Below are 72089 nucleotides of genomic sequence, written 5' to 3' on the forward strand. Positions count from 1 at the left end.
AAACTTTCCATTTCTTTCAAGAATGATTTATTTCTTCTATTCGGAGAATTTAATTTTTTTTTTTAAATTCTTAATAATTTTTTTCCTATTAAATACTTCCATGAAGTGTGAAATAATTTATAATACTACTGGAATATTTTTCAGATTTTGTTTCTTTTGCTAGTTAAAAATATATTATTTTTTGCACATTCAAAATTGTTTTTATTTGGGGCAGAACGTTTTAAGTATTTCGTAGGCAACAAGAATTTTGCTTTCAAATCTCTCTATTTCAGAACGAATTTTTTAAAAATAATAATAATAATAAAATCTTCTATTTGCTCCAAGTTAGTAATTGTATGAATTAATACAAATGAACATTGCAATTTTTATTGTATACGAATACATTTATGATAAAATTTAAGTCCTATTTATTCTATTTATTAGTTTTTGAATGTTTTCACATAGTTTAAAGTTAAACCGAAATGAGATCTTCGCGAATTCTCTGATGCCACATATCGTTTTCGCGTCTTTTGTGAATCTGGAATAAAAAGAATCATTTCTCCACTGGTGTCATTATTTAAATTGAAAATTATTGGTTCAGTCCTTGAGGAGAATGAGTTTGGGAAACAAGCATCGGGCATTTAGGAAACAAGTATCGGGCATTTAGGAAACAAGTATCGGGCATTTAGGAGAAAAATATGGGGCATTATTAGAGTGGATGCTGAGTGCACTGTTTCACTAGTGTGCGAGGCCCTTCTCTCTTTTCGATTAAATAATGAATGCGAAAAGATCAAATGTAAATAATTTGGATTCGGTATAAATAAATATTTCACTGATAATCCGAATTTAGTAAATATTAGTAATATTATTGGTAACTAAATATTAGTAACAAGCAACTATCATTTATTAAAATATTTTAAAGAACCAGGTGTTTAAAAAATGTTAATCCATTTTTTTTTTTTTTTTTTTTTTTTGAACTTAGGGACTAAAAGAGACTTTTTTAAAAACTTAAATGAGACATTTAAGTGTTAACTAATAAGGAAAAACAATTACATATTTATGAAATCGAAGTTGAAAACTACTGTTTGATGCTTCAGACTAAATGAGGTATCAAATGGAGACTCACACCGGCAGTGTCCTCAGGAAATATTTTAGGTTTCATAAAAAAAAAAAAAAAAAAAATCCCACATCGTCCGTTCCTGCAATAATAATAAAAATGCACGCATCAATGATGTAATTTGTTAGATTTTTTTAAAAAAATTTCATATTTTTTTCGTTGGAAACGTAGCTTGTGCATCATAAGATTACTTTTCTGGTATTGAGTTGTATCTAAAATACATTATACAGAATGCTCCAAATGCGCTTGTCACATATCCGACTTAAATATTAATTGGCGTAGAAATGAGTATTGATTGAATTCTTTTCAATATATAAATATCTGTTCCTCTAAGCGCGAGGCAGGTTTCTATAAGCATGCATTTTTTTTTCTGATTGGAAGGAATGATATACCTCATTCTCTCCTGAAATGATGAAAAAAAAAAAATAACCATCATTCACTTTATTCAGAATGAATGATGGTTATTTGAATATTCAGAATGAATGAATGATGGTATTTAAAAAAAATGTAATAATTTTCTTGTTCAAGACGGAACTAAAGCACCATAAGATTTTTTTGGTTTTCTTTCAGGCTTCTTTCAAATTACACTTGAAATATATATATATATTTAGGATTGTGTCCTCAATCGAAAGAAGACTACACGTTTGTCTTTTCCATATTTTAATAAACGAACACAGGACTACACGAACATTAAGCAAAAGAACAAAAGTATAGGGTTGGTTGCAGTTCAGGCGAACATAGCATGGCTGTTATCCTTCAACTTCGAAGCTCACACACTCTCGCACCAAGTGTCTCTCTTCTGCCGTTTGCCTCACTTATACTTCTAGTTGGAACACTACTGCCATCTGCCGGCGAGGTAGAGGGAGTAGCATAGGGGCTCATACTACATATTATATATATATACACAACAAGGTGAAATATATATGCGTAATATGCTACGGGTGCCATAACAATAAGTTCACATAAAAACAATTTAGCAAAGAAGTGAGTCCTTTAATCGATTTCTTTTCTTTGCATAAAATTCTTTTCCTGTAATATAAAAGAATCAGTTGCAAATTTTTATCACGTATACTTCTGAACCTCGAATGCAGCACAAACCCCGAAACAGCCAAAATTGTATCAAGATACCAAACCAAGATTTTCATGTCATCTAATTAAACCCCTCTTCCTTTGTATTTCGTGAATCCTAAATAAAAATTCCTGTTCAGTAGCGTTAAGAATTAGAAAGACATTGACAGTGAAGCGAAATGGATTTCAGTCTCTTTTAAACAGAAGTCAAATGATGAGAGTTTTACTGAAATCTGATACTTTTTTTTAAAAAAAAATTATCTTCGAAAAGTTGAAATGAAATATAAAAGGTTTAGAAATATGCTAAATACTCCTTATGCGTAAAGATTAAGTATATTTCAAATGTATAAATAATTTAAAATTTCCATCTGCTATAAATGCGCTAGCTGGGTAGAATTACTCTGCAGATATGGATGTTAAAGAATGCTACTAGAGCAAATTGTGCAAACTATTTGTGCAGAGTCTAGATGTCAATATAACAGATTACCTCCGAGATGAATTGGAATGCTGAATTCGATTTAAGCTTGAGTAACCCCGCATCGATATAAAAGAAACTACTATTTTCATTAATAAGAATGGTTTTCGATTCCGAAAATTCGTAGATAATAAATAAAAAGTTTCACCTTATAGACAAATACTACCAATAAAAATTTTTAATTTGTTAAAATAATATAAATTCTATTAATTAAATCATATTTCTTTCAGAATTGAATATTTATATTAATGAAAAAAATTGCATTAATGGATATATTTACCCGTATATCTTGAATAGTTCAAGATCATCTGTCATCAAAGGTAACATCAGCAGTAGAGGTAGCTTTAGATTTCTTGATTGTCGATGTAAAATTTTTGTTGAAAACTGCGTAGGAATTAAAATATATATATATTATATTGATATCAGCATTTATGAAATGCAATTTTCGCGCTAAATAATCCTATAAAATTTCGCTTTGCTCTAATAAATCTAATATATGCTCCTTCATTAATATTCTAGTGGTCAAAAAATATTTCCCCTCTTTTTGAAAGGGAGGTAAATTTTGAAGGAGGCTAGATCTATTGCACATGAAAAAAAGTATATGTGTATTAAAAATTTTAAATACTGTCAGTCAAATTATTATTTAGGGGCATTTTGATCTGAAATTGATGAAGAAAATCATTTAAGTTCACCCATTTTCTTGTTTGAATCTTTTAGAGATAGTCTTCTTTACTTTGAGCAATACTTACATGTACATTCGTAAATAAGCAAGTATATCTTCGTAGCGGGGTTTTTAAAAAATCTTAAATTTTTTTCATGTTCTTTTGCAAAGTCTTCAAGAAAACTTTGTAAAACATATTGAATGAATCACAATATATCTACAATTTTAACCTTAAAACCTTATATATTAAATATCTTGAATATTCGAGGAAACTGAGTATTTTTTAAATAATTTTTACCAGTACGTTTATAGTGTAGCTTTTAGTATCTATACTATATATATATATATATAAATGGGATTTTAATTTATAATAAGTTTTCAATTTTAATGCTCTTGAATTTTTTTCTAGTGATATTTTTTGGATCTAAATTCCTTTATAAAATTACACTAAAATATGAATTTTGCTACATTTATAAAATAAAATTTTAAAAGTTTTACTTTAATTTTTCATAAATTTTAAATTTCTAATACTCTTCTTATTTATTATTATACGGAATACAAAAAAAGCAATAATTCCTCAATTTTTTCTCTGATGAAAACATACTGAAATGCCACGTAAATGAAAAATTTACTTATTTAAATCAAGAAATTAATTGACTGCGAAAAGTACTAAAAATACGAAAACAATATATAGCCATGAGAGAAACGCAAACCGAATTAAAATTTAGAAATCTGATACAATGAATAGAAACCGATTGTATAATTTCATGAACAAAAACAATTCAATTAAAAGCGTTTAAAAATAGATAATTAATACAAAAATACTTACAATATGGTTGCAAATACTTATACATTTGAAACAACAATGTTTCACGGTTTAATTTCATTTTAACACGCAAAATAAAGTAAATGATTAAAAATATCATCTTTTTTCCTTATATCAGTAATCAGAAGGAAGCTTTTTCGCAAAAATGGCTACGAGAAAGAATTCTGGAATGCTTCCTGAGTAACAGGCAAGACTCGAAGCTTCGTCATTGATGCCAATCCTCAAGCAAATCAACTTCTTCCAACAGGTGGCGTCATGTTATATGACAGGGCTTTTAAATCGATAAAATCGATTTTTGTGACGTTAAAGGAAGAGTCCATGTATACAAAGAAGGAGGTGATAATCCAAATAATCAATATCCTAAAGGGAAGGGCGCAACTAGGGGTTGCAATACCGGGCCAAAATTTCAATACCGGTATTAGAAATTTTAGAAAAAGAAAGGAAACATAGGTGTTTCTTTGTTTTATTTCCCATTTTTGTTAGAGAGTGTAAATATCACAAAAAATAATCTGCAACTTATAAATTATAACAGTATATAATCACAAAAAAGTAAAGAAACATCTTATTTATTTAAATACCAAAAAAAGTGTAAATATGACTATTCAGTCTGAGGTACTTTTACAAATTTTTGAAATATCATCTTAAAAAACATAATGCATCAATTGTACTGTCATTAAGACTGAAAAGTAATTTTGTGTAAAAATTACCAGCTGTCGAAAACGATGTTTCGGCATCTACACTAGTTGATGGTACTGTTAGCAATACGCGATATACTTTTTCCAAGTATTTGCCTTTAAATCCCTCATCTTCAAATAAATCGATTTCTCGTCAAATGGTTTTGGATATAGCTGATTTCTGTATTGTAATTTGGTTCGTTGAATTTTTTTTTATTTATCGCTAATTCAAATTTTTGTTCAAGAGACAATTCCTTTTAATTATCGACAATAGTTATATCATAATCTTCGATAATTTAACCGAATTCTACTGAATGTGGATAGGTTTGTGGGTAAAAAATTTTAAGAAAATTTACTCTAAGCTTAATCAGATTTGAATTGGTTATTTCCTTTTCTTCTTTTTAATTTTCATTTTTAAAATCATTATAATTATGTAAATACCATAAGACATTTTCTATTTCGGTATGCCTTTCTTCTGTGCGATTTTTCAATGTAATATATAATTCTTCAGATAGTGATGTGTGCTGTTCTTTCAGTGACTGCAACATGAAATTTATTGTTGCATTAGCTGTTAATAAATTAGAATCTCTCCGACATAATGTCTCAATAGTCAGTTTTATTGGAAGTAGAGCTGATATAGTTCTGGATATTAAGTCGAATTCACTATCTGAAAAATTAATTTACAGGTTTAAGTCGATTATTGCTTTTTGGATTGGATTTCTCAGTTTCAAAAATCGTTCCATCATTAGGAGTAAACTGTTCCAACGTGTTTTAGAATCTAATATTAACATATATTCTGTTTTATTTTCAGTTAGTATATATGTTAGTAAAATATCCTTTTTATAGGGGAACGTTTAAATATCTGAACAATTTTTCGAACTTTATAAATTATAGGAAGCAATTCTTGATAGGTTAATATTTCATCCTTATTAGCAATATCTCCTTCAACAATTACATTGTCATTATCTTCATTGTCAATATCACTCTCACTCTTACTCTTTTCAAAGTTGGAATCCGAAGTTTCTATATCCACAGTATTTGGATTCTTCTGTTCTTTATTTTTTTGGTATAATGCATCTATTACTCCTAATTGAATTTCATGTGCATAGCACAACTGCTGATTTGCACGAATCAACTTTCCAACTTTTTTCATAATTGTTGCTCCATCAGTCGTTATGGATACAATATTTTCTTTCAGGGATAATCCATGTTTCGCTAATTTAGATTTAAGCAATTAATTAAGCCATTAATTAGCTAATTAATTTCGCCCTTTATGGAGATATAAAAACAAAAACGTATACTATTTTGCTATGTTCGCGATATCTGAATATGTAGCGGAGACAATTTTAAAAATTTCTAATAAATACCGAAAAACCGGTATTTAAACTTGTGAATACCGGTATTACAAAATTGTACAAATGGCTCAAAATACCGGTATTCGGTATCCCGGTATACCGGTATTGCAATCCCTAGGCGCAACAGGTAATTCTAAGAAGTCTTAAGAAAACCAAAATACGTCGCCATAAATTAAATGCATACAGCGCACCAACAATTTCCCAGTATCTAAAAAAGCCCGCACCTAATTTAATTTAAAATTACCTAGGTATGTTGTATCCCATAGCCTAGTCATGAAAGAATCCACAAAATGGTTGATATCATTCTTCAAAATGGAACAATTCTTCAATAATATTTTACTCTTAACATTAGTAGTTTTAATCCTTCATTCTTTTCAAAAGAGACTTTTGAGACTAAACAATCACAACACACTAGATCCGCTGTTGTCGAATTGCAATGCCAACCTACGAGCTCTATCTGTATGGACAGGAAAATTCAGAAATAACAACTTAAAAATAATGTCTTCTTGTGGGTGTATTTTGGAACATTTTAATATAAAACATTAGACTCCTGCGCGTATAACGCGACGACACTCTATAAAAAGCCGATAAGGATTTTATTGCCCCGCTTCAAATGACAGGGTCTTTTTTTTTCTTTTATGCATTTTTGTTTCTTTAATTATGTTTGTATTTTCGGTTTCTTTTCTTCAATTTTTAAGAAATCGAACTTTTACATTTTTTTTTCCAGCTTAACATATTTTCCAGTAATACAAAAACAATTATTTAATTCAACTTTAATCTTATTTTATTCACAGGAGGAAAAAAATAAGCAGAAATCTCATTCACTTATTATTGAAATGCTCTATTAAAATGGAAGTTATTGCTAATGAAATTGACTAAATTTTCAGAAAAATTTAAAATATAGTCGGTGTGTTCTAAAAAATTAAGAATTAAAAATAAATTTCATGCTCCTTGTATTCTAATTTCGTTGCCGTCTTCAATGTTTTTCAAGATGACATATCTCCCTAATTTTAAACAAAAATGATCGAAATATCTTTTCGTTACTTTTAATAACCTCAATACAAACGCTTTAAAATGGTGCTATTGGCACACTATAAAATGGATTTTTAATGTTTATTGACATATTCCAGAAGGCATTGGATCTGGAATTAAAAATACCTTAATTAAATGGATAATTTTTAGCGGTAATAATCCAACTCAGTCGTAGAAATTGACTCGAATGCAATACTTAAAAGTTAGGGAATCTGACTTGGATAATATTGTCGCGAAGATCCAAAGAATAGCAGGTCGCAAAGTATAATTATATCAAATTTATTAGCTCTCAGCAATTTGTAACATGCAGGCGAAGAATCGACTCCACTGTTTGTGGAATGCAGAAGTTATACCTTTACAGAATACATTAGAATTATAAAGAAGGTTATACAAAGTTCTAGAAACTTTTAGAACATTAACAAATGAATAACAAGAAATTCAAATTAAAGTTCAAATGAATGCGACTTGTATTAACCCCTGATCTTATGCTTTGCAAGTGCGTACTTTGCCTCTGAGCCAAGCTGACTATCTTAATTTTGTGACAATATTCAGGAGCAATAATTGGATAAGATAGCAAAATTTAATTTCAAACCATAGTCTTTTGGTTTTGTTAGATTGAATATTCCTTTCATTTGCATCCAGCAAATCATTTGGAAGAAAGGCATGAATCCGATTGTTTGCGATTCGTCCTTTTTCCTTTTCACACACACACACAAAATTTACTGTTGGCAAGCTGGCAGGCAATATTCCTACACATCCGAGTTAAGATCTGGCAACATATATTGATGTTAGAAACAATCAATTTGGTTAGCTAGATTTAGCTGAGAATTTCTCTCATTACCATCTTCCTTTAAATCCTTCGAACATTAGAATATTGTGATTTGTCTCCATCCCATGAAATGAAATCATTAAGCCTTGTTTTTTCAGCGATTAAATCCAAAATCATTAAAATGATTAAAAAACATCCATCTGGCCTTTCAAACTTCTCATTCTCTAAGTCCTTCTTGTTCGTTTTCGATAATGGAGTCATTAATTTTACAAGTTTTAGCAATTATTTCTTTTAAAAAGAGTTTATTACAAACATCTACATGCTAAATATGATTTTCGCAATTGATTTTTTTTTAAATAATGCAGTAAATACTTTCATAAGTGTTAGATATGTTTAGGCACAAAACTATCCATTTTAAACTCGGTAAAAAAAATTCTTGCATTGGCTAGAAATCTTAAATTTTGAAATATGTTCTTAATACTTACGTGCAATTTAAAACAATATTTATTAAAATAAGTAATTGTGTTCAGCCATGTAATAAAATTATCAAAGCTTTGGAAAATGATATTTGATTCACGCGATATATCAGGCAGCTCGTGTAATGAAAATAGAATGAATTTTACTCTAAAATGAAACAAAAACTGGTAAAAAAATCATTTAATACGATTGAGTAAACAATAATTAAATATAATAGAATGAAGCTTTGAAACAGGTTGCATACTTAAAATCTAACAAATAAAAATCCAGAATATATGTATGTATGCATTTTTAAAAATGACAACGGTCAGTTTAGGCTGATGAAAGGTGTGAGTAACACACTCATTTTATAAATTTTGTCTTCCGAATTTGAAATTAGTCAAAAATGCATCTGAAATTAGACTTCTAGGAATGAACAATTTGTATCACAAGATTTATTATTCACCGAAAATAGTCTAAAAATTGATATATTTGCACAGTTTTGATTGCAATGGTGAATTGTAAGTAGGATGATTTAAAATGGTTTCACAGGAATAACTTTTAATCGAGGAAAATGGAGCTTACAAGACCACAAATAAGCTACACAACAGATAACGAAATATGGGATATTTGGCACGTTTAAAACTATTAATAAAAGAAAAAATAAACAACATTTGGTCAACAACAAAGAAACGGGATGCATCAAAAATATTGTTGCTTCATAATAATTTGAAAGCGATTCTTCCTGGTGTATATCAATTATGTCTATGAAAATCGTAATGTGCGAAATAATTCTGTCAATTGCAGTTTCTACTTGAACATTTGACCCAAACTTTGGTCCTTGTCAAGGCATACACCAGTCTTCGCAAATAATGATAATAGAATTTTTCCAACAGGATAAAGAATCCAGGCTGTATATTGGTTTGAGATTAACTGAGAGAGATTCTGATAAAAGGAAACGTTGCAGACGAGAAGAAATCTGTAGATTCGCTGTATGAATACTTTCAAGAATAACACGAGGTTCTTAAATGAGGTCTTCGATGTAATATTTGGAGCGTCCTGAAAATGAGATAGATGCATAAAATAAGAATGCGATATCTTTAGAATAGGAACCAACATTATTCGGAACTACAGTGGAATATCTTTAATACTTATCGATAAAAGGAACTTTAAAAATACCTACTGACGAATATGGTATATCGATTCTTGGTTCAAAATGAAGTGCGTCATTTTGGATATAGATGGGAATTCAGATTATGCACAGTATAATTGTATAAGTTCACATTTTGATGAGATTTTTTTTTAATATCACCACACCTGTAATTTCAAATATCAATAAAATTAGTAATTTTTTTAAAACTTAAAAATTCTATTTTTAAAGTAAAACACATAAGAATTAGAATATTTTTATGGTAATACTTTTCCTTGGTACAATCACTCAGGTATTTTTTATTTACTTACAAAAGTAAGACGTCTTTGTTTTTAGATATTTTTTTTAGAAAATGTGAGAACAAAGAAAAATGACTGTTGTCTGAACTTCAACTTTTATTAATTTGAAAAGCTGATCCGCTGTTTGCAATAATTTTTTCAAACTTTTATTTTACTACGTCTCTCATATGTCATTATTTATATTCCTATTTATTGTTCAACTATTTTATGAATCACTAAATACATTTAGTTATAACAACGCCCCATTTGTAAACAGCACTGGGGCCGTTTTCGTATTGATCACGGCATCAAATGACGAGGACGACATCTCTTCCGATATCCCATTATTTGAAAGCAGGGCACTAAGGAATATTCTAAAAAAATATAAGCTCATTCTTGATGTTATATAAAAATATACCAAACAAATAATCAAACCAATTTCTCTTAATCTATTAATGCATTATTTGATTTTTCGAACTACTACTTAATATCGTTAGGTAAATATTTGGTCTAATCGTTCTTCATATCGTTATCGGTAACGTAATAGATACTGATTAGATTAACATTCAGTTCGAAATTCTACGAGAACAATTTAGCGACGAGAATACAATTTCGAATCGCGGTTAGAACACGAAACCGCCTTTTAACTGTTGTGCCAATGCGCCTTAAGTATATCGAATTATCGCTTTTTTAGCTTGTAAAAAACGCAAATCATTCAAATATGCTATAATTCGATGCCATCATTGCACATTTTCTGCGAACATCTCGAGTATTCATGGACTCTTAATCGAATCAGTAAGACTGCGATTTTCTGAAATGGAAGATATCCAATTAGAAAATAAAACATTTAAGGGATTAGACATGACCAAAAGCATGAAGATTCTCAACCTAGGACGGCGGATTTAACAATTATCTAATTAAGAGTTGATAGAAAAAGGATATAGTACAGAAGGTATGAGCTAGATAATAGGTGTGAATCACATGCGTGGGTCAATAACGTCAGCTGCATCCAATGTGTTCAAGTGTTTTGAACCAGCTTACAGCTAGATCTTCGTTTAAATCAAGTGTCGTAACCAGCAATTCCGATTCCGAAGCTGAAATTCCACCAATAGACAACATGCCGATTCGAGGAAACAACACGCGAGAAAGATTTGCGGAATATACTTTGAGAAAAAATAAACAATTATGGACTAACAATAAATTTTTAAGCAATTTTCGTGTTTATTTTGTCATGCGAAATACATGAACGAGAAATTGTAATCTCCAAATTCATTGTTCAAGATCTCCTCGAGTTCCCCTTCTATAGGATTCTGTCAGTGAACCCAACTTTAAATTTTACGATTATTTGAAATATAATTATATTAACGTCATTTCAAAAGAACATTAGGACTGCTTTGAGACAGATCTCGTAATTGAGAATTGGGCAGATGACGAGAACGACACTTGAGTTGGCAGGAACCACTAGATAACCACGGTCCTTACAGATTAAAATTTAGCTTGAGATTTTATAAGCAAAATTATATATATATATAAATCCATTTAGTAGCATATTCATCTTTGAGTAAACCGACTGTACTGACTGTAGAGACATTCTACTTCCATAAGAAGTGTATCATGCTTTGAACTTCCAAGACAAACGAATTTTTAGAAACCGTTCCCAATGTACTGTTCATCTGAAATTGAATAAACCATGCCGACAACTACATTGGAAGAACTAACGCCATTTATTACCCCTTGATGTAAAAAAAAAATCATTCAAAAATTATTTGTTTGGATAATGCTTTTGTGATCATTATTTCCCTGATCTCATGTAATTAAACAATTAAATATATTCAACTTTCATGACTTAAACTAATTTAAAAGTGATATCTGTTGGATGTCGGTATTTTGAGAAAAAAAAAAAAAAAAGGAAGTTTTTTCTCCAAATCAATAAATTGTATTCTGGGGCTTAATACAAAATACAAATTCTGTTCCAGAAATTTTATATTGAAATTCTCTGAGGAGCTGTAACAATTGCAAAGGAAAAATCAGACAATATTACGATATTAATATCCATTTATAATAATCCAAGTTTATCTATTTAACATTCGCCGACTGCATCTACCTAAAAAGAATAAATGTATGAAAGCCAGCAGAGAAGATTCACAATAATAAAAATAATAGAGAACAGAATAGAATTCATATTTGTCTAGATTAAAAATAAAGCACGTACATATAGTAAGAATTAGTGGGAACTAATAAATAATAACAATCCTTATTCCCACGAATATAAATAATAAAATATATGGAGTAGAATTACTAAGTCATTAATAATGTATAAGCATTTTTTTTCCCTAGTCGCTTCACAAAGAAATGAATTCAATCAAATTTCATTGTCCTCGAGAGTAGCTTCGGCGGTTTTAAAATCTATATTAAGTTCAAAAAAATATTGTCCTAAATATTCGGTATTGATTACTTGATCCTGCATTGCAACAAACCAAAAAACATTAAATTTTAATAAAATCAAAATGTTATAGTTTAATTCAGAAGGTCTTGAAATTTCCTTGCAAAGGTCTTGAGGCAAAACTTTGTTTTCGGTGAAATTTCCAAAATTTCCGATCTTTCATCTCATCAGACTATGAAAGTTGGATAATTACTTTGGAATTCGCTTTCGGAGTTGATCCAACCTATTGAACGCGGTGACTCAGTGAAATCTGCAATTCTTGCCAGTATATAGTTCGCGCTTTACTGCGATTGAGTTGTATATGTAGGCATACTTCTTCACTCTTTTGATAAAGGAATTCTTTTTGAAAGAAAACATTGTAATGTTGATAAAATTATTTCTGTTAATTAAGTTATTTCAATTAACGGACTGAAATCATCGTTTGCACCTCTTTTCCCAAATGAAAGACGATTTACAAAGCAACAATGCTTCCTTTTTAGAAAACTTCTTTTACGACAAAATAAAAACTTACTGTCAAAATCTGACATACCAACGCATAAATATCTGTACGCGGTCTTTTACGAACTCTTATATAGTTTCACAATGGTTTTAGTTTAGTTTAGTTACATTAACGTCCCGTTTTAAAGCAACACTAGGGCTATTTTGGGACGGACCTCGTCATTTTGAACCGCGGTCAGATGACGAGGACGACAAATGAGCTGGCACCCCCCCCCCTTAAACTTCCACACCACACCAGAGGGAGGGCGTTTGGTCACGACAGATTTAGCGAGCACCAGACCCGCTTACATGACGGTTATTCGGTGGAATCGGGTCTCGAACTTAAACCCCTCCGTTTCCGAAACCGAGACCTTATCACCAGACCACCTTGGCCTTTTAGTTTCACAATGGAGATAAATTCAATTAAAAGTATTTCTCCACTCTGACCCCTCAATAAGACTGACGAAATCGGACACTACAAATAAACCACACATTGAGAGAAAAGAGAAAGAGAAAGTTTAAAAATATTCTTTATTGGCACACAACTTTTATACAGTAAGCTTCTTCATTTTTATCTGCAAGCGCTTCGTTGAGGTATAAAAAGACGGTTTCAGTGAACATGAAGTTTTGCGGAAGGAAGTAGAGACCCATGAGGTAGGACTTCCCAGCTTCCACGATGAACTCGTACTCACGCAGATGCAACAGATGAGGGTGACTACAATGCAACACAAAACGGCGGTCTTGGGGATAGGGGTTGGTGTAGGTGATGCGCTGCCAAAAGAGGATAATGTCGCTTTAAAAATATTTCATGCAATGCATTTATATAATTTTAATATAAATGCGCATTTTATGGCAAAAATAGAGGGCCTTACATCAGTTTTTATTATAAAAGTTAAATAAGCGCTTATCTAAATATTTTGTCTTCACAGTATACTATATTTCAGTCAAACAATCAACATTCATTGAAATATATGATTCCATTTCTTTCTTTAATTCTCATAACTTTTCCGAATATTGATTCTGATTTCGCTCAGAAATTTCTGCTATTATTTATTGTCGAATGGCAACAATAAATTGTAAACAAACTATTGTACGAATTTCAGACAGCATCACTAAACGTTTTTACAGTTGCGTTGAATTCATCGCTTCGCTTACACAATTACTGGAGCTGAAAAACATTTCTAACAATGTTCTAAAAAGGGTTAGGTGTCACCATTCAGATAGAAGAAGGAATATATAAAGAAATCAATAAACACTTCAAAAACAGGCATAATCATCAGCAAATGGAAAATCGCTATGACTTCTGAATGGAAATAGATGTTCATATCTTCTAAAACAATTATCTTACAAAAATGGTTCTTGAATTATCTTATGATTTAAAAAAATATTTTTAATGATATCTATTTCATTTGAATATAATTTCCCCCTTAATTGTAACCCTATTTTTAATTCAATTTGAAACGCGATTTTTATTTTATTTCATTTATTTTTTTTAATATTAGGATTCAAACTCATCCATCAAAACATTCAATTGTGCGCTTTTGCCGGTCAATAACTTAGTAGTAAGATTTTCGCTTTCGCTTTTATTTCTAATAAATACAATTCTTAGTTTGAAGTTAACGGATCCAATTTAATTCAAGTTTTTCAGTTATATAAAATACCAAAGTAAATTTTTTTTAAAAAAAAGCATGCCATGTTAATCAGTTAACAGCCTTAAAAGGCAATAATCTAGGCGAGCAATCTGTTTGCCAAAAGCGACTAGTTTAATATTATAATAATCGCCACGTATCGCTTTCAGAAACCATTTTTTACTGGATACGGGGAGGGGGGGGGGTACGATTTGTAAATTTGATTTGAAATAATGAGCGATTGTCATTTTCATACAAAAATAAATTGAATGCGCAGAAAGGTACTTTTTTAAAAAGCAAGCCATTTAAAAAACCATCATAAATGTCTTAATATTCAAACTGAAATTTGTCCCTTTGTTGTAAAATGTAACATTCTGAATAACAACTCTTCCTTTTATTTTTTGAAATTAAATATTTCCAATTCCTTTCCAATGAGTGAATTTACCTTCATACTTGTAGAAATCAGAAATATTACCAAACTGCATTTCTTCAAACGTCTTTTAAAAGCAATTTAATTTGCACAGGCTTTTTTTTTTCATTAAATAAAAATTATGAAATTTCATTAGTAAGAGATATCTTTCTTGAATACTGACAAATACTAATGCTTATAATAAAGTGATTATAAACTGTGGAAAACATTTTACAAATGAATTTATGGCAACAGATGAATATCACCTTTACCTTCGCAGTCTCTTTACCGATGGACAGATGCACTTGAAACGCTTTGGAAATGGAAGGTTTTTGGCAGGAAAGGACTAGAAGCCACGACTGAAGAACTTGTTCTAAGGCTTGATTTACCATTGTTATTTGAAAATATCTAGAAAATTGAAAATTTTTTATTTCAAAGTGCCTAAACAATAAAACTTGAAAAAAGGAATGCAATAAAATTTTGCCACAGAAAATATAAACACAGCTGAATGCTTATGATTCTCTTACTTAATTCCTGGAAGGAGGCATCTGATATTCATAGAAAGTTCTTGTACGGCAAATGGCGACAACACAAAAGATTCGGACGGATGAAGTTGTAGGTCTTTGGAATTACAGCAGCATCTCACTAAATTCGTTGCATGGGTGCCTCTGTTTACGGATAGAAAAAAAAAAAAAAATCAAGTTATGTATATATATATATTCAGATTTATATAATTCATACGACGGGGTATCAATAATTTATGTACATAATTTTGAAAACAATAATTAAAAAAATTCCTCTCGGCAAGCTGCAAAGAAAAGGTAGATTCCTTTACATATAAGTTACTATCTGGAAATATAAATAGCTGATGTTAGAAACAGTCAAAATTAAAGAGCGAAAATCACTCTTCTCTAACTTTTAAGATATTGCAATTATCGAAAAGCTTTAAGTCTGAAAGTTATTCATCTTAATGAGGCGCTAATTTGGCAAATTATATTTATTTTTCTATCTTCAATATTAAGAAAGTTATAGTGAAATGAAAATTTCAATCCCACCACCACCATTTACACCTATGTGCTAGAGGGGCCATTTACGAATTCGTCCGCGACTTTTACATTTCTGATAACAAGCCAATTAAAATCCAAACAAAATTACTCTAGTTACCATGTTCATAAGATAACATGGACAAAGTGTTAGATGCACGCACGCACAGACACACACACATGTGTATGTGTCTCTCTCTCTCTCTCTCTTTATATATATATATATAACTTTTGAACAAAGGATGATTTTGGGATCTAGAGACCATGATCGGTGAAGAAATTTTCCAATAGTCTTGTCATGAGCAGCATTGTAATAGGTAGTCTTCCTAATCTACCTAAAATTAAATGCATGGTAATATGAAACGGAAATGAAAGTATTACCAGTTTATTACTTTTCGACATAACTGCCATTCATGTTGAGGCATTTGTCCAAACGTTGAATCAGTTTGCAAACTGCAGTCTCATAGAAACCGTCAGTTGCAAATAAAGTTACTGACGCATGGTTAAGTTGAAATCATCATGAGAGTTAAATTTATGACCGCCGAGGAACATCTTCATGGTTCAATACAGATGAAAACTTGGACAGTTGCAATGAAATACAACTACTTGCACTTTTGTACAACTTGGGAGGGAAACACTTCCTCGACAGTCTCAATGAGGCTTTGCAACAGTGGTTGACGGCCTTCTATGATACCGAGATTTTCACACTAAACCTGTGCTGGAAGAAATGCCTCAACATGAATGGTAGTTATTTCGAAAAATAATCAATTAGTAATACTTTGATTTCTTTTTGTGTGTGTTATTGTGTTCAAAATTATATGCGTTGTTTATTGATATTCTTCATGCTTTCACACATTTTGTTCACACCTATAATTTATATTAAGTACCCGAGCGCGATAAGGCCATTCTAATTTTAAACTAAAATTGTTATGATTATAATAAAGTTGGAAGGAAAAAAAAGAAAAGAAAATCGTGTGGTTATTAATGTCAATCATCTCAGTTTTTTTAAAAATTATACTTTCACTTTTAATTTTTACTTTAAAAACTGAAAATTTCGTAGGACCTCTTTTTGAGATAATATGGCCAAAGAAATCGCTCAGTTAATCTTCCTATTTTTCTTCAGTAAATCTATTTCTATTGAGTATCGACTCACAAAAGTAAATAATGAAAATATGAAAATATACTCTTCATAATTTGCATGAACAAAATTTATTATCACCGCTGCACATTATTTATGCTGACAGCCGAACTTTGCATAGCGAACATGTAGTCAACACACTAAATTACAAATATGAATATAAAAAAACGAAGGTTTTACCGAATTAATAAGGATGACCTCATCAACTGCCCAGCTACGCAGGACAAGTCGATTCTTTGCAGGGGATACACACAGACACTCCAAGACTGAAATGGTGCTATTTGATACGTATCTTTATAAATAAATACGTAGAATTCCGTATATCTTCCGGCAGCTTTCGTAGGAGCCTAAGGGGAAAAAAGTTTCTTTTCAGGTTTAAAAATAATTTTCTTGAAAGCATATGGTAGGAGTTATGGTATATGGTAGGTTCCTAACTTAAGCCAATTCCAGCAGTGTGAAACGTTTGTCCTTGAAATAATTAAAATCGCAATTTTAAAACTCCTTATATATATATATATATATATATATATATATATATATATATATATATATATATATATATATATGATTTCATTGTAATAAAACCTCACCCAATAAATACCCTACAAAATGGTACAAATATCTCCAATATCAGTTAATTTTTGGTGCATAATGAGTTTTGAATCGCTGATTAAAATCAGACGTAAACAAAGAAATGTACTGCATATGCTCGCCACAGCTCTTGCTATTTGCGCATGGGCAGTTTGACGTTTTCACACATGCGCGGATAAGTGTATTACGCATGCGCGAATTGTAATGGGGAAATAATGAAAATCGCAATTATAAAACTCCTTTTTTAATTTTGATATGACTTCAATATACTAAAACATTCCCCAATAAATGTCCTACAAAAGGGTACAAATATCTCCAATATCAGTTAACTATTTCTCGAGTTTTTCTGGTTTAAACATACAAACGCTTAGGAGACTTCATTTTATACTATGTATAGATAAGGCCTGGCAATCTTGGAATAATCCAAGGATTGTCAAGCCAGCCCAGCGGCTGCTATAATATGAAAGCATTGTTATCATTTTACCTCCCCCACTGAGGGACATCTCAAAATGTGGATGAGAAGCTTCTGCTATGGTGGTGGGCGCATGTGTGGTGGGTACAGAAAAGGTAGGATAGGAGTTGGCTACTTCCCATCGATGACGGGACGTACTCCCCACTGGAAGGGTTGTACCGTGGCCGGTGATGGCCCTTAGGACTCAACCACAGTTCCCGCCAGTGTTACTGTTGCGGCGGTCCAGTCATTCAGTATTATTTATCCGTGTGTCTACGGGCGTGTCGGAGAGTCAGTGATATGACTTATCATTTTCTCTCTTCCATTAGGAACACCTTAATATGAGGATAAGAAGCTTCCGGTATGGTGGTTGGTTCTTGCCACCCTGGTGAGTACAGAAAAGATGGGGTTGTCTGCCTCCCATATATGACAGAACGTACTTCCCACAGGAAGAATAGCACCGTGGCCGGTGATGGCTTTCAGGACTCAACCACAGTTCTCACCAGTGTTGCTGTCACGGTGGTCTGGTCATTTAGTTTTATCTGCGTGCCTAACTGCGGGTCGGAGTAGTCAATTTATGATGATTACCATTTTGCTAAATAATAAGTAAACTTTCTTGCAGCAAGAGGGAGGTAAAAGCAAAGGGGCAACCGCAAAATGGAAAAAGAACCAATACACCTTAACTCTGTTATTAATAGATAATTGTTATTAAGTTATTAATAATAATTAAGAATTATTATTAATAATTTTATTTTTTTAATTCTTTCTTTCCAGCACAGGTACAAAAAAAATATTCAACATTGCAGACACTTATAGAGTTAAAGCAGTGAGAATCAAATCACAGCAGATCTGAGTTCGAAAAATTTGGACCCGAAAGATTAAAGTTTTGATTCGTAATAGTTTCATTATGATAAAAAGGTATATACACATATTTCATATATTATATAAAAATCAGTTATAATTTTTTTTAAAAAAAGTGAGAGAATGTTAAAATGCATCCACTGTTTTGATATTGCAAGATAAGCAAAATATTTTACCTTTATGTTAATATTTACGTTTTCATCCCAGCTTTGGTTCTCTTGAAGCGAACATACAACATCAGAATTTGTACATTTCACAGTATATCTTTCATTGATATTTGTATCTGCAATAAAAATAAAATTTATCTCTGAGAACAACACAGAATTTTTGTAAAGACGTATCAAAAAGTGCAATTAATCAAAAATGCAATCTACAGGCGTGCAGAAGTTGTATATAACGCAAAAGAAAGGGGAAAAAAGAAGAAGAAGAAAGGAAAATCCAGTACAACAAATAAATAAACCAAAGAAATCTTACCTCTGTTGATTTGAATACTCTTTTTAAGCATCGAATGTTCCATGGATAGGAATTTAAAAATGTGCGTAAAGGAAGGGGGCAAAGGTTGCACTGTCAGGTTCAAAACAGCCAAAAGCGTCTGATCTTCCGTCATGAAGCGAACCTTAAAAAATTATCAGAGATCTCAGATCTTCAAGACTACAACAATTCGCCTGTACAATATACAGTTTTCAACGATTATCAAAAATGTTAAATTGCTAAAACTTGCAGAAGCCCGCCGATTAAAAGTATTATAATACAGTATACTGTTATAATGTCAAGCATACAATGTTTTTAATAAAATTTCTATGATAATATTCGTCAAATTTTAACATTTTTTTCTTATCTTAAGACAAAATAAAAATGTAACTGTATAGAGTTAATTTCTCCAGCTGAGAGGGCCGTGCAGGGTGTTCTTCAAGCCACCATCTGTCAATTGAGAATCCAACTATGTCACATCTGGAAGATATCATTACTCTGCATGTTCCTAGAGTCAGTGGGAATTTATTGCGTTCTACTGTTTTACGAATCTTAAAGTTTGTGGAGACCCATAAGACTCATCAGGAAAATATTTAGAAGGTTTTATCACACAACGTCATTTATCGGCACTCACTTATTACTTTTTTTATGAATTTAATTTTTAATCAATAAATTAACTTTAATTTATTAATAAATATTTCAATAAATCTCGAGCGAATGATATCTGGTATGTCTGCCGTCCAAATTTCATGTCATTGCCACTCTCAGAACGTCCTGCACAGCCTTTTGAGTTAAAGAACTATAATTTCAATAATCCTATATATGTATATATATTTCAGGAAAAAGCGGAAAGTTTTCTGACTTTCATCCACGCAGCACATTTTATGTTTAATTTTGTTGACTAGTGAAGAGAATTTGCCTTTAGATAAAGAATATTTTCCTTTGCTCAAAATTTGATCTAGATTTGCATTGTCTATGTAAAGAAAGTCATTGAAATGTTGCTATATAGAGCGCTATATTTTTGAAGTATCCATTTGCCTGTTGTACCATATAACCATACAGCAAACAGAAGATCAATTTCTTAGAACAAACCAGAAGAAGTAATTTCGTGTAAAATTTGAAAATTTTTATTAGAAGATTAGCCAAATTTTACCCGTGTATCTGGTACCATTTTTACTTTCTTGTATATTCCATAAACAAATAGAAAGTAATGTGTTCGTCGATGAATCTGTATATTTCAGGCATCCCTTAGTCAGAAATGCATCTTATTTTTTAATTGAGTTTGCTTGTCGTTCTGTCAATTCATGAACACAACAACTCAAAAATGATTTGTGTCAAAGAAAATAAATTTGGTTCCTGATCTTTACACAAGATTTGAAAATTTTAAACAGTTTTTAACGGAGTCCATTCAGAAGATATCTGTTTTTATCTGCCCGAGTGCATAACTACATAACGTAAAGAGTTAAATGCATAAAATCGGACACACAGATTTAGCATCTAAATAGCAGATAGTACCAAATTTTGAATATAAACGAATAAGTAGAAAACTTCAGCAGATTTCTGTTTCCTGGTGCTTCAGCTCTACTTTCCATTTTATTTTTAAAGGTTAACGCACTAATGAATCTAAGAAATTATTTCTCAATCTTATCTGAATTAATTTTTTAAAAAATTTAAAATTTCTTTTACCTTAATAGTAGTATCTAGACTGTTTATTGCAGGAACTGTTGATAAAACTTCTGCAGTGAAATGATGACCTGAAACTGCCTAAGGAAGAAAGAAAATATTTATATGTTTAATATTGAATATATGATAATAGATGCTTGAATATCATGAGTTACAAAAAAGAAGTGAAGAAATCATTGCTTACTTTGAACGAATCTGACTGACTAGTCTGAACAGATAAGCATTCATATGTGAATGGTATGTGAACTTTCTCATTTGGTTGAAGTTGTACAGTTGGTATATCTTGACTAGATTCATCGAAAGTAAGAGGTTTTACATTTTGTGATATGCCGTTCATAGTTCTAAGCGCTTGCCATTCTTTACTGTCAATAACTAAGCTGAAGGTGATAAAAATTAGTTGAAATGAGTAAATAAATTAATTCGAAATTCAATGTACAACCTTACTAGGGAAGGAGGAAATACATAAACAAATTATTTATTTATTGTATATTCTTAAAAATTTTTTTTTAAATCTTTATAATTCAGATTGAAAGATGTTTCAAATAAAAACACACACTCACTTTAAATCTGGACATTTCCAAGTTATCTCTACTTTTTTCGGAACAGGAAATGGGTTTTCGACGATAAACTCGAAGAAGGTTTTGGTTCCGACTAGAGGATACATTCTTTTCTCAGATGTGACAGACTTTTGCAGTAGAGACTGTATCAATTCAGATTTGTTTTTCTGAATGTAGGTTTCGATGCTCAACAGATCACGCTGTCGTTCTTTGAAGAAAGACTGCATGCCCTATAAAATTTGAATAATAAGAATAATTAATCAATGCGATGAAATAAAGATAGATCGATGTATTAAAATATAAAGCAATTCCATTTCAATTACATAAATAAAGATAAAACATAAAAATAGCCCATATCAATATAAATTATAGACAAAAAAAATTTTGTTGGAAAACGCATTAAAAAATACAATCAAAGAAAAATGGTTTTAAGTTTGATTAAAAGTAAAAAGTTGATTACTTCCTATTGATTGACTGTATTCGAGACAAAATTACATATTTTGTTTTCAAGATATTTCGCAGAAATTGTAGACACTTAATGTATCTATATATAAACAATAAGTATTATTATTTAACTTAATTAATTAACATCATTCTGACAATAGATGTGGCAAAAATAACGACTTTCAAAACAGAGATCATTGTTACTTCCTTTTTCACTTTCTCGTATATTACGATAAAGTATTGTGATTATCTAAAAATTTGAATTCGGGATTTTGAAAAAAAAAGTCTTGTTGCAAAGGTGTAGCGACAGTTTTTAGTGAGATCCCCTTGTCAATATCAGAAAGAAACTGATTTGCTACTTGACTAGTTGAGCTGTGTCCATCCCTTTTTGTCAATAGTACTATGCACCTTCTTCTGTAGGCGTCATACTGCAAGCACGACCACCTCCACGACATTTCTACACATTCTATTTATTTGAAAAGATTTTCAACGCCTTGAAACCACACCATGGCTGGCATCAAACTCTCTGGAAATATCTTTTATTTTTCTCCCTTCATCAATTTTACTAATAATACGGAGACGCATAAAACCTAACTAGGGTCGGGAAGACATACTGAAAATTGAAGTTTGTTAATTGATTCTTTCCAGTTAAACTTTGTATTTGAACTACAACCATCGATAGGCGTTAGTTAACTGATAGATCTTATCAACGCTATCACGTGACGAACAAGTTCGGCAATTCAAAATTTGCATACGCACAACACGTCTTATTATATTCCGCACTTACTGTTAATTTTCACATTTGTCTGTTTTCCAGTGTGTGGTTGCTATCATTGCTATTGTCATCCGTTCTTAGCAATTATCCACTAGAGATCTATTGGAGATCCTTAGCGATGATTTCTTCAGTACTAAAATCGTTAGTAAATGAAAATTAATGTAGAAAGCGAAACTTACGTCCTCTGAGATTCTAGGTGCTTGACCATTTTCCAGGTTCCTGACTGCTTCCATTCGAGCCAACTTTCTCCTTCTCTCTTCAGTGAGCTGCGGATTGGGAGACATAGTTTTGGAATCGTCAGAGAAACTTCTGGTTGAAAGCAGCTGAGAGAGTTCTCGATTTGTCTCGGCGAGCCTTTTCGCTTTGGACACTACATGAGCTGACAAAAGAAAATTTTTAATCGTAAAATCATTTTTAACGTGCACTTCTACACTATTATTATTATTAAAATTTAAAAATATTCAGTGTAATTCAGAAAAACTATCCAATAAATTAACATATAAGTCAATTAGCGTTTACCTTTTCTTTATTCCCATTTTAATTCGTCGTAACTAATTGGGTGTTTAATTGAAGATTATATAATTTACTTTAAAAGACTCTGCCATAACTATAAATAAACTAGTTCCACAAAATAAGAAAATAAAGTAATGAAGAAAATATTGTCATATTACTCTAATCAAGATACTTCTTTCAGTTACAGAAATATAATTACACCAGAATTACCCTCAATCTGTAGAAGCACGGGGGTAATTGAATGACTATAATCAAGACAATATAAGAGTGAAAATTAAAGCTCAGCTCTAATCAACAATTAGAATTCTAATGGCCACTAGGAAAGAAAGTGTAACCCCTTCTGTAGGCAATATGTCCCTTGATTGGAATGGAGGTAATTTAACTCTACAACATTTCTATACAAGAAAATGAGAACCAAACACTGTGAAGGAAGCTTCTCATCCCTATATTGGGCTATTCTCCATTGTGGCATATACAAATATAATCATACATATAATAAGTTGTTTAACAACTTGTATTGGTATCAGGCTTACATGCATTGCTTATTTTTCCATAAAATCAAGTCACAAATAAGACACACACATGTTACAATGATTTGTTGGGGCAGTGAAATATTGAAAAGAATAAGACATCTGATGTTGTAACATGCTATGTTAAGGCAAATACCAATACAAAAGTAACATTGGAAACATCTCTTCCAAAAGTATTGAATCGTACATTGAGCCTTCATTCTCCTATTTCAATATTGCTCACTTTTGTATTCTTAAACCCCTCGAAAATTGTAAAACAATTTTTTGTTGAATCACCATATATAGGTTACCCATTATTCCTACCTTCTTGAATTTCTGAATAACTTTATATAAGTTTCCCATTACTTCCAATCTCTGTAAAGACTCTTAAACAGTTTTCCTGCATCATATTATTTAAGTTGCAATAGAGAAAGAATAAATTTTGCGATTCTGGAAACAGCAAGTTATATGTAATGCTGCATGAAAGAAAGAGAATCGTCATTTGAACTTGTAACAGTGTCTGATATACATGAACTGCTTGAAAGATCCAGATTGTGAGAGCTTCCTACAAATAATGAGCAGGTTCATATATTTCGAATTCATCTCAATTTGGTCAGGAAAGTTCCATTTATTTCCACTCATGGTATCAAAGTATATATATACATAATGCAGAGGATATGAAAGAAATGTAAAGCAGACAAATTGAAAAATAGTGTGAACACCAGATAATGTTATCAGCTTACATCAAAAATTCCATTTTGAATTTTATTAAGAACTCATCTTATTGTTATTACAACTTTATAGTGCTTTCCTTCAAAATTACTTTCAAGATGTTAGGCATACGTTATAATTTTCATGTATTTTTTAAAAGTGTGTTTTGTATTCGCTCTTTTGTATGCATTTGTTTTATTATGTATTCCTTTTATCTAACTTGCAGCTCACAATGAAATAATATTTAGTTTACAAATATTTGTTAATGTTATGCAAAAAATGTGTAAAGGTAGAATAATTTTTTTTCCATATCACTATTTTCTCATAATATGATGAACAAGAATATGTATTTTGAATGAGGCTTCAAATAATAGCTAAAGAGCATCAAAAGACATTCCTTTTACAAGATTTCAATATAAAAGGAATATCATTTGTACAATTCATAATCAATTATGCAATCAAAACAGGCATTTATTTCTTCCCTTTAGTAATTGCTGAAGAATTTTGAAACAGGTGTAATTGTCAAACTAAAACTGTTATGGAGGTCGTTCAAATAGCGATTCACTAGTGAATTTGCAAGAGGGGAATAAGGCTTACTTTTATGAGTCCATAACATTCTATGAAAGATTTTGTGTAAGTTAGAAGCAAAAACTAGTAAAGTAAGTTACTAAACTAGTGTGTAAGCAGTACTATCTTGCAAAAGCATTTACAAAACTGTCATAAAAAATACCAAACTCTCAAATTATTAGTAATTGATGTCACATTTTAGATTTATTCATTTTGATTAGGTATTTTTGGTTTTTGCAACTTTATTAAACTGATACACTCTCAATGATATTTCACTGTAATTAATAGTATTTAAAATGTACAGCTTTTGCATACAACTCCATAAAACAAATTAAAACTCTTCATATACATTTTTTTTTTTTGAATAAAAGATATCAAAAGGGATCCAAAAGAGTAAAATAATCCAATAAAAATCATTTTAAATACCAATAAAAATAACAAATGGACAATACGTTTATGTTACAATTTTACTTACGAATTGTTCCACTTCTTGGTTCTTCTACTTTTGATGATGTGAAAATTAAACTTGCATTCTCTTCCTTTTCTACATTTATGAAAAATAGTATGTATAAATTGATGATGACATAAACAATGACATTTATTACGAATTCTTACATCATCCAATGGATTTTAAAAATAAATAAGACACTCAAATAAATACATAAGGAAATAATATAATTCAATGGTAAATATATCTATTAAGGATAATATTTTCAGAATTTATCAGCCAAAAACATAAAAATTGCAAGAGAAAAAACTCAATAATGGTTAACCGTCATATGAAAAGAGCATTTTAATGCCTTTTAAACAGATTTTTTTTATTGGTGTCAATCGGCACCATTATGTTGTATAACTCAAGGAAATTATAATTGTAAAGATTTGACCCAATGAGTTTTTTTAATAGGAAGTGAACAAAAGTCAAGGAAAGAACATATCCGATTTTTCAAAGCACAGTTTTCTATTCCTGTATTTTTCAACTATAAGACTAAAATTCATTGCATAATTCAATGGAATTCATTATTCTATTATATTCTTATAGTATTCTTCATAGTATAGTGGAGACTGTGCATACATATCGAAATAGTGCCACTATCCTTTCACCGGTTTGTTCCAAAATTTGACACTGATCTATAATCTCAGTATAATTATTGTAATCCAAAATTCGTGCATTGCAGCTTCTATTTTATATTACTGCTTTGTATACATGCGAATAAAAAGATGTCCGGAAGCTACCTCTTCGAAAAATTCAGTCAAAAATTTTATACAAAAATATAGACATTACAACATATTTATGACTCCTTCATTACCACATACAACATTACAACATATTTAGGTTCGGTCTTCTGTTTGCGCGTATATGTGGCAAAGAAAGGAACCCACCTCCTCGAATGCGATGCATACACATGCCGAGAACTAAAATAACTGAGTAGTTGTCTTTTTGTAACAACCTTGCCGTTGACAAGAAGCCATTAGTTACATGAACACAAATGAAGCATTGAACAATTATTCAGAGAGTTAAGCCATTTAAATACATATGCTAATTGGCATATGTATGCAATTGGTCATTATGACAGTAATTACATACTCAAGTACATGTTAAACAGATTTGGGTTGATATAAAGGAGCAATAGAGTAAACTATTGATTACAGTCCCAAGAACAGCAGTTCGTGGAAACGACATGTATTTTTGCGAATTGATTTATACAATATTTTTAAAAGGGGAGAAACACAAAACATTAAAACATGTAATTTTCAAAATGAATAAACATAAAGGTACAAAATTTTCAAAATACAGAAACGAAGCGAAACATGATTGAATAATAATTTCAAAAAGATAAAAATACAATACGAAATACAAAATCAAAAACATACAAAAAATAAACACATACAATTTTTGTAATGTAGAAACGAGAAAATATTAAAGCACAAATGAACAATTTTACTAATAAAATCATGAACCAAATTCAATCCATCTAGCTAATTGTGTTTCAGAGCTATCGCTCAACGACAGACAGACAATGAAATCTATACATTTCGCTCACATTTTGATGTAAAGATCGCAGAACAAATTTCATTCATTTAGCTCCTTTCAGTTTTGAGATTTCATATTCCCAATCTAATAAACATATATACATATATAATTCTCCTAAATTTTTATTCGGAATCAGCATTAAACTGTGAAAAGAAATTCTATCTAAATCGTGGATAATCTGGATATAGAATTTTTGAATAATTACAAATTTTTTTTCCTTCTATACTTGACATTTATAAAAAAAGTTTAAAAAATCAAATATTATTATTTATGTTTCTAAGCAGTTAATACAAAATTTCACTTAAAAACTGAAGTCAGTGTTTGAAGTTTATTGAGATTTTAATTCTCCGCTTGCCGTTTTAGTATGGAATCTACTAAAAAAAATCTACTAAACAATAATAATTCCAGATAAAAAAAAATAATACACATTAAGTTAACCACCTTCAAAGTTTTCCAGGGCTTTTGAGCTCAAAGGATGTCGAATGCAAGCAACACGAATGTGAAGCTTCCCCAAAGATGTATTAAGAGGCGCACTAAATTGGCCCAGACTTTCATCAGGATATTCACAGTTGAATATATCTAATTCCAAAATGGAAGTAACAGCTTCTTTGCCTTGTCTACAGAAATACTGAAAAATATGACAGGATACGAAAGATTTTAAAAAATGCCATCAAAAAGATCTTATTATATAATCACAATATTAAACTGAAATGTTGACCTTTCTATCTAGATACAGATTATCAATGTAAAAACAAATTAATATACATTATTTCCTCAATGTGTCGAATGTAGAAAACACTTCTTAAAAATTGTGTTGACTAGTCTAAAACAAAAATTAATTTTTTAAAAAATATTCAAAATCATAAGAGTTACAATCTTATGTTAGTTTTAAAGCTCAATCCACACTTATGGAATCCAGAATAAAACGAATAATCACAAAAGACATGATTGATTTTTAGAAACTTACTTTCAAAGGTAACGAAACAGTTCCGAAGTACAACAAAGATTTTCCATTCCACAAATCAATATGAAGAGTTTGTTTCATCAGATAATTCAAAAACGATCTGTATTCTCCCTTATTTAATTCAGTCGGATCAATATTGTATGTAATCTAGACAAATACAATAATTAAAATTAAAAATAAATAATATACAGGATGTCTAAAAAAAATCGATTCCAAAAAATCGAAACAAATCATTTTTACAATAGAATATAGGATAATAAGAGCAAAGGGTATCTGCTACAAGGAATTAAATAATAAACTTGCCAAGAAATTAAATTTAAAAAAATCAAATAAGATGTACAGCACATGTTTATGGATTAAAAATTCGCCATAATACAACAAAATAATTGAATGGCAACATTACAATAATATACAACAAGACAAATGCAATAACAAGTAGCAAGGAATTTCAATCACAAACTTTTATTGAGTTTACAATGAGTAACCAAAGTTACAATCCGTATCTACCCATGTTTCACATATTGCTATTCAGAATATTTACAACGTCCCTGTGCTATTGTTATTTTTGATTCTATTAAAATTTGTATTATACATTTTATCTGGTGTGTCCTTTTTTTTTTTTACTTAATTAATTCACAAAGACTTCTGGTAGAAGCGTTTGTAAATCCAAGTTCCATTATTCAAAAATTATCTGCTTTTGTATTCCTTAAAGTTTATGAAGGACTTTTCTGAAACTCTGTACTCATTAGTAAAATTATTTTGTAAATTTTTAAAAGATGCACATATAAATTAACTTATTTACAATAAATAAAAGAATAAATTTATATGAAAATAACAGATACAAGAATACATTTAAAAAGACAGAAAAAACAACTACCTGAAATCCAGGCATTTTATCTCTTTCTAGAGTTTTCAGAAAAGCATAAACTAAAGATGACTTTGGAAGTACACTATCATTTTCAGAAAGTTGTTTCAACAGCATACTGTGTTAATTATAATGGGGAAAAAATTATATATATATATAAAATGAATATCCATGAATGAATCCATTAGAAATAAAATATGCAAAACAACAAGCATAAACTGATCAAAAATATACTCCTGAAACAACAGAGTTTCTTTCTATCAGTAAAATGCAGACTTTATGTTTCATTTATAAATTGAAATAATCTAGCAATCTATATGGAACAAAAAAAATGAAAAAATTGTGTTTTCACTTTTTTTTTTTTTTTTTTTTTTTTTTTTGCTAGGTACAACAGCCATCTCAGAACTCAATTTCACCCCCCAAAGATTTAATTTTTAAATTAATTTTATTTTTTTCATAAAATGCGTTTATTAGGAAATTTTGACAATTTGAAATAGATAAGTACTTAACTGCAAATCATTTTCTAAAAACTTGCTTTTAAAAAGAACAAAAAAATGCACAACTGAAATTTAAAAATATTTTTAAAAAATAGTAACAAAAACTTCCTTACAAAAATAATTAATAAGTAATATTTAATAACAAGAGTCTAAACAGTACATAATTTTAATTTTAATAATTTCGTTTGCACAGATTTTATTATTAAATGAAAACACAAATTAAATCATTTTTAAAATACCACGAAAAAAAAAAACTCTTGAGGGCTTGGTACCCGAAATTTTGTGTATTTTATAGGTAACTGCCCACTGAGCCTATTTATTAATCCAGTCCTCAAATGCGTGTGTAAGCAAACTTCACGTAATCCCCTTGTGAATTAAAACAAGGAGTCTACTAATTCACAGTTCAATGAATGCTGCCAGCATTAAATTTTAATTGTAAGCAGAATCATTCTTCAACTGTTCGTTGTCTGTAATTTTCCGGGCATTTATTCAGAAATTCTTCTGCATAAGGGCCCCTGTAGTATTTCACTACCCTTTAGTATTTCATTCAGTAATGTGATTGACTATCTTGAGACATTTTAACAGTGTGCACATGACCATAACTAAGTTATTCACATTATAAAATTGCATTATGTGAATGAATGTTTCATTTCATGACAAATGCTGGCTCTAATAATATTCTCTGACAACTGAAAATCTGATTATTCCATTATGAGATCGTTCAGGAAAATCCATGGTACATTGTCACTTGTTTTAAGGTATTACCCCTGTTCCTCTTGCGTACAATTGTGGACTTCAGGCAAAGTCCACAATTTTATACAAGAACACAATTTACAACAAATACCCAGTTATTTTATTTATTAGAGTTCAGCAGACAAATGTTTTATGCTATGCAGTATAGAGAAGGAAATATAATATGCATTTTGGAAGCATCTTTTTAAACCGATTAAAATCCAAATTTGGCCCATCTACAATTTTAGTCATAACATCAAATGCCAAATTTCATTTATCTGTCTCTGTATTTTGGAGTTGTCACATTCAGGTAGTACGAAAGTACAGATCTGCAAATGATCAACACCTTCACATATTTGGTTCAAAATTTGATGCCTATCTACACTTTAGATTCTAAACTTGTATGCCGAATTTTACTCATCTAACAGTTATAGTTTTGTAGTTATTGTGATCGGTTGTATTCGGAGAATGGGGCAACAACTTTGTGTGAATGTATTTTGTTCAGAATTTGATAGAAATCTATAAATCTGGTGTGAAGATCACATACCAGATTTCATCCATTAGCTTAGAATTTGTTTGCTTGTTTTTTTTTTTTTTTTTTTTTTTTTATGAGTTAATGTATTCACGTACAAATATAATTTTAAAAATATGTGTATGTGGGGGGGGGAGATTTTGAATCGGGGTGGGTGAGGTAAAACTTAGTGATTTATCAAAATCTACAATCCGAATTTATCGACTATTATAATACTTTTATCGTGTACAAAGAAATGAAAACGAAAAATGATCACTTAAAAATACTTAAAAAGAAATAAACACTTCATAATAAAAAACATGTAAAATATTTATTACAATACCATTCACTTCTGATTGGTAGGAAGCGGTAAAACTGAAAAGTGAAGAACACTTCTGGTGGAACTTCTACCGAATCAGATAACCTGTAATAAACAAGAAACAACAAGGAGCTGATAAACAATAAAGAGTATATTATTTTATAAGAAAAGAGATATTTTTAATCATATAATTGTAAATTAAAAAAAATAAGTTCTGATACAAGTATATTTCGTAACATTTTGGCCATTCTAATTAAAGAATAACAGTATTAAACAAATTAAATTACAAAATAAAAGGAAATACAATTGATTCATTCACCAATTGTGGATTTAAGCATTTTGCGCCCCTAGGCAATGCGCATTATAATGCCATTTTATTTATTTATTATTATTTTTTCTTTACTATAATGATTTATTTATTTCATATTTCAACATATTTTAGCTTTAATTAAAATGTTGGAATTTTTTTTTTTATCTTGGTAAGTAATTGAAAATCTATATTCGATTATTTATTGCTTATTATGATCCACGATTGCATTAACTTTTATACATAATATTACGTAAGCAGATGGTGGGTGTGTATAAATACTGTAATAACAAGATAAATATAGTGAAAGAACCAAAAACCTAACAGATCATACTTGAGAATGGGTTAATATTATTAATATATTAAAATATATAGAATTTATATATATATTTTTAAATTTATTTATTTGATAGCTAAACTAATAATATTTTTTAATTCACATGACTGCAGTCTTACTTTAATCAAGAGACCCTAAGCAGCCACTTGTTTCACTAATTAGATTTAAAATACATATTCGTGCATTTAAGTTTTTTTCTTTTAAATAATAATATAAAAATTTGACTTTTTTATTTTTTTTTTAATTCAGAGAGGTTTAAAATGTGGAGATTCCTCAAAATGTAAAGGTTAAACTTTTTGACGCTTATGATATTTTCGCTTTGTAAACTTCAAATACTGGAAAGTAGAAAAGAAATTGGAAAATGAGACAATGATTAATGATAAACAAAAGAAAGTTATACAATAATTAAAATATATTTTGAATTATTTTTACCTACTAAGTTTTACAATTCAACAAATTTATAAATTATCAACATTTTTGTAAATACAACTGCAATCAAGATCCCTTGTTTAAAAACATCTGCAGTAAATAGATGATACATCTTGAATTTACAGCATCTGATACCTATTATTCTATGCCCCATATCCACTTTACGTTTAACACTATAATGTACATCAAGCAGATTTAAAGCACCTCCAGCACCGGTATAAAAATGATGACTAATTAGAAAACTTGATAGAATATCTAATGAAATTAATTAAACATACACATGAATATTTATTAAAATTTTCATCTTATTTTTGCGATCTAAAAAACACATTATAATTTGAAATAGCATTTTTTGGCAACAGAAATTACAATTAGGAATAAAAATTTAATCAAAACAATTTTTAAAAAGACATTTTTATACATATTAACGTTGAATTAATACTGTTCATGTTAAAAAGTTGGTTTTCATTTTAACTACTTTTTATTTCTTAATCTTAAATTTATTATTCATTATTATAAATATCATGGAATCTTAAAATCAATTTTTGCCTCTCCTTACACATTTCCACTAGTTGATGTTCCTCGTAAGGAATCACAATTGAATATAATTAATGAATTAACTAAGAACAAAAAGAAAAGAATGTAATCGCCAAAAGCACACAAATGTCAAAAATTTCAAATTGAAGAACAATAAAAAAAACAGTAAAAATATTTTTTTAAAAATGTCCATCTCTCTGAACATGAAACTAATCAAATAAAATAACAATTCCCTGAAAATTATACTTAAATAAAAAAAAAGAATTTATTAAAATTATTAAAAAATTGCTTACCCAGACATGGCTAGAAATTGCATCATACATTCATTCTTTTGAGGAGGGCAATGCAGTTCTAAATTCATGTCTAGTCTGTAAGGTACAGAACTATCAATCATTGTAGCAGGCTTTCCATTGTGGTCGAGGACTGGTTGCAGCTTATCCCAATATAATTTGGTAAATGTCTTAAAGGATTCTCCAGGTTCTCTAGCAATTATAATTAATTCTAATTATAATTTTAACATAAAAAAAATCAGTGGAGCTAAAAATTGATTAGTGAAAAGTACTGGCTCAGTTTGCAACTAAATAATGAAACTGCTGAGCTCTCAGTCTGTATCTCTCTGTATTAAATTTATTATTTTTTTATACTGTGCACATTTATGAAAAAACTGGATTTATTGGATTGATCATTTCCAATCATAAATAAATTAGTTTTATTCCTCTTTTAATAGATTTAGTGTTTTGTATAATTGATTTCACACTAGACCATCAGACACACAAAAGAATATGCAGAACAGAACAGTGTCTAATACTCTGGTATCCCTAGCTATTCTGGTCACTGTGGATCCATTATTTAATTAAAAAAAGAATATTCACAGAAATTATATTAGAATTCAATTACTCATATAAAATCATATAAAGCAAAAACAATCATAATAAAATGAAACTGTTTACTTTTTTTTTTGTAACATGCTATTTCTTCTCAGTTTTTTTTTTAATAATAATAAATCTTAATATACTTCTAATTGCTCATAAATTGGAAAAAGTCATATCTTAGTCCCCTTAGCTTCTTCTACAATTAATTATATTATTAATCTTGTTTAAGGATTATGTTCTTGTATTAATTCAACTAGTATCAGAAAACATTTTGGGATTATGGACTTCTTGATAGATATTATATTATTATATCAAATTATAACATTAGTGAAATGCCTTTAGTCTCTATATTGCTGTTCCTTCCTCATGCTGAAAAGAGATGACATGAAGAGAAAGAAATAGTTGCACGAGAGTGTGACTGACACCAGTAAGCATGTGCATTGCAGGAGCAATGGGGGGAATACAAGAAATGAGTTTAGATTTAAACTAGAATTTATTTGCATATATGTAACTAGTCATCGATCGAAATAGTCATCAGTAAGATATAATTAACTCATGTTGCTAAGAAAAGTATTATCACTTGTGTCAAGGCTTGTGACAATTTGCAAACTACTTAACTTAAGCTTTAGAATGCCATAATTAGATACATAAGTTGAATAGTAGATGCAAAGTACAGCAGGTTAATTGCTGAAATTTATATACATATTCACCACAATTTTTAATACTCCTTCCTTCATAAAAATGAAAAAGGTCACACTTAAATTATTTAACAATTGGTAAATCTCAATTACCATACTTAAAATAAAGATTGTGGATTTATTATTTATGCAAAATCTCTAAAAGAAAATAACATGTTTTGCATGCTAAATAACATGTTTTGTATTGTAAATAAGATTTGATATTACTTTGCATCAAATTCATTTTTGGGAGAAATGTCATACAAAATACCATTTTTAAATTATTAGACATTTTTCAAAGAAAAATATCTAATAATTTAAATAGTAAATTTGGTTATTTGGTTATATGACTTAGAATAAGTTTAAAATAATGATCACATAAAATTTAGAACTGTGATGGAAACTTATTTTAAAATTTTCCAAAACTATATTGCTATTGCACTCAACTTAAAGCATAAACAAATACAGGTGGTTTTCAAAATAATAGAAACACCTGTCAATAAAAATGACATTTTTTTAATGTGCTTAGTGAGCACTAAAATATAATAATAGCTACCAGTTTGTTTGTTTTTATATATTCTGGTAGTTTGTGTTAACTTTATTGTAATTCTTGGATTTTTTTCAAAAGCATAAAATGTTGGACCTCTCAGATTTTCAAAAGGTCAAGGAGCCCGTCCAGTTGGAGCAAGTGTGACCGAAACATTTCAACTTTTAGGTGTTTCTGAGGTACAGTGTCTAAACTCATGACAGCATATACAAACAGCACGGCAAGACAAGCTCGGCAAAGCAAAATAGTGGGTGGAAAAAAGAAGCTAATTGAAAGAGACCGACGGCCATTGAAGCGGATTGCAATGTCTAAAAAGCGAACAACTGCCTTGGCCCGCACAGTCACCCGACCTCAATATAATTGAACCATTATGGTCTATTTTAGAATGTTCAATACGGAATCGGAATCCTCAACCAGAATCTATCCCAGACCTTTCACAAAATCACTAGGAAGAATGGTACAATATTCCTTTAAACAGTATTCAACACTTGTATAAATCGATGCCTAGCAGAATCCAAGCTGCATTACATGCTAAAGTCGTCCTGCACCATACTAATAAAGGATTCTTTATAAATCTAAGATGTTTCCATTATTTTGATAACCACCTGTACATAATAATAATATATTTAGAAACCATTCCAAACTGATTGCTTAGATACATTTATCACAATAATTAAACAACTTACAATGGAAATAAATGTAGCATAGGTGGAACCAATGGTAATGAAGATGGAACTAAAGTAACTTCTTGTAAAGCAAAACTCTAAGAAAAGAAAATCATTTTCAATTTTTAAAAAATCAGTAATAATATAATAAAAGACTGAAATTGTTAGGTACTTATCAATTAAAAACTTACATTGTCATTTTTGCTACTTCCTGGATTTGTAATTACCCTTTGAGGATAATCCACTTTACTTTGTCTAACTGTCCTATGGGAAAGAAAATAATAATAATATTGAATACTTAATGTTTACAGATAAAATTTCATACTAATAACAACAACTTAAATTTATTCATGCATTAATGCTTCGCAAGTATAAAATTATCATAAAATGTTTACATTTTCCCCCCAAATTATTTCTATTTAAAGACTAAATTTATTGGCCCTCCTAAAGAACCACAAATGACTCACATTTTACATATTCTTCATTTTCATACTCCAGAATGGTAATCATTTTCAAAAGGTCCTACATTTTTACCAGTATTAATTGTTCCTTAAAAAATAAAACCGACTGTCTTGTTTGGTTTTTGTAACATGACCTAATCTTCAAAAAGAAAGGGCCATATTAATCTCTCCTTTAAGTTTTAACTCTCGTAACACTCAGAAATATTCATTTTTATTTATTCTTCCTAGAAAACATAAATAAAAGAATTTCTAGAAAGCATAAAGTACTATGATGTACTAGTGTGATATAAACACGGCCCTAGAGATTTATCATATCACACATGGAAAGCTTGGTTTGTCTGCACTTTTAATGGCGATTTTATTTAGGTTCTGAATTCTCATGATTGTAACGTGTGCGTTATTATGTTGTGTTGAATAATGAATAAATATTATCAATAAATGTCTATAGCTATTCCTAAACAGACACAAACAACACAGTTTAGTATAAGTTTTAGAATATGATCAAGAGAACAGAATACAACTTCCTAAAAAGATGTTAAAATAAAATTTTATGATCGATTTGAATTTATATACATTACATCTGGAGTATTTGTGTATATAAAAGTATTAAACATTATTTTTAAAACACTTTTGCATAAAATAAAAACTTAATAAAACAGATGCATTCGATAAGCATTTCAAGCCTCCATGTTGAAAATATATCTTAAATCATGCCATTTTTTAAGGTAAGAAAATCATAAATAAAAAAATAAAACAAACTCTGCATTGAACATTGAATTAAATTTTGAATTATTTCTAACTAGCCGCTTTGGAGATTTGTTGGTTCACCAAGAACATATGTTTAATTTTAAATAAATCTGTTATGCTAATCTGATGTTCATGATTCCCAAAATGAAATATTTTTAAGTTCAAATTTTGATAGGCATTAAAGCTATGTTATTTTAATGACTTTATAGCAGTTCTGTTAATTATGTTATTAACTTTTCTAATGCTCTTAATATCAAAGTGCCATTAAAAAACTTAAGCACCTGAGTAATCTATTTTCTAATTACATGTTGTCCTTTTTTTGTATAGTAATTTTACTTTGTTCTTTTTCAAGAGATAATTTAACATACTTACATACTTTGAACAATTAAACGAGTCACTTAATTCAATAATTAATGAAACAAAGAAAATGGTTTGATTTTTTTTGCAACAATGAAATATGTTGCTAAAAATTATATAAAATCATATTTTTTTTTAAAATTGAAATTTAGGGAAAAACATAATGATAATTAAATTGACATCATTAAAAACACATGTATTTAAAAAATGAGAAAAAAATTATTTTTTTGTAATTTTCTGTAATTCTGTAACTACTTTCAGAAATTATCAGGCAAAAAGTCAACATCTCACCTAATTCTTAAATAAATAAAATTAAAAAAAAAATCCAAATGTCACATATTAACATCATATAAAATAAAAATGAAACAATAATTGCAGACTTGCTTTAAAATACAATCTAAAAACTTTATTTTTAACTTTTCAAAAAGCCATAATCTATCAACATTATACAAATTTTTTGACAAACTAATTAACAAAATTTAGTTTGTCATGAAATACAAAATATATCATTTATAGAGAAAAAATCAAATAATAAACACACATAAGTGCATACAAACCTTTTCTTACATGATATTGGTTACATTTATATATTGTTTAATAGAGAAATAACCCACATCTCAGTTTGTATTGATACAATTACTTACATAGGAATATCAGCAACAGATTTGTGTTTAGGCGTGGAATGCCCTAATACTGGTTGAAAATAAGATGTTTTTGCAGTTGTTTCAGAGTGATCAGAGCTAGTCATCACTGATGAATGATCATCAGATATGAAAGAAGCTGCAGGATTTTTATTCTAAAAGATAAAAGCAGATCATAATTATGAACGAATTTTATAGATTTTAATTATAATTTTATTAATTATAATTGTATTGATAATTTTATTAGAAAATTATTAATTACACTTCATTTAACTATAGTGGCAAATGAGCGGCTCTCTAAAAAGTTTTATAAATATGTATATTATTAAGAATTCCATTTTAAATCTAATAAAACATATGTTTTAATTATTTTTTATTATTTTTATTGCCAGATAAGAACGTTAGATAGTGAACACATCCTGTAATCATTGTAATAATATCTTAAAAGAGTAAAGGAAATTTTGTATTTTTCGGAGTTGAAGAAGCAGTTGAAAAGAATTAGATGTATAATTCCCTAATTGAGTCCTTCTCTTTTCAAGTATAACAGAATAAAATAACAAATATGCATAAGAAACTGGAAATTGAATTTGGGTTTAAATGGAAACTCATGATTATCCATTTAAAAGTTTTCTTCTTCAAAAAAAAAAAAAAGAGAGAGAGAGAGAGCGACAGAGTTAAAGTTAACTGTTCCAATTAAATCTAATATTCTTTCTGAACCACAAAGAAAAGCACATGAAAACAATATTTCCACAAAACAATTATTTCTTAGTATTGCAGTAAAGGTACTTTTTTTTTTTTTTTTTTGTAAAAAAAATTCTCTTTAAAATTTTAATACATCCATTTGAGGATATTTAATGAAAATACAAGCATAATGCAAAAATAAAAAAAATGATCATTTTTATCTCAAAATATATAAATTTCATTATAACATGTTTTGGATTATGCATACAAAAAACAAATAGTTACAAATTTAACTAAGCTAATGCCATAGAGAAATGATTTGACATTTTAAAATAGTGTTGACAAAACTGGGCAGACTGAATTTCTGAACAAAAATTCCTCTGTTTCACTTATTACTTTTATTGCTCTAAAAGAATCATTATCCCTATGAAACAAACAACAGTGCTTTTAAAGATTCTTGAGTAAAGTTATTTTGCATTAAAAATTATCTTTGTCTTAATAGATATATCTGATAATGCATGTAGTTATATTTTATACAATCTTTATCTTATGGAAAAAAATTCAGTTTATAAGTTACTTTGTATTATTTTATATAGTTATAAATTTTTTTATTGATTTTATACAATTTTTTACTTTTTCAAAAGAGACTCATTTTATCTCTTTAAAAGAATTAAGATGTTTTATTGAAAGCTATATGGTAAAACATTCAGCATAAGATTGCATTATGAGTAATAATGCTATAATAGAAAATAATTAAATTTCATAATATGTAATTTTTCTGCTATCTAATAAGATGCAACATTCTGTTTGGGGAATGTGTTATTGTAATGATTCAACTAAAAATCAATAGATTATATAAACATTTCATATATTGAAAGTCATTTCTGTATCACATTATAACATCTATGAATAATTTTATTGTAGATTATCATTTTAAAAATGGCATAATTTGATATATGAGGAGGACTCAGGTATCACAATTATGGAATTTAATAAAATGAAATTTAAACACAATGTATCTGCATTTAAGAGAATGTGAAAAAGTAAAGAAAAGGAAATAAAACTTAAATCCTCCTAATACAAATTACTCTTTTATAAATAAATAAAAAATTACCTGTTTCAAGAGAGAAAATGCAGAAAAAGTCATTTCAAATTCTTGCTCAGTTGTCAAAAACAGTTTCTTATGAGGAGATAATGTGGGATCACTTGTCAAAGCTATACATTGAGCTGGATTTTCTTTTAGAGATCCTAAACTGCAGAACCCCCAAACAACAGATACACTACTTGTTGGAGTTTTATTCAACGATGAAGGCACATGTTCTTTCTAAAACAATAAAATAATACATTTGCAGAAGGCAATTTATAAAAAATCTCCAAAGAAATCACAAATACTGTATAGTTTTCCCAGATGAATTGCATAATGCATAATGAAATCTATAATATGTAATATTCATAATAAAAATAATGCAATAGGATCATTGAAAATTCTTATTAGTTAGAGAAAAAGGATTTTTACTTAGTTACTTCACAAACATTAAGTAGTAATCACAGTAAATACTTCACAAAGATTAAAGATAAATATTGCGATTTAAAACAAAATGGTCAAAAGCATAAACAGGATATTTTCATGTAACACATGTCAAAATTAATAGGTTGATTAAAATTTAAAAAATATGGCTTTTAATATGAAAATTCCCCTGCTACATTCGTCTACATATTTTATGACAAGATAAAATTAAAAAAGAATGATAACTAATTATTACTCAGCCAGTTTGTATTAACTGTTGATAATAATTAATTAGCTACTTAATCTATCATCTTCATTCTAGGATGAAACTGATGATATGTAATATGACAAATTATAAGCTATTAGATGAGTATTTCATTTTCCTGTATAAACAATGAACTTTTACAAATACTTCAAATTTTATCAATTGTTAATATGCATCTATTTAAAAATAGTAAAGTGAACATTAATTTGGTTGTCTTTGCAAGCCAATAATTGAAAAAAATTTTTAAATTAATTAAATTTTTTTAAAAATAATTCTAAGTATCTTCCTCATACCTTGTCTTTTACTGTCAAAAATACAAAATTGTAACTAATATGTTAATTCACTTCCACAGATAGTTTCTGCTTAAAACATTGAAATTTTGGCTGGCTACAATTCAAATCTGTCAGTCCTTGTTTTGTTTTTATAATCAAAAAAGACTTATTAAAGCATCTTTCTAAAATTATTGAATCAATTACTATGCATGCTTATTATCATCAATCAATTTCTTCAACAGCATCTAAGTATTCATAATTCATAACTTAACAACCTACTTACATCTTCTTTAACACTAGGTAGGGCTAAAACATATTCCAATAAGAAAACAACTGCAATGTTTATATCATCAGGTACTTTGGTAAGCTTTATATCACTTCTCAAAACTAGGCACTCTTCTTTCGAGTCACTGCGAAATATATATAAATTGTCTTGTTATTACTGTTTAAATTACATGTGATGTTAAAAATACATTCAAATAAATCAAAGATAATTTATATCACAAATTAAACAAACAGAATTTTTTTTGAATTTTTAAAACATTATTTTTTTTAGTAATAATTCAAGTCCAAGCCTTCTGCAAATCACACAAAAATTTTGCTACATCTTCAAATAATTTTTCCAGGTATAAACATGAATTCGAGGCATTTTCATAACAGTATGAAAAACATTAAAGGAAAAATTAAATTCAAATAGAAAAATATTATTTAGATTCTTAATTGTATTTTAATAAAATATGTTATTGGTTTCAATAAAACAAAAAAAAATGATAACCTTAGTGAAAGCGATTCTTTTTTCCTTTATAAATACTATATATTTTCATTGATATAATTTATTGATTTATTAGAAATTATGATATTAAAAAACAATAAAATAATCTTAATGATAGTGAAAGTAAGGAATTCCTTCATAAAAAGTAAAACAACAAACTTTCAAAAATTTTCTAATCCCATTCTGTATCTTTATATGTAAATTTATTTATTTATTTATTGTTGATTATAAATAAGAAGAAATTTAAATAAATTAACTGATCAGCTAATAGATAACCCAAATTATGAACAAATCAGCTCACAGGCACTTCACAAGAAAGACAAAAGAACCAACATGGTGTGTAAGAATTGGACAACTTTTTACTATCATCTGTCGATATCAAAGAATGTTAGGAACAATAGAGAATTCACCAGAAAAATAGATGAGAATAGAATTAAAAAAGAAAAACGAGATCAAAAATTAGAAGCATCAACATTTTTACATTCATGAATGGCTTATGAAATAAAATTATAACTGTTTCAACTTTTTGTTTGCAACATAATTAGTTCATGCTCTTTAAATTTTTGTGAACCTTTTTTTGAATCTTTTATTCAAAAAGTAATAATTATAAGAAAATTAAAAGTAGAAAAGTGTGAAAAACTATTATCACTGAAGAACCATGTAAGAAATATGTATTACTGATTATTACATGCAAATAAATGCAATTAGATGTATCCATTTTTTTTAATTTTCAATTTCCAAATCATATGAAATTTTTGAAAAAATATATTGCAAATCGATGAATATTTAATGAATACCCTAAACAAAATTAAAGTAATTTTAATGCTAATATACTTATCTTTGTTTCTACATTATTGTTATTGGCAAAGGTACAAAAAAATTTATTCTCTGAAAATACCTTAGCATTCCCATACTAGAAGCCCTTCTAAGATTTTTACTCATAGTAGGTGTAGCTGGCGGTTCAATGTGTAGATGATAAATATCAGGATCTTGAATAAAGGCATAACCATTATAAACACAAACCTGCAAAATCAATAGATAAATGATAAGGCTAAAATTATTTTTACTAAAACAAATTAGTGAGCTTTGAATCTTCAATCAGCTTTAATAAAAAATGAATGCTATCAAGAATTCAAGTAATAATTTGAATAAAAGCATGTAAAAATATATTTAATTTAAATTTGAATTTTGTAATAGCTAGAAATAAATACAAAAATCTGAAAAATAATGCATCAAAATGATGATTTTTGGTAATCACAATTTTTAGAAGTTATTTTTAAGAATTTTAAAATCTACCTGGAGTTTCCTCTGAACTATTCTAGCTTTGGAAGACAGAAATCGTGATGTCTTGGATTTTGCATCATCAGAATTCGAAATAGTTTCTTGATATTTGCAGAACTTTTTAATAATTTCATTTTCAAGTTCTTCATGAGAAGAATGTGTTCGAATACATAACCTTTCTAACACAAAAGTAATACATTTTTGTAAACGTGGTTTCAATGGATATGAAGAATCTAAAGGAAAAAAAATTGAAAACAAATGGTGGTATGGATTAGATACTGTTTCATTATGGATACAAACAATAATTACAAAAAAATTTAATGGATAATTTGGTGATGTATGTATTTTGATTGCAATATTTGATTCAAATAAAAGGACAATTGGAGAGAATTGCAAAATTAATTTATAAACATCAGAAAAGTAGTTTTGTATTTTCATATGATAATATTAATTTTCTGCAACCAAAGCACCAGATAGTAAACTTAAAAACACAATAGTTGCTTTCAAAAGTTTTCTGTTTGAGGTATTTAATAATTTTGATTTTTATTGATGTTGATAATATAGAAAACAATTCTTATTAATACTATGCTTGAAAATATTTATAGCATTTATTTTCTAGCAGAAAATACTAATTTTTTAAATTGCCATTTACCAATAAAAAGAGTAAATATGTACTTATGTATTTTTAATATATATATATACATATATTAAAAAATCCTTACACATTTCAAATGCATATATTTTATTTATGTACAAATTATATACCATGGATTCTATTATATACAAATTATCTATAATATGTACAAGTTATTTATTATATATAATATGTTCAAATAAATAAAATACATTCTTATTTATAACTCTTAAAATTAAAAAATGGAAATTGTATCTAAACATTGTCTTAATTATTTTTTTTAAAAAACACTTAATTACTGAGATGAATTATGAGTAATATATATATATATATATATATATATATATATATATATATATATATATATATATATATATATATATATATATATATATATAAAGAGAGAGAGAGAGAGAAATAAATATCACTCTTACCAATTGTACTTTTAGAAGTAAGAGGTGCTAATCCAGGAATTTTATATGAAGCATCAATAAAAACATTTTCAGGAATTAAATGAGCCATTTGTAACAAGGATGGAAAAGACGCTTGTGATAGAGAAATTTCCATACCAGTGGGCTTTACCATAGGCTCAGCTTTCTTCTTTTTCTTCTTCTTCTTTTTAACTAAAAACATAAACAAATTATGAAATAGATTGAAATTATGAATAATTTTCTTTGGTTAGCAAAAATGATTATTTTATGAAAAAAGCTAGAGACTCACTCACCAACTTTTTTGTTAACTATCAATGATATAGGACTCCCGTGCACTAAAGGTACTCTGAAAAGAAAATATAATAATTAGTACTGAATACCTCATTTTGATGTTCATTTTCTTTAATCAGAATATTTTGCTAAAAAGCATAATAAGAATCATTCTGTTTTTTTACATTCTGAAAAAATTTTAAATGATACATAATTTTGCTAAATTATATTTACACTTTGAATGATCACTTTAATTTGGATATGAGCACAACAAAAAAATAAAACTTTGTTTCATTAATTCTTGAACATAATATGAAACTTCTATATTATGCAATTTTACATAAAAAGATATAAAAAATCCAGTAATCTATGCCTCCCTTTTCTTAGTTACTGTTATTTAAATATAAATATTTCACAGTAATATTAGAGTGACTTTCTTTCTTTCTTTCTTTTTTTTTTTTCTGGTTGTAACAGAACCAAAAATTGGATGAAATTGAAAAAATCAATCAGAAAATTTGCAAAATTAACTAGTTATAAATTTCTAATCTATAAAGAAATTATACTTTTGTTTTTAAAATATAAGGAAATAAAACATGACTTTGTAATCATATATTGATTTTAATGAATTTTAGTAATAAAAAACTATTAAAGGTGGTAAAAATAAATTAAGAGGAAGCAACAAATTTTGTTTCAGATAATAAGATACATTATGCAATTAAGTAGTAATGTAATGACTTATACAGTGTAAATTCCTTTGCATTTATTTTTAAAAAAGAACCAAAAAATTTCTGAAAAGGTAAAAAGATTTTGCAGTTCTCGTAATTGAAATGAAACTCCAGTTGAGAAATTATGTATTATTAAATGTATATATATTGAATATTATTATTATTAAATCAGCAAGGTAACAAATTATTAAAAGTGATAATGTTCATTTAATAATAATGTTCATTTCAGATAAAAGAAAACTAATAACTGTTGTTTAGAAACATTTTTAATTATTTTTGTTACATAATGCTTTTTTAAGGGCTTAGATATATGAATAGTTAATATTAATCCATAATTTTTAAACACCATAAAACATTTCTCTTAAAATGAAGATTTAAAAAATAATGATTTACAGAATAAACTGGAAAAACAGCAAGCAATCAAAATAGACTTATAAATGCACAAGTGTGTAACATGTAATATAAAATACCTATAAATATGCTTATACAAAATGACACAAAAAATATCTATATTAAGTACATACTTATAGTGCATTGTATTTTTATCATCAGCAACTTCATCTTCACTTAGTAGAGGAAGGCACATCCATCCACAAGATCTGACATTAGGGCATATTTTGGATGGACCAATAAGCTCAATAACCAGCAAGAGATCATTGACAGGTATTGATGTATAAAAATAAAAATTCTAAAATACAAAGAAGAAAATTAGAAATGTCACTTAAATAAATAAGAAGATATATAATCCTCTAGTTAAAGTATTGCTACTTATTTCCTTTAGCATCAGCACAATTTGAAGTTTTTAATGAAACCCTATCTCTAGATGATTGAGCGACATCAATAGTGCCTCTTGCGTGAAATAGGAAAAAAACATTTTAAAATTTTCAATACTATTCTATTCGTATTGAAGTTGTCAAAACTCAGTTTGTTCTTGATAGTGAAAAATATTACTACAAACATGAAAGAACCATGTTTAAAATGTTATATGTTATTTTCATTAATTTTAATATCAATCTGTACATCAACGATTAACAATCTTTCCCAAACAGAACTGGCATTAATTTTTTTATTGGTACTATATAGCAAATTTGCTTATTAGTACCAAAAAACTTATTCTTAAAAGACTAGTTTTTTTTTTTTTTTTTGTTTTTTTCATTTTGCTTTTATATAATAACTAAAAAGATGTATTCACTATAAACAATTAATTACTTATTCTGTGTGTTCATCGATAATAACATTTTAATATTTTTATTTATTACAATTATAATTTTTAACAATTATATTTATTACTTTGTCTTTTTTTTATTCTAATTAACGGAGAAAAACAAAGTGAGCAAATAAACAGAATTTAAAAGAAAAAAAAAGAAAAAAAGGAGAATCTTTTAGCTTCAAGTGCAATACAGAACAAATAACACAGTACAGAAATTTTATAGAAATATTTGCAGAAATGATATAAAAAAAATATTAACAAAAATGAAGAAACTACAAGGACTCATTTTTATTTGAAAACTATGCACTTTCATAAAAATCATTTATCAGTTTATATAATGTACACAAATCAATTAATTATATTTATTTAAGTTGAATTAATAACAAGCAATTTATTTAAATAATTTAAAATCAAATCCTACTTATTTTCTTATATTATTTATATATATCATATTATTTATGATAGGGTGTTGTGTCAATAATCTCAGAGCTTGGCGACATGACGACGAATTTGGCAAAATTACTGGACAAATTTAATTAATTAATTAATATTTTGAAAAAAAAACTGTATTAACATCAAGTGTCATCCACTACAAGCTTAAAAAAATATATTTGAACTTGAGTGGATGAATAAAAAGTATTTTATTAACGACTGAAAAATTGAACAAGCTATATATATATATATATAGGGAGAGTGTGAACTAATAGTAGGAATTGAAAAAATTATAGAAAAGTAAGCATTTTGCAGCTATTATAAAGTGATAACCATTAATATATGAATTAATAATTAAGTTAAATATATCAACAGAATTAATTATACCATGAATAATTTCAACAAATTTTTGACTCACACACACAAAAAAAATTTCAAAATAAAATAAAAACTTTATTTTATTTACAATTCAAAGGAAATTTCTTGAGTGTTTAGGAAAAAAAATATAAATAATTTAATTTGAGTAAAATGCAAATAAATATATAAACATCATAAGAAATAAACCAAAGTATTAAGTCATATTAAAAAAGATTCAGCATAATAAGATGTTGTAAACAATTACAATGAGAAACAATTACATAAATACTATTAATTTAAAGAAAGTTGTCAGCTCAAAGAATTTTTAAACATTATTTCTCACCTGATTAAAAAATATTTGATTTGATTCATTCTTAACAGTTTTCCCATTCCAACAATTGCCAATAAAACATCCATACTTTTGATCAAATAAAATGGCTTGAATATAATAATTTTCAGGAGATGAAGTCTTTGAAAAGAAATAAAAAAATAATTCAATGAATATCAATTTTAAAAGTCAAAATATTTTATAAATATCACCATCAAGATCACCATAGACTAGTCTTTTAAATTTAAGCTTAAAAATAATTGATATTTTGATGTAATAAAATATCAATTATTTACAGCCACAAACAGTCAAAAAAATTAGAAATTAATAGTAATAACATAACATGGTAGGAATTTTAAACTTATAATTATCTCCCTCATAGGTTACCAAGAAGGTTGAAGTATAGATTAGTATGTCCCCCGAATTTGTCGCCAACATGGCAACCCAACGGAACAATCTTCTAGCAACCCCAATGCTGTTTTGTTTACTACTTTTTACGATGGTTGAGTTGTACATAAACTACAACTATTTTATGAAAAAGGCTAAATTAAAAATAATAAAAATATATCGATTAAAGATTTTAATTTTGTTCCTTATTATGATTAACAGTTTTTTTACAACTAATAAGACACTACAATTTTATTTTTAATGTGAATATGAACAGAAAATATTTATTCTTTTGAAATTTTTCATTGTCAGTATGCGTTTTAAAAAATCGTCTAAATTCTCACTTCACGAAATCGTCTGCATTCTTTCTTTAAAAATCTTCTGAAATGGAATTCTGCGCAGTTCTCGTAATTCTTTTAGTGCTCTAACGGTTGGTTCACTTGCTAATTTGTTGTATCGGTAATTGTGCAAGAATGGATGTCTGGTGAATATGATAGCAGTAAATATTTTGAATCTGCAGAATGCATGAAGGGTGAGTGGAATATATATATATTTTTTACGAGTTGATGAAATTAGGAAAGGATGTTTGTTTGTATGCACTGTTCCTGTTATTCACACAGTCCTTATGTTCAATGTGCTAGCGAAGCTAATAGGTTCCCGCCGCTAGCGAAATCGTAGGATGTGTTTTTTTAAGTTAAGACATTCTGGCCGGTGGCATATTGGTGCCTTCTTCAGATGCCGAACAGCATCGCGTGCTCTAAATCTTGCTCTTTACACAACAGACCGGCGCAGCCAGTTTGAAAAACTTCTTCAAAATTGTTAAGATAAGCAGCGATAGTGATCCCAAAAATTTAAAAATAAAATTAAATAAAAATCTCAGATAAAGATTAAAATAAAAATTACGATACTTATCAGTAAAGCTCATAATTTTAATGCATAAACTGGTAACCATAACTGTTTCACATAGTGTTTTTATTTTTTTATTTTGTCCGCCATCTTTATTGGCGACTTGGCTTCCTTGGCGCAGCAAGGGCCACACTAAACTTCACTTTTACCGGTAAGAAATTTAAATTTATAATTATCTTCCTCATACATTTTTTTAAAGTTTTAAATACTTCAATAACAAATTTGTCCGAAAAGACGATTAAGTCAATATATTAGTTACAAAAAATACAAGAGCACAAACAAGAGCAATTACAAGAGCACAAAAAATAAAGTAGCTATCTGAAGCATAAATTATGAAATTTGAATAATGCCAATTTAAAAATTAAACTAAATACAGTTGTTAAAAGTTTACAATTGGGTTCCCCTTGATTTTTTTTTTTTTTTTTTTTTTTTTTTTTTGCGCCAAGTGGATTTTCGGTCGGTAACCCAACAGTAACGTCAATGAAAACAAAACATTATGGAAACCATAAGTAGTGCTTCACTCTCTGAAATTTGTCGCCAATCGAAGGAGCGCCCAAAACTACAATAGAACCCAGCTGATTAATTGATTACTTTATTGCATACTGTCAATAATAATTCCATTTTGAAAATCATAACATAGAAAAAAAATTCCAATGTTATTTCCATACCAGCATTCATTAGTGACAAAAAAATTACTATACCTGACTTAATCCGTCAATATTTGATACTTTAACATGAAAAGTATGACTAGAAGATGTGACATCCGATTTCCTCTCAGTACATGGAGGTAAATAGTCTACTCTATTCAACTTGAACTCCTCTTCCTTTGTTTCCATGACATGCCTTTAAGCTCAATAGAACTTTATTACGGAAATAAAACGAGAAGTTTCCTCGTAGATTTGAGATGAAATAGCACACTTTTGAGAAAGAAAGCAATGAAATTCTTCATTTTTAAGTGTATATCGTTAGATTATGGTCACTTGATACCTGCTATTGTGTGTAAACATTTTTAAATGATGGTTGCTAGGAAACATGACAGATAATATTGTTGCCAGGTTCATATTTATATGCAAAAACTTATCTTAGTAATTGATTTTAAATGAAGCCTTGACAGTTAAAAGAAAGCAATGAAGTCATAAAATATTCTAAATAATATAAAAAAAGACAAATGCGATACAAAAGAAGATCTTAATTAATATTCAGAAAAGACGAATTCAAGATAAAGAATTTTTTAATCGTTTGTCATATTTATCTTGATTTGCAGAAGTATTTACTACAACTTCTCTCTCAGCATTTAGTTTATTTACACTTTGAAGAAAGTGCATGTTCAAATAAAAGAAAAGATTACTGCTTAAGTCTTGTTTTTCTAGCTGCATAAATTAGTAATGTTTTAAATTTATTCGACAGTTAAAAGCATGGATAACATAAAAACTGATGTAAATTTGTGATTTTATAGTTATTTATCTCTGAACTTATTTTGTACTTATGGAAAACGTAAACAAGCAAAGAGATATTAATCTTTCAAAATCGCTATCATGGTTATTAAGGCATGGTGCCGAATCTCAAGGTTTGATTTTGGATGAGGGTGGTTTCATTGATGTTCAAAAGATATTAAATCTAAAACAGTTCAAAAATTTCACTGTAGACGATATCAAAAGAGTCGTCGTACAAAACGATAAGAAAAGGTTTACTTTACGCTGCAAAGAAAATGAAAATTGTTTACAGATAAGAGCTAATCAAGGGCATACCTTGAAAGTTGATGACGATGCGCTGTTAAATTTACTTACTGAAGAAAACGTGCCTCATGTTGTTTATCATGGTACTTATCTGTCAAAACTGAAAAACATCAAACAGAAAGGTTTAAGTCGAATGAAACGGAATCACATTCATTTTATATCAAAATTTCCTGGTGAGGGTTCAGTCATCAGTGGAATGCGTTCAAATTGTGAAGTTGTTATATGCATTGACACACTCAGGGCTATGAAAGATGGTTTTAAGTTTTATAAATCTGATAATGAAGTAATATTATGTCCAGGTGATAATAATGGCTTAATACCACTAAACTATTTTAAGGAAATATGGCAACTATCACCATTGCAAAGACTTGATTGATATAAACATTTTGTGATAGATTTTAATGGATTGTTGAAATTTTATTAATGTAATTATATGTTGTTTATAAAATTGTTGAATTTATGTTATATTCCTTTATTTCATTGTTAAATATAGTATAAATAAAGTAACATAAAAAAAAACGAAATTTTGTAAAAATTTAAGTTTATATTTTTAAAAAAATGTGCAAAATCATTCTGATGAATGGTGGAATGTTTCCTGTTTATCATTAAGTTATCTCATTCTGTAACTGAAATATTTTGCAGTTTGAGAATGTTTTAGTTTAACTAACAGATTTTTATTACAAGTTTTATTTATGAAAAATATTTACATTTCAGAAGAAGCAAGATGACAAACTATTTTTCTTTATATTTTGGGGGTTTTTTAGACAGTGCCATTAGTACTATTTAAATTTTTTTATGTAAGGAAATATGTAAAAATATGCACCATAGATGGGTAACAAAAGAAAATGAATATATGTGTTTGCTGCAAACTATAAGTAAATTTTATTCATGGTATAATACTTTTCTGTAACCTCTAATTGTCATCATTGATTTTATTTAAAGCAAATAGCATTGAAGTTAAGTATTGTTTGCCCTCCTATAATATTTGATTTTAGAAAGTTTTTTTAATTAACTATTGTTTTGTCAATGAAGCATCCCTTATAACTAGCACCAGGAAATCCATACCCCTTCCTCTCTCTTCATTTGTTGTTCCACTGTCTATATAAAAGATACCTCTTACCCATTATAGAGTTTCACCATGTGGTGCTGATCTGTGATATGTAGTGATCCTGAAAAATAAAATGCAAATTTCTCACTGGTATTCGGTGTACAGTTTTATTCCTTACAGATTCCCCAAAGTGTATTTTATCTGAATCCTGTATATTAAAAGAATTATATATTTTTTAATTGGGCCTCTGAGTGTTGAATCCAGTCCTGAAACAAAGTATGAGCATACAGGCATTTTTTCCGTACATTGGCCTGTGGACACTCTCCATGGATCTGGAGAATGTCATTATGGCCACATATTCAAAAAGGAACTGAATAACATTTTCAAAGCACAAGGAAGGATGAAAGAAAAAAAAAAAAGCTGGTTGCTAAGGATAAATGCATAAAGAGATACCTGATTATCTAATAAATGTACAGTCACTAACTTTGATCACCCAAAGTGTGCATCGATCTCTAAAATCCTGTTTTAATCTAAAACTATCAAAACAAAACAAAAATTCGTGCTACATATGTTTATTGTTGATTTGTAAGTTTCAAATCATTGATAATATTTTTTAGTGTTGTTAAAAAATGCCTGTGCTGTTAAATTTAAAATCTGAGACTCACAGCTATATTTAAGCATGTTGGAGGGCCCTCTAAATGAATTACACATATAAATTCCGACTATTCAGATATCACATTTTAAATTACTTTCATATATTTTAATTCATAAAACCTAATTTTATTAACAATTTTTGTGCACTGTATTATTTTAAACATCAAGTTGATTAATTTCATTCACCTTTGTTGATAATTAATATAGGGGAGAGTTGGGAGAAATGGGACAGCTACATTTATGTTTAAATAAAAAATAAGAACCTTCTTCTAGTTTCTCCATAGCAGGTAGACCATTCTGTATAGCAGATAGAGCAGCCATGGCTCCTTGCTTAATTCCAATTGTTACACCTACTATAATAGTATTTGTGTTAACAACAGAAAACCTGATTTGTAAGCCTGAGAAGTAGTTACAAATTTTTTTTTTCAATGATTTTTTCAGTCTTATTATTTATAAAATAAAAATATTTTAAATGTATAATAAACTCAAAGATATATTGCTTATAAATTTACAGTCAACTTTAGCTTAAATTTTGCTTTATATGATATGTATTTTTTAAAACAAATTCTGCAGGGGGAAGAATATGACTATCAATGAAGGATCAATGGAACATGCTTGAATACATTTTCTAAATAGTTAAATATGTTAATGATTTATGTTTTTAATTTTTCTTCATGTTGTTCATTAAATTAATTGTTGGGTGTTACAATGCATTAAAAAGTTGATGATTTTAAATTTATTAAAATATAAAAGTTATTAATACTGAATCAATATCATGTAAATCTGTCTATTCTAATTGTTCTATTTCTTCTAAAAAAATTAATAATTCAAATGAAAGTTGTGATTTTGGTTGTAAAACTTAAAGATATAAGTCTAGATGTTAGACTTCTCTACTGTTTGATCATTCTATCTCTATTGAAAATTTATTTTTATGTTGTTGGTCTTAAGCCTTTAATGCAATTTACTATTTTAAATATGAATTTTGTTGTATGGATTTTACAAGTCAAATTAGCTACTTATTAAATTTAAGAATTAATCTTAAGAATATGGTATTAATAGATAATGTTAATAAAATTTATTGGATATCCAAAGTCATTATTATTTGGTAAAAAAGATAAAGATACAAAGATGCTAGGGTTATTAAATCAATATTAGGTAATACAATAGATATTCTATTATGAATTCTTAATAGTATGTTTGAATTTTTTTCTTTCAGCTTTTTTTACTGCTTCACAATATTCTCTATCCCTAATTTCAGCTATCAGATAAAAAGTAACATGGACTTTTTAATCTTAATGTATTATCGAAAGTATTACTAAGCATTTTTTCTGGTATATTTATTTTAATTTTTTCTTTCTTATTGTTTATTCATTTCAGAAATACTTATCAGTACTACACTTAGAGGTTTTTAATTCTCAAAAAATTTAATTTGTTGCAATTAATTGACAGTTCAACAAATCTGACAATTATGTTAACTGATTTGCTAAAATGAAATTTAGAGCAATCAAGTTACATAAATGACTGCTTTGAAGAATGTGAAGATAATTTTCGAAAGAACCTAATAACTTTGAAAAAATCTACATCCAATTTTCCAAAATTCCACATTACAACAACATCAGAATGTTACATTCACGAATGTTTTCTTAACATGCACTATTCTAGTGATATTTTTGGTTTTATATTGGAATTAAGGCTTGTCTTTGTGTTTTCTACTTCTCAGCAGATTATTAAATAAACAAAGTAAACAACTGCTTAGAAGCCCCAAAATTTCGATTTATTCTTATGATATTTACTGAGCATATTTATTCTATGGTTTTATTTAATTAGCAAGAGTTATGCACTCGTACTGATTCAAATCATCAATTAAATACTAAAAACATTATTCTCTCCTTTTGTACATCTATGTTCAGTCTGACTGCCACATTGTGTAAGAGGCATCGTTTTCAGTTTCTTGTCGGATAACGATTATTGTAAAAGAGGTACAATAGCAAAAAAGTCCACATGATTTTTTAGGAATTATGATAAATCTACTGTTATTTCTGAAATTTCTAAGCACAAAAAGGAATCCTTATACTCAAATATGTATAATAATGTGTCTTATTGCTTTTCTGTGTCCAAAGAATTTATATTTCTAATTATCTTTTATAAGTTTTATATGAATTCTAAGTGTATATATATATATATATATATATATATATATATATTAATACTAATTCTGTTATTAAATAATAAATTGGTTAACATTTTTTTTCAATATTTAGTTTAAAATTAGAATTTCGATTTTTTTTTTTTTTTTTTCCTTTGAGAAATACAGATATTAACTCTTTCTAAAGGGTTTCGTAATTATATATTTCGTCAATTAATGAAAATTTACTACATAAAACGGCTTATATAAATAATTCAGTTCAATAAAAAATATCTAGTGTAAGAAATTGGAGATTGAAAAGGGCCCCCCATAATGGTATGGTATGGTATGGTATCGTTAAGGTTTTCTGGCACAAGGTCCAATTTAGGACAAGCTGCGCCATCCACAAGGATATTTAAATAGTTCCATCATAAAAGTGTAAAATGTGTAAATAAAACAAGGATACATTGTAAAACGTCAAAAGTTTAGAAGGTCCATGATTTATAATGATTTGGCACAAGAATAAAAATAAAATTCAAATTTTAAATGCTATGAAAGAAACCAATGGCTTTTAAAAAGTCAAATAGTTTTAAGTGAGGTTTCTCACCCACTAGGTCCTGTAAATTTAAAATAGGCGAATGAAAGTGAGTTAAACGAGCAGAAGTAAAATTAGGACATTGAGTAAGAATATGTGCAATAGAATTGATCACTCCACAGTTCGTACAATTAGGGACTCGTTCACCAAACAGCAAATGTCTATGCGTATACCTTGTGTGCCCAATGCGTAGACGAATTAATTTTACATCTGCGCATCGGTTTGGTAAAACTGACCACATATTTATTTTTGGTTTAATAGCATGTAGTTTGTTATCAACCTGTGTGTCCCAAACTTCTTGCCACTTTTCATCGATGTATCGTTTGATATAACTTGATACATCACAAAAGGGAACACGGAAATTGAACGGTTCTGAAGCTGATTTTGCAGCTAGATCTGCAAGCCCCCCATAAAGACTTGCGTGGAATAAAGGTCCCTAGAGGGATTAATCTGTTCCGATCTATCTCTCCCAAAAGTCTCAATTTTCAGTCACCATGTCAATGCAAGATTACATGTAAATAAAGTTTCTAGTTACGACTTCACATCCATTAGTTTATTCCTTTTATATTGTATTATTCAAAAATATCAGTTATAAACTTATTATTAAAAATTTTTATTGCAGTTATTTTATAATATAATAAGTAAAATTTTCATACTGAAAGCACTTTTCAGCAACGTGTCTAACTTGTTTTAAAAATAGACAAACATGAATTGTCATTTTGAAATACATTTATGCAACATTTGTTATTATTTTTTCTATGGAGCAATTTCATATACAAATTCTAATAAAATTTAGGTGCTTCTGTGGTTATTTTTTTTTTAAACTACCAAGATCTAATGTTTACAATTAAGTATAAACGGATAAAATGTCTTTTATCTAGAACAGAAAAAAAAAAATTCAAATATTTTATCAAGAAAATGTATGCAGTATCCTGTACTTTAATCAATGGCTCACGTATGTTTTATAATATTGCATAATAGTAAACAATATTCGCAGTAATATATAATGCTGTTGAATACTGAATAATATAATATCAATAATATATTACTACTTGAGATACATCCTAGTTGTCGATTTATTCATAAAGAAACTTAAAATGTTCTTTCTCTGTTATTTCTTTCTTTTCCATTCCTTTCTTTCCTTTCATTTGTCAAATTACATTCAGCATAGTTTATCCTAAATTATTAAATATTATTATCTTTATTATCAAACTGGAAACTAATCTTCTAATTATCTGAAAAAAATATTGTGAACTTAATACAACTAATTTTAATCAATCAAGTGGTACTCTGGATCTACTAGAGCGGCTCTTGGTCTGTGTTCGAGCATATGACGATCCACGATTCTTTGATTGGTTCCCCGATCAATGGATTGGTTTGTATAGTGTGATGTACTGGTCGTGTTCATTGGCGCCAGCCAGGCGATGTCGGTTTGGTAGGGTGATTTGGAAGGTCGTTCATGAAGTTCAATGCAGGTGGTCTCAATCGCCAGAGACCGTTCTTTACGTTGAAGATCATCTTCTACCTCATGCAAATGCTGCTGTGTTCTATTCAGCACATTCCTTTAAAAAATATAAGATAAACAGATTACTCTCTCAAGTTATTTAAGGCATTAATTATTAAATATTTTATTTCGGACATCGTTTTATTTATTTAAGTTTACTTATATTAGCATCCCATTTTAAAAGCAACACTAGAGATATTGTTGGGTGAACCTTACAATTTTGAACTGAGATAATGAGGACGACACGTGAGTTAGTACCTACTTGTTCAAGCTTCCCTATCACATTGGCAAAAGGGGATTTGGCCCGACAATTTCAACATGCTCTACATCCATCACTCTGATGGTTCTTCGATTGAAGCGGCTTCCAAAACTGGAGCCTACTGGTACCGAAACATTACCACCAGGCTACCGTAACCTTTATTTAAATTTTTAAAGACTTTTATTTAGATTCTTCCGTCCAAAAGGGATGTTATCTTGCTTGTATTATCGCATATCTGATTGCGACAGATTAATTAACGAAAGTCATTGTAACAAATATCATGTAAACTGGCAGAGAGCTTGATAAATAAATAAGAAAAATGTAATACACTTTAGCTGTAAATATTCAGTAACATTAAAATTTTGCTTACTTCGGCTGGAATCTTCTCTATCCTAATATTCGCGAACATTCAAATCAAAATTGATTATTAAAATAGATTTGAAACAGATAGGGATTCACTAATATAATATAATCCGATATTACATAGGTTTGGCACAATAAAAGATGAACTTCATAAAATAATCAATTTCTGCCAAGCATGAACACCGAAAAGTAAACTAAATATGATTAAATGAGCAATAAAATGAATGAATTTTTACAAAAAATATTAGGGTTATTAAAAACGTTTCAGAATTATTACATAAAAGAAAATTAATACATCTCAAGAATCATGAAATCCGAATCAGAAAATTTCGAATTTCCGAAGAAATTCAATGCCAAATACAAAATAAAAGTAATGTTGAAATAAAATTTTAGTAATAACTTATAACTGATGTGAGAATATTATGAGTCTACAGACCTCAGCTTATTAACTTTTGCTACAATCCAGCATAAAAAAAAAATATTAATAAATTGTGTAGTTTGCGATTCCGCAACTACATAATGTTCACGAAATATAAAGCATAAAAACGAATTATATTTCATACTCTCATTCATTATTTGCGAACATAAAAAAACGAACACAAAGCAGCATTACCACACTCCCTGGGGAATTATATATGATGATACTGCATGAATTGCCTTTATAGTTGTGCATTGTTTGGGATTTGATGCTTCTGACTTGATTGCATCAGTCATTTCTTTTGGTGCTTAGTGATTTTTACGTCAATCAATTTGTAAAGGGAAAAAAAACTAGTCTAAGTACATTTACATGTTGCTAAAATATCCAATTTTTTTGAAATATTTTAAAACATTCGTTAATAGCTTGAAAAATCTAATATTCGCATTACTTAGTAGTATTACGCAAACTGCTAAAGTATTCGCATTGACTATTCATAGCCTTGCTGTTTGCTTGTATAAAAGAAGAGCCTTGTTACAAAATTGCGTTCAAACCTAATTTTGAAAAGTTTATTAAAATTAAAGAAAATAAATATTAGAAAATAAAACTAATATTGCTGAAAAGCTAAAGCTATTGCAGGAAAGTTTTAGCTTTCGTGTGGTAATTTGCTTTGATGTTATTCTGACGAATCATTTAGATTTTTAGATTTCTTTAAACACAAAAACAACTTTTTAAAACAATTTTTAAAAAATGATGAAAAAGATAACTCAGAATTGCAATGAGCAAGATGGATTATATTTGGTATATAGTTGCACTAAAATAACATAATTGTGTCACATTTCAATTCAAATTTGTAAGAAGGAAGACTGTTTGTATAAGTGTAAATAAATATACAAAAAAATAAAAATGCTAGCGAACTAATAAATGCCTGTCGTAAATCAAAACCCTCAAATATGTGAACCTATTTGGCACCAATCCAAAATGAAGAACGAATAGTGTCCTTTATTGGGTAAAAGATATCCTTATTTGAGAATATACGAGAAAATGAAGTCGAAAATACTCATGCTGTTAATTTTGGGAGAATAACGACAGAAAAGTAAGCTAGTTTAATAGATGTTGTTTGAATCTATATCATTTCCCACCATAACTGAGATTTTATGTACGTGTTTCTATATGCTTTGGAAGGATTATCCTATCCAAAAAAAATGCTAGCTTGCATTCAAATCTGTTGTATTTTTTAATCATTTTTCTATTCGCAAAAAAAAAAAATGAACAGAAAAAAAAACATTTAGTGTTACATGCCTTCAAATTTCTTGCCAGAATGGGGAAAGTGAAATGAAGCATGAAACATTAGATGACTAAATTTAAAAGAAAGGAATGACTGAGTGATCTCAGTGAAATCTTGACTGTTCTAATTTTAAACTTTTTTGTGTGTGTGCACGTGTATGAAAGTGTGTGCAACTTACAGATTCCTAACATGTCATCATACAAAATGCAAAAAGTCATACATCATCGTATACGTGATCTGGTAACTGATTTATCTGGTTAGATGCTGGCAGTGATTTAAAGCTTTCATTTTGGCTAAGATTTAACATTGTAGCAACATGGAAGTTTGAAGTTTTGACAGATGGCTCGTAAACTCGTAGCATGTCATTATTCGAAATGAAAAAAAAAATCTAATATCAAAATTATTATTTGATTAAAATCCTCTTGTCAATACTAATTTTAATATACCCAAATGATACGAAGTTGCCAATCATAGCCACTATTCCAATTCTTCTTTACATTTCTTACCTTAACAACCATCTCGGTTTTCTGCATTGCTCACAGTCATCTATTGGCAATATAAAAGTATGGATTTCAGCCAAATGGAATTTCTGATGTACAGTCTTTTATACTTCGAGTGACGGTGAGTATTTTTCTCGTCAATCTGAGGCAAAATATTACTCAGATTTCATTTTTTCACACTAATGTAAATTAAGAATGCTCGTATCGTTTTGATACAATATTAAATAATTTTCTATTTGATGAATTTGTGTATATAATATTTTATGGGTTATTTTTTATGTAACTAACAGATAATTTTGATTCATAAACCATGTCATTGGTATGAGAGACTTAGTAGACTCACTTTGATTCACATGTATGAAAGTTGTTACTTACTTGACATCTCTCAACTTTTGTGCCAAATATTCTCTTGATTCCACGACGTGTCTCAGTTCTTCCTCTAGGCCGAAAGTCGGGTGGTCCCTCACTAATTCCATGCGTGGCCGCGACTTTCTGCTCTCCATGCGAGTTTGTACCAATTTCAAGTTCCCGCGAGAGATATCCGCTTCTTGTTCTATATTCAACATTTCCCTTTCCAATCTCTCAATCTCGTCCTTCAAGTCTTTCCTTTGGGCTGCAAGAGCGTCCCGTTGCTACAAAAGCAGAACGTAAAATGATTATTTTTTTTATTAAAAAGTGTTTTCATAAAATATATCAAACTCTTCCAATGAAAGGTTGGAGGTGATAGTAAACATCAAGAAAAACCAACTTTCCTATAGAATGCAAGCCTAATTCTCTAATCTTTGCTAATCTTCTCAAAGAAATCAAGAACAATATTCTACTTTCAATTTTTATGTATGCTTTGACAGTCCAGCACCATCTTTTTATATTCCTTTGCATTCTTTGAATGTGCAGCGAGAGATATAAAAAGGGAAGCAGTAAATCCTCAAAGATCATGGTTGCCTGTAGGCATGAATATCCCCCCACCTCCCTCGACTTCCACATGTAATAATGCAATCTGGCGCGCTGTAATAAAATGAAGAAAACTAAATATATATATTGGATGCTTTCTTTTCCACCAATTGGATCAAACAGTTTGGCTCCAATTTTGGCCACAAGGATCAAATATCAATTTTTATTTACTTAATTTCCCTTTTGAGTTATACCTTTCATATACACACGAATATACAGACCAACAAATGCCCTCCTTTTGGCAGATATGAACTAAAATTTAATAAATTAACAAATTTAATTTTAAAAAAATCTTGATGATAAATCCGTTTAGCAAATTTTATACTTAGCCTTTTTGAGTTCTCGCATTCACATGCATATGACAGAGAGATTTTTCTTCGTCAAATTTCATGCAGATTTTGATATAAATCTAGAAATTCAGAGTTAAGACTAAATATCAAATTTTGTCCCTTTTTTTCTCAATGCATATTTGAGTTTTCTTGTTCACAGACAGATAAAATTCCAAAAATGATAAATCTCCAGAATTTTGATGAATTTCCACATTAGAGACTTTCCATATTCCAAAAACAAATTTTGAACTTCTGTCTGCCCGCCTGTATATGAACTCGTTAGCTTAAAGTTGAAATGAGAGAAATTTAAAGAGTGTTTATAACCAGAATTGTTTATAGGATACAACCTGTCTTGGCCAAATATACCAAATAATACTCCTTGCCCTTACATGAAGAAGGATAACTCAAAAATTGCAAAAAATGAGACAGATGAAACTGGGTATGTGGTCTTTACATAAAAATTGTAAATCTGTATTATATTTTGAACTAAATCCTTCATTAGGAAGAAGTGCTGCTTCAAAACACACTCGAAATTCTTTCTTTTTAATTTACCACTAAACGCACCATGCTACTAAAATATATGAGAAAATCAATGGGATTTTACTTTCTCCTACATTTCCGTTATTCGAGATTTTTTTACAACTTTTATTGCAGTTAAATGAAGAAGTATGCGAGAAAACCAAGAGGGAAACATTCATTTTTTTTAGCCATTAGGACGGTGAAATATAGAGATCAATATAAATAATGTCTTTATCGCCATTTTTATCCTCGATATTGCCTCCATTTCTTTAATGAGACGGATGAAATCTGCCCTTTTATCTCAAGTTTTATTACGGAATCTCCTGTTATTGAAGCAATAAATTTTTTAGATGTTTTGGTCTTTTTTTAGAGAAAAGGAAATTTAACAGTAAGTAACCTTAATTAAATTACTGCTATCTATAACGTAAAGACTATGTAGAAATCAAATAGAATTCTTTTACTGACATCAAATTCATAGTAAAATTAGAAGGTGAAATAGGAACATTATAAGGCACAAGTTTAATTTAGTTACATTAACGAGGTCACACGTGAGTTATTTTGGGACGAACTTTTTAACTTAAATCTGCATCCCCCCCCGGGGGACACACATCGTAATTGAGGATGAGAAGCTTCCGTCATGGTGTTTAGTTCTCGTTACCCCTGTGGGTACACGAAAAGATGGAGGTCTGGCTCCTCCCGTCGATGACGGGACGTACTTCCTTAGGGCAGGGTTGTACCGTGGCCGGTGATGGCCCTTAGGACTCAACCACAGTTCCCATCTGTGTAGCTATCGCGGTGATTCGGTCATTCAAGTTTTATGTGTATCTTCGGGTGGATCGAATTTGTCAGTCTATGACTTAACTTAGATCTGCAACCAAATTAATTGTGATGAGAACATATAAATCTGCAATTTTTCAGCAAAACTCCATACTACGGTAGAAGTAAGATGTTTCATCTGGATTGGTTTTTACGACAGTCAGGTACGTGACCATGATAGATTTTTTGGTGGAATCGGGTGCCAAACTTGCAATCATCCCATTATGAGATTAAGGCTATGCCACTAAGCCATCGAAGTTCTTAGATATCTTTTACAGTAAATGGATTGTTGAGATGGTTATAGACAGCAGAATGAAAATTTAAGGTTGTAGCACAGCTAAGCATAATATACTAAATTTTATGTTCACTGATTTGATAAATTTTAATACCATTTCCAATATCGATCTCGCCGTCAGAATAAACAATATGATTTTTTATTACAATCTAATACTGAATGCATAACGGTAATGCACTAAAACAAAGCTCTTCAAAATACTGATGAATATCGTGAATCAGTTTCCATGGCATCAATAATATTACCTGAAGAGTTTCGTGTCGTCTTTTTCTCAAGGCGAACTGTGTGGCATCCCTCTGATGGTGGATATCGTTGTTGGATTTCCTCATCATGTTCCACGAATCATTGGTGGCTCTTGTTGCCTTGGCAATAGCGTCTTCAGCTGCCGTTCTCTTATCCAAACAATTCTGGAGCCAGGTTTCTAGGCTGACAGGACACTCGCCAGCAGAACAGGCATCGGCAGGCCATGGCTTTAGACTAATGATGTTGGTAGTAGTTGGGTTCAGGGACAGCTGAAAACGATCGATCTTGAGGGCCAGTTCTTTGTCCTTCAAATCGGCCTCTAGTTGGTCTCGCTGCTCTTTCAGTTCCACCAAGTGATCCCAGTTATGACGGGATGCTTCTCGCAGTGATTCATTAATTTCATGGATGAGATCTACTTCCTGTAAATTAAAGAACGGGGAAATAAATTCAATTGGTTCTATTTGTGAGAACATAAGAATTATGTAAATTTCATTATTTAATCTAACATTTTAGACTCCTAAGTTTACTATCTAAAAAACACTAAGAAGAGAATCTTAACTGTTTTCTTATATTTCCACCATCCTTTATCAGCTCAGCTTTAATTATTGTGAGATATAAACTAATAACGCAGCCATAATATCTTAATTCTATTTATTTACTATTAGAAGAATTCACAAGGTTCAGCCCATGATATGACGAACTTCCAAATCACAATAAAATTATTAAATTAAATTAAAAAGTAATCATGTTTTATGCGTTTATTATTTTTTTTTCGTGATAATGATATCGCTTGGTGAACTACAGATGATAAAAATCGAAATAAATAACTGAAAATGGAAATTTTCTAAAAAGAGAGAGAAACAATGAATTAGATGGTTTGTTGCAAATGATGCGATTAGAATTTAAGTTTTTAAAATAATTTTCAAAATTCTCTATTTCCTGATTTGGTTCTTTAAAAGCTTAGCGAAGAAGTAAAACTTCTTCCGCAGATCTTCATTTTTACAGTGGATCAACAAAGAAAATCTGCAAACTCATCGTGACAACAATTAAGTTGAAATCAATAAATAAAGATATTTTGATCGTTTTTATTTCATTTCGAAATAAATCTTAGTATAATCATATCCCAAAACTGGAAAAAAAGAGGAATGAAAATGTTGAATGCAGGAATTCTTGTTTAGTTCTTAAAATCCTTCAGAAAAAGTGACTAATTTTTAATTTTAAAAAAAATCCAGAGGTGCAAACAAATATATAAAGAGAGAGGGAGAACGGTAATTGTTTGTTCTCTTCTTTGGTGAGCAGGTTTTTTACCTTACAAGCATTACAAGCTACGGGAAAGAAATGTTCCGAAAATAATCAAAAATAATACAAAACATTATATAATTTTTTTTGTATTGCATTTTAAGATTTGGGATTTGATGTGTATTTATCACCATTACATGCCTGTGTGTAAAATTTCAATTATTGCTAACAGACAGATTTATCTGGAGACCGCAGGCACACACACAGATATGTATATAAACACTCACATACACACTTAGATACTCACATTCCTTTTATAAATATAGAATAGTGTATATTTTATAGATTTATCCCATGATATTTACAGAAATCGTTCCATACAAACCTTTTTGACTTCGTGATAAACTTCATCTTCTACTAAATCAATATCTCTTCGGCGATCTCTCAGGTTGAGGACTTCTTTGGATGCCTCGTGCAGGGGTATGTTGGCAGCCAAGGTTCTTTCCACCTCTTGTTTAGCCTCGGACAGTTTGTCGATTGCATCCGTCACTTCACGAAGCGTCCGGTCCAAATTTCGAAACCACTGGTCCACTTCATTGATGCGATCGGCCAGTTTCTGATTCGTGTCCTATAAGACAAGAAATATTTGTGAGGAAATAGATCTTTTTGTATTAGAATTTATACTTGCTTGTTTATTTTAGATACAACAATAATGCTTAGATCAACTTATACTTACATGTTAACTGCATCCTATCTGCAAACTTTTCTATAAACTGCATATCATTCAAACAACAGTGAAATTTTAGTTACAAAGGAACCGATTAGCACGCAGTCTTTGGCGACTGATAGCTGGCATGCTATTAATACGCAAGTATCAGTCAGTTTAAATATTGTTAAAGAAAATTTCCAAACATCAAAAGTCTAGTGCATTAAATCTCTGGTGAAGAGTTTAACAGACTGAATAGCGGATAAAGGAACTTTATTCTTCATAGAAATGCAAACACACAACGCGGTCGAAATTTGCACAAAAATAGTACTTACAGTAAACAGGAACTCACAAGCAGCAATTTGGTAATAAACAACCGTAACAGACACAACGTTCAGAGAGAACTCGCAGGGGAGAAAGTTCTCACTACTATTCACGTTGCTATTCTCCATTGACTAATGTTAAAACTAAACTAAACTCCTGGATCAATATGATTGACTTCCGAATTCGTCTCCCTGCTTTTCATAATTTCCGTGATAGGGCAAGAACGACTGTATCTTCGCTCCTATTCAATTTATCATTAAAACTCCAATAGTTTCGGGAATTATCGAATTTGTCACCAAAGACGCCAAAAGATAATAAAACCCAGAGTTCATTGCCTCGACATCTACTCTGCATCCATTAGAGTTTTCTTTACCAAGAGACTTATTGCACTAGGAATAAAAAATAAATTCGCAACAACGTTTTAAAATATTTTTGTTGTTACTAAAATATCAGTAATAATGTTTGATATATATTTGATAAAACATTTTAAAAGGGGGGGGGTGTACTAATTTTTACTCTATCATATACGTAGTAAATTACTTTCTAGCATACGTAGTATGGGAAAAATATAGTAATCGTCAAAAAATTCGAGCTCAAGATCTTGACGAATCTTCAAGTTTCCTGAGTTTGAAAAGCACATTTTTTTAAAATGTCCATCTGTCTGTCTATTTATCTGTGACAAAGATAACTCAAAAACGTTTTGAGCCAGATGGATGAAATTAGGTATACTGCCTTTGCATCAAAATTCCAGATTTCTATCAATTTAGTTTAGTTTAGTTATATTAACGTCCTGTTTTAAAGCAACACTAGGGCTATTTTGGGATGGACCTCGTAATTTTGAACCGCGGTCAGATGACGAGGACGACACTTGAGCTGGCACCCCCCTCTCCACATCACGCCACACCAGCGGGAGGCCGTTTGGCCAGAACGTTTAGTGTGCACCAGACCCTCTTGTACGACGGTTCTTCGGTGGAATCGGGTCTCGAACCTGAAACCCTCCAGTTCCGAAGCCGAAACCTTACCACCAAGCCTCCGCGGCCCCCAGATTTCTATTAAGTTTTGATCAAAATCCGTTTAGAAAAAATCTGCTTGTCCGGTTGTTCAAATATAATTTAACACTATAATTATAAAATGAAGAGAGCAATATAGACAAAATTCTATACACAGAATTAACAACTATTGTCTAGACACATATCAAATTTTGAGCCAGATTCAATAAGGGATTAACAGTTTCTTGATCTGTGCCTTTGGAAATATGTAATCGTAATATCTCAATGACTTCAAGTTTGGTATGTAATTTTGTGACTACAATTGTAGTCTTGTATCAAATTTTTGTTTCAGTCGGTTGGGAAAAACATATTTAAAACAGGAATTCTATTTTCGTATAATATTAACCGCATGCCAGGGATTAATCGCCAAATAAGTCGCCAAGGATGACGCGATATATTCAGCAAAAATGTTAAATTCAAGCAAAAGGTTAATATTTTGTAACTATTATACGCCAATGCAATGCAAGGCGTTTTTTAAGATAACATTTTTATTATAGTACAAGCGAGAAAGTTTTTGAGAAATCACTCCAGCTGGTTTTACAAGATTTCTAAAAATTGTCGAAAATGAGTTAGCTCTCAGGCCAAAAACCTTTATTGGCATTTTTGTGTTTGAGAGGCAGTTATCATCAAAGTCAACTGTTAGAAATGTATTTTGAATGAAAAAAGACAATAAGATATTTTTAGTAGCATTTTACAATGTTTGGCTATTCTTTAAGATTGTTATATTAGGCGAATTTGTAAATATTTTGATCTGTTGCTCTACCACTGGAAAAAAGCAACATAAATTGTGAAAGAAATGGATTATGATAAAATTTTGGAATATTCTCTGTCTCTTTACAGTTATAATTTTTTTTCAAAGCTTGGATAATCATAATTGAAAACATAACAAGGGATATGGAATAATTTATTTCAAATGCAATCATTGATAGAATTTATATATTTATTTTCGTTCAATTTTTATATGATAGCTGTATGCATAAGCTATAACTAATTCTCACTGTCGCCGCATGCAATGATTAATCGCAAAAATTGCACGCCAATAATTGCACAAAATCGTAAAAATTGCACCAAACACGCCAACCGTAAAAATTGCACCCCAAAAAATCGTAAAAATTGCTCGCCAATACGTTCTATCGAAACTAAAATTTTACTATTTACACCAAAGATTTGTGATTAATATGTGGCTACCAAAACGATTTATTTTCTATATTTTCTTAGATTATAAAATTATTTTTTGAAGATAAATTTATTGATCTGTATAATATTGTAAATTTAACTCAGTACTGTTTGGTATAAAAACTTCGAATAATATTAGAAAGAATAATATATAGTTGCATGTAGTCGCATATTAGCTACATGTTATGGGTGAACATATAGTCATATTTTAGTTAGGAAAGAACCAACCAACATGATGTCATTGACAATTTTTTTGCAATTAATTGCTGACATGTAGTGAATATGTTAGTGCAACGTAAGTGATTTATTTTCTTTGGGCATGATTGTATTAATCTGTATGATTTTAATCTTAGTTCAGCACTGACTAGTGTAAAAATTTCGAGATTGGTGAGCATAGTTATATTTCAGTTGGAAAAAAGCCTATCAACGTGATGTCTTTGGCATTTTTTTTTTTTTTTTTTTTTGCGATTAATTGCTGGCATGTAGTTAATATATTTTGAAATGCAGATGAATTATTTTCTTTGGGTATAATTGTACTATACAAAAATCGGCAGATTATTTAATGTTAATCAAAAATGCATCATAGTACCTTGAGTTTCCACGACATAGTGTTGGTGACAGAATTGCGGAGTTGGGCCGCTTCCTGTCGGACATTATTGCCAGTGTAAGTGATCTTGTTTGTGATACTGTCGAGGTTCTTGCCATACGAATGCCAATCGCCCGGTGTGAAGTGGGAGAGAGATTTTTCTTGGTAACTATTGTACATGTTTCCACGCTCCCAAACAAACGAATATTGGACTTTTCTGATAAAATTTCTAAACAAAAAAGAACTTAAGTCATTTTTTTGTCGTAATTATACATAATACACTAAAACAAATTCTTAAAAGTCATCATATCCAATACAATGTTTAAAAAATGACCTTATATTGTTACAAAGGAGGATTTCTTTGTATTGAAGCATTGAAATGATCTTGAAATATCGACACTCCTTGATTAGTCCCATAGAGTTGGAGGGCAAGGAAGGTGGTACAAATGTTAGATTTCTAACCTCGAATATGCTTTAAGGACAATCTTTAGTGTTTTTCGGCATAATAAAGCTAATTATGATATAAAGATAAAAAATATGTTATACCCCGGGTGTCATTTACGCTTTCTAAGTCACTGGGGTAAAAAGGTAGGTTAGTGTGTTCCTGCTGCGCCAAAGATTCCACGTCCCAATAAAGATGGCAGACAAAATAAACAAACTTTTCTACAAAACAGTTACGGTTGCCACTTTCTGCATTCAAATTATGATCTTTACTGATAAGTATTGTTTTATCTGAGATTTTTATTTTTAATTTTTTATCCTTTGTGTTCACTATCACTGCTTATCTTAACAATTTTGAAATATAGAAGTTTTTTAAACCGGCTGCTCTGGTATGTTGTGTAGAGAGCAAAATTTAGAGCATACGATGACTTCGGCATCTGAAGGAGGCACAAGGCAGAATTTTTTAACTTAAAAAAACATCCAACGCTTTGCTAGTAGCGAGAGCTGGAACCTAGTAGTTTCGCACATTGAACATAAAGACTGTGGATAACAGGAACAGTACATTTCAAACAAGCATCCTTTCCTACAAAAAGAATTATGATAACTGCAAGGAATTCCATTGCAGAAGATTTTTAAAGAAAGAATGCAGACGATTTCTTAAAGCGCATACCGACAGTTAAAAATTGCAAAAGAATAAATATTTTCTATTCGTATTCACTTTAGAAATAACATTGCAGGGTCTTTTTACCAGTAAAAGACTTTTTATTAAAAAAAAACTTTCAAATTAAAATCTTTTTAGATAATTTTTTTATTATTTTTAATTTAATATATTTCATAAAATAGTTGTAGTTCAGGAATAACTCAATCATTGTAAAAAGTAGTAAACAAAATAGGGTTGCTAGAAGATCGTTTCATTGGGTTGCCATATTGGCGACATACTCGGGGGCACATTAAAGTACATTTCAACCGTCACTATCTTGGCAAAAATGATCTTCTAGTGTGAATTTTACTCCAAATTTAACTTCTGTGAAAGTATATCAGTTCTCAGACAGCTGGAATATGTGAAAAAGAGCCAAATATTATACCAGTCAGAAGTCACTCGACCGAAATATGTTATTAGGGTATTCAGAACATTCTTTGATAACTCTTCCTAAAAGAAAAATAACGCGTTTGAGCCGTAGTTATCAAAATAACCCAAAAGTATTTACAAATCTGTTTCACCCAAAATTGTAGATCACAATTTTAAAACTTTATATTTTTAATAATTAAGGTTTAAACAACAAAATATAGAATCCAATACACTTCCTTCGAACGAAACAACTTATTTAACATTGTTGGCAATGAGCCCCGTGTGCTTTGAAAAAAATGATTTAATGATGCCTATTGGCGGCAAACTCAAGGAGAAATGTAAGTAGTTTAAACTAAAATAACAGCAGTATTTATATATATTTACAAATATATTATCCTGAATCATTTTACAGTTAAATATATCTACGAATCTTATATGTATACCATCATATTTTACCACTATGTATAAATATAATAATAGAGCGAAATTTTAGTTTCAGCACATGAGTTTCAACCCATTGAAATGTAATACAATTTTTAAATACATATGATTCTCGCAGGCTATGAAAAGGTATGATTTCTGATTAGCTTACAAATGTTTATTTCTGATTTGTGCTGACATTATAAAGTCATTATGTAACACTAGTGTAAAGTGTTTGGTGTATAATGAGAATATGCAAGTATCTGTTGATATGAAACAATAAAATATCCATTTCCAGTCGAGAATTATTATTCCAAGTGTGTTTAGAAAATGTAAAGCTCCTATTCTTATAATTAAACTGCTGAGAAAATAAATTTTATATAAAACTTAATGCTAAGATCTCAAAAAGGTTTATATTCTCTTAGAAAATTTAAAATTTAATCATAGGAAAGGAAATGTTCAACATACCCCATAAACTGTAATAAATAAATTCTGAATGTAATACCTTACTTATTTAATGAAGTGATGCAAGAAGAACTTATCCAGCTCTAATTCAAACAGGAAGAATCCAAAGGCACGTTTTTCCTCCAAAAGCTTTATGATGAGAATTTGAAACGGCTTGGACATGACGATCTCGTGTCCCTTGAAATAAATTTTCGCGTGCTTCCGTTACGGTTACAATCAAACAGCGAGTTTCTATAGCAACGTAACTATCTTAGATGAGTTACTCTGACTCGCAGTCTTGGTCCAATTGAGGATTTCCGGACTTAATCGATTTTTATCATCATAAATTGATATTTTTTTCTAGATTTTACCAATTTAACTACAGTTTTGACCTAGATATCTTTTCAGTTTTTGAAACTAAAATTAGTTTCCTTAAGTTTCGGATTTCCAGTTGCTCTAATGGATTTCGTGCAATGCTTGTTTAAGCTAAGAATCGTTTTTCATACAGCAAATTCCTGCTTGATAAGTTTAAGAAAAATCAATAAATTGTTAAATCCTATCATCAAGTATTGTATCTGTAGATTATCAATATATCCAATCATATCAATAGATTACCACGAATCGGCCAATTCTTCTATATTACCGGTTTCATTAATACACTCCAATATATTGAAATCATATGATAGAAACAGATATATTCAGACAAATGCTCTACTATTGCGTTTTTAATTTCTTTTATACAAAGTATGCAAATCATATATATATATATATATATGATATTTTAAACTTTTAATTTCAATTTAATTAATTTTCAAGATTTTATCTTAATTTAGCCCATAGTAACTTCATTCTAAAATATTCTCTTATTTCGTGATCCAATTCCACTGTCTCTACTTAATTAATTCAAGAGAAGCTTTGTTAAATTGTTGAATCAGCTAAAATCTAACTTTCCCACACTGCGCGGGAAGAGATAAAATACCGCTGATCAGGCAAATTCTTTTTTAAAATCTCCCTGTGTTTCCCCTACCTTGTCCGCACATGTAACGAAAATCCCTATCGAAATCTCGTAATATATTAGTACTATGAAGAAATACTTTCCTTATCAAAATCATAGGTTATATAAGACCAGGGATAAAATGTCCAAGAGCTTTTTCCCTCATTCCTTTCTGTGTCGTTCTGTGTGCTCATCGCTTGTACATATGCTTGCTTCTTCAAAATAAAATAAAACGACGTCACAAAAATTAAAAGTATCTTTACTGTCTTCAAACTGCATCATGCTTCACAACAAATAATGTTACATATATATACACTCATGTCCAAAATTAAGGTCACAAAGATGTTTTTCAAAGTAATTCTAAATGGCTACCCGTATAATTTAAACAAATTATATTTTTTGTATTGTGAAGGACCGGTAATGCGATATTAACCTTTGTTATAGGAAAAAATGTTGTTTAGCATTAGTTTTTGAGGAACTACTGAAATTAGACCGTTTAAGCATCTGGGATTTTTGCCTGCAATTTTGTGAATATTGCATTAAAACAAAAAAAAAAAATTAACTTTTTTCCAGTGAGAATGAGTTTTCATAATCGTTTAGACGATTCCTTGAGATGGAGAGCCGTTGGTAGGCTTGAAGCTGGGCAGTCTCAAGCGGAGGTGACTCAATGGTTACAAGTGGCACCAAAAGTGGTATCCAGGTTGTGGAATCAATTCCAAACAAGTGGTACTGTAACCAGGAAGGCCGGCCAAGGCCGTCACAGAGCAACGACGCCTGCATATGATCGCTATTTGGCATTAAGCGCACAACGGCATAGGCTGACAGCGGCTCCTCAACTTGCTCGTGATCTTGCTGCTGCGTCTAGAATAAGAATTTCCAGACAAACAGTATACAGACGTCTAGCAGAGATGGCCCTTTATGCCCGGCGACCAGTTGAGTGCGTCCCTTTGACTGCATCCAACAGAAAAGCCCGGTTCTTGTGGTGCCTAACACATCAGTCTTGGGCACAGCAAGAATGGGGGCGTGTTCTTTTCAGTGATGAGTTGAGATTTACCACACAGAGTGACACTCATCGAATCTTCATCTGGAGAAAGCGAGGAGCTCGATATCATAACCTCCTACGTAAAAGAAATCGACAGATTTGATGCCAGAAGAATCTTTGTCTGGGGTGGCAGAATGTTGGGCAGTCGTACACCACTGCACGTCTTCAATACGGGTACTGTAAATGCACATCGCTATAGGGATGAGATCCTTGAAGCCTATGTGAAATTGTTCCGGGTGCTTTTGGCCCAGACTTCATGTTTATGGACGATAATGCGCGTCCACACAGAACCCAGATCGTTGATGATTTTCCTGAGGAAGAGGATATTCGACGTATGGACTGGCGCTCGATGTTTCCGGATCACAATCCTATTGAACATGTTTGAGATGGTCCTTGAAGAGCCATTGCACAGCGCAACCCCCCTCCTAATACCCTCCAAGAGTTAAAAGCCGCTCTTTTGGAAGAATGGGCTTTGTTGCCCCAAGCATTTATTGAGACCCTCATAAACAATATGAAAGCTCGTTGTGAAGCCTGTATAGCAGTGCACGGTGGTCACACTCCATATTAGACGTGTTTTCCCCTAGATAAATGCTTTATCTCTGATTCACAATGTAACACTTTTTGATATACCCTGTATCTAAATTCAAAATTCAAATCTTTTCCATGTTGTTATGTGTCTATGTTCTTTCTTCCATTGTAGTGTACCTCTGTGCCAAATTTCGTGGCAACACAGTTAATGGTTTTTCTTTTTTCGCAGATGTTATGTTTATGACCTTAATTTTAGACATGAATTGTATATTGTAATCATCAAAAAATTCGAGATCGAGTCTGTCTATGAATACGAATCTGTCTATCTGTCTATGAACATGATAACGGAAATTTTTGCAGGTTCC

The 72089-nt window shown here is 29.5% G+C and overlaps 3 protein-coding genes and 1 long non-coding RNA gene across 4 annotated transcripts in view; 1 reads left to right on the forward strand and 3 right to left on the reverse strand.

Annotated features, from left to right (window-relative positions):
• LOC129963485 (uncharacterized) overlaps window positions 1-4360 on the reverse strand; it is a 12569-nt gene extending 8209 nt beyond the window's left edge. The window contains exons 1-2 of the long non-coding RNA XR_008783978.1: window positions 4130-4360; window positions 2920-3023 (exon numbers count right to left, since the gene is read on the reverse strand). This is a non-coding gene — a long non-coding RNA (uncharacterized LOC129963485). The remainder of the gene's footprint in view (window positions 1-2919; window positions 3024-4129) is intronic.
• Window positions 4361-13291: 8931 nt separating this feature from the next.
• LOC129962891 (nephrocystin-4-like) lies at window positions 13292-49083 on the reverse strand. Its single transcript, XM_056076892.1, has 28 exons — window positions 48768-49083; window positions 46789-46914; window positions 44971-45134; window positions 43745-43797; window positions 43455-43643; window positions 42402-42619; window positions 42004-42128; window positions 40617-40743; window positions 39404-39613; window positions 37612-37763; window positions 35594-35666; window positions 35424-35500; window positions 32935-33123; window positions 31056-31136; window positions 28985-29090; window positions 28111-28254; window positions 27585-27771; window positions 25587-25655; window positions 22991-23190; window positions 21596-21822; window positions 21220-21412; window positions 21039-21116; window positions 19356-19497; window positions 19058-19164; window positions 17159-17325; window positions 15325-15465; window positions 15070-15205; window positions 13292-13531 (listed from the first exon to the last, which is right to left on the reverse strand). The coding sequence occupies exons 1-28, from the start codon at window positions 48900-48902 to the stop codon at window positions 13292-13294; spliced, it is 4056 nt and encodes a 1351-aa protein (XP_055932867.1). The 5' UTR covers window positions 48903-49083.
• Window positions 49084-49343: 260 nt separating this feature from the next.
• LOC129963516 (tRNA 2'-phosphotransferase 1-like) lies at window positions 49344-51215 on the forward strand. The gene has a single exon (XM_056077944.1). It carries the CDS (start codon window positions 49552-49554, stop codon window positions 50176-50178), a length of 627 nt encoding a protein of 208 aa, XP_055933919.1. The 5' UTR covers window positions 49344-49551; the 3' UTR covers window positions 50179-51215.
• A 4121-nt stretch (window positions 51216-55336) lies between these two features.
• LOC129963991 (tektin-B1-like) lies at window positions 55337-69291 on the reverse strand. The gene is made up of 6 exons (XM_056078635.1): window positions 69222-69291; window positions 66790-67015; window positions 63331-63573; window positions 61709-62125; window positions 58929-59185; window positions 55337-55786 (listed from the first exon to the last, which is right to left on the reverse strand). Exons 2-6 carry the CDS (start codon window positions 66964-66966, stop codon window positions 55495-55497), a joined length of 1386 nt encoding a protein of 461 aa, XP_055934610.1. The 5' UTR covers window positions 66967-67015; window positions 69222-69291; the 3' UTR covers window positions 55337-55494.
• Window positions 69292-72089: the final 2798 nt, after the last annotated feature.

The sequence above is a fragment of the Argiope bruennichi genome, chromosome 3 (assembly GCF_947563725.1).
Source record: "Argiope bruennichi chromosome 3, qqArgBrue1.1, whole genome shotgun sequence".
NCBI classification, from domain to species: domain Eukaryota; kingdom Metazoa; phylum Arthropoda; class Arachnida; order Araneae; family Araneidae; genus Argiope; species Argiope bruennichi.

Bases quoted from the DNA above. Each gene is read 5' to 3' on its own strand.
- LOC129962891 (XM_056076892.1), bottom strand. From the start codon at position 48,902: ATGGAAACAAAGGAAGAGGAGTTCAAGTTGAATAGAGTAGACTATTTA. The intron at 39,614-40,616 runs GTAAGTAGGTTG...TTATTGTTTTAG, and splicing joins TACCTAGTGTTAAAGAAGAT to AAAGAACATGTGCCTTCATC. The intron at 17,326-19,057 runs GTAAAATATTTT...TTTTCCCCTTAG, and splicing joins ACGTAAATATTAACATAAAG to GCTCCTACGAAAGCTGCCGG.
- LOC129963516 (XM_056077944.1), top strand. From the start codon at position 49,552: ATGGAAAACGTAAACAAGCAAAGAGATATTAATCTTTCAAAATCGCTA.
- LOC129963991 (XM_056078635.1), bottom strand. From the start codon at position 66,966: ATGTACAATAGTTACCAAGAAAAATCTCTCTCCCACTTCACACCGGGC. The intron at 62,126-63,330 runs GTTTGTATGGAA...TTTAATTTACAG, and splicing joins TTTATCACGAAGTCAAAAAG to GAAGTAGATCTCATCCATGA. The intron at 55,787-58,928 runs GTAAGTAACAAC...TATTTTTTAAAG, and splicing joins CAAAAGTTGAGAGATGTCAA to GAATGTGCTGAATAGAACAC.